We start from the raw sequence: 72,089 nt of genomic DNA, 5'->3' as shown, positions 1-72,089 counted from the left end.
CCATTAAACTGGGCAACTGTCTCTGTCTGGCCCACAGCCCAGTGGAGAAGAGAGATGGCAGGAAGGCTGCATGGACCGTACACTCAAGCTGGGCAGCAGACTGGCCTGAAGAGGTGTGTGTGTGTGTGTGTGTGTGTGTGTGTATTCGGTACACGTATAGATGTGTATACATTGTAATTGATGCTGCTCTTTAGATAATTCCTATTTTGGCTACAGTGTCTTCTATTCTACTCACATCAAGTCCAGGTGTTGCATGTTAAAACAAAGTGGTCCAGTGGGGATCCAAAATGTTTACGTCGGTCAGTTAATGTGAAATCCAATAGGAGCCATGTTTTTCTGCCGTGGCCACATTCACACGTTCTACTTTCTTATTCAACAAAACAAATGTGGCCAGCATGGGACAGCTTGGCTTTTCCACATATCAAGATAAATGATATGTCTTTGTGGCATTGATCTGGAAGCCACAGTGTTTAGACTAATACATCAGACTATATTTAATCATTAACTTACCTCACAGGCTCAACAGCTGTTGGAAATTAAAAACGCTTCACCCCAAGACTGAGTGATATTACAGACAACCCATAATGCATTAGGGTAAAATGATAGTGATTTTTAACTGTCTGGGAATTTACTATGCCACATATTCTGTCCCCATGGGCCCTTGTGAAGAAAGGCCAGGCGTGATTTACCGTGTTCAGGCTGTCACAGCTGGTCATACTATGGAAGGATTCATTGGACGCTAAATAGATGCTGAGTGAATTTGCAGGAAAACTTTCAAAGCCAGTTTGGTGGAATTAGTGTTGTATACTTTATTGCTTTAGGTTTTTCTAGTCTGGCTGATAGACTGAGGGGAAACACATTTCAGCCTAGATGAACCTTTCATCCCAGAGTTTGAAATATTTGAGGTGCTTTGAAGTTAAATGCATATAACAAGTTTCCAGTTGATTCTAAAAGTGATTTTATACATACTGTGGACTAGGTTTCATAGTGCTTTTGGTGGTGTATATTGTCATGAAGAAGCCTGGTTTATGTGTGTGTCCCAGTCAGAAAAGGAGTGGTGGCCCCAGGCAGAAGACTCTGAGTGGTGATGTTCTCCTCACCTCAGCTTCTGTCTCCTACGTGGGTCACTTCACCAGGCCCTACCGACACCAACTGCTCTACGAAGCCTGGATACCCTTCATACAGTCACAACGGGGAAGATCCCAAATGGCACCCTATTCCCTATGTAGCGCACTACTTTTGACCAGCGGGGCATTATCAAGCTGCTCCTTTATCCTTTATCGTGTAGATATGTCCTAAACTGTTTTTATTTGTGGTCTTTAATTGATTTAATTTGAATAATTTGATTTTGGATGTAAATTTAGGGATAACCCGCCTGGAAATGAATCTTGGTGAAACACTGTTGCCTCTCTCGCTATCGGCCTGCATGGTTGTACAGTCGGTACCCCACACACAGCCAACCGAGTCACATCACCGCCTCACTGCTGTCAGTTCCAAATGCCACCCTATGTATTATTTAGTGCACTATATAGTGAACAGGGTTCCATCTGTCTGTCTCTCTGTGTGTTCCAGGTCTCCATCCACCAGACAGACGACCTGGACCCTGTCCTCATGCTTCCAGACGATGCCACCGTGGCTGCCTGGCACAACCAGGGCCTGCCAAACGATAGGATGTCTACAGAGAGCTCTGCCATCCTGACCACCGGCGAGTGCTGGACTCTTATGATGGACCCCCAGCAGCAGGGCATAAAGTGGATCTGCAGGCGCTGTGGGCCAGAGCTCAGGGTGGAGCTGCTCCACCAGATGGAGTGAGAGAGGGAGGGCGTTGTTTTGACGCATTTCATTAATGATAGTAGAGATTTCAGAGGGGGGTGAAGAAGGAAGGGAAACAAGTTGGACTTGGAACATTGATGGTCACAAGGGTTTGTTTTGTATCACTGGACAGTGTCTATCCAAGTGGTCCAGTCTGTTTGTACTTTAGCCAAACATATACAGTAGGGTATGATAACCATAGAAGATGTGGTGCCTGGACAGTAGATACAGGATGGGACCAGGCTAATCACTGGTCACTACTAATTATCAGCTACAGTTTGAAAAGTATTCAGACCCTTTGACATTTTCCACATTTTGTAACGTTACAGCCTTATTCTAAAATTGATTAAATTATACATTTTCTCATCAATCTAAACACTATACCCCCTAATGACAAAATAAAAACAGATTTTTAGATTTTTGCAGAATTATTACAATTTAAATACAGAAATATCTTATTTACATTAGTATTCAGACATTTTGCTATGAGACTTGAAATTGAGCTCAGGAGCCTCCTGTTTCCAATTATCATCTTTGAGATGTTTCTACAACTTGATTGGAGTACACCTGTGTGGTAAATTCAACTAATTGGACATGATTTGGAAAGGCACACACCGGTCTATATAAGGTCCCATAGTTGACAGTGCATGTCAGATCAAAAACCAAGCCATAAGGTCGAAGGAATTGTCTGTAGGGCTCAGAGACAGGATCGTGTCGAGGCACAGATCTGCTGGAAAGGTACCAATCATTCTTAAATAGAAGAAGTTAAGAACCATCAAGACTCTTCCTAGAGCTGGCCGCCCAGTCAAACTGAGCAAGCAATCGAGGGAGAAGAGCCTTGGTCAGGGAGATGACCAAGAACCAGATGGTCACTATGACAGAGCTCCAGAGATCCTCTGTGGAGATGGCAGAACCTTCCAGAGACAACCATCTCTGCAGCACTCCATCAATCAGGTCTTTATGGTAGAATGGCCAGACGGGAGCCACTCTTCAGTAAAAGGCACATGACAGCCCGACTGGAGTTTGCCAAAAGGTACCTAAAGGACTCTCAGACCATGAGAAACAAGATTCTCTGGTGTGATGAAACCAAGATTGAACTATTTGGCCTGAATGCCAAGCATCACATCTGGAGGAAACCTGGCACCATCCCTACGGTGAAGCATGGTGGTGGAAGCATCATGCTGTGAGTGTCACGTTCTGACCTTAGTTCTGTTATTATATCGTTGTTTTAGTATGATCAGGGCATGAGTTGGGTGGGTTGTCTATGTTCGTTTTTCTATAATTTGGGATTTCTGTGTTCGGCCTAGTATGGTTCTCAATCAGAGGCAGCTGTCAATCGTTGTCCCTGATTGAGAATCATACTTAGGTAGCCTGGTTTCACTTTTGAGTTGTGGGTGTTTATTTTCCGTGCCAGTGTTTGTGCCACACAGGACTGTTTCGTTTGTGTCGTTTAGTCATGTTTATTGTTTTGTATTTCAGTGTTCATTTTTGATTAAACATTGTGGACACTTACCATGATGCGCATTGGTCCTCTGATCCTTCTCGCTACTCCTCCTCAGAAGAGGAGGACGAGATCAATTACAGTGAGGATGTTTTTCAGTGTCAGGGACTGGGAGGCTTGTCAGGATCGAGGGGAAAATGAACGGAACAAAGTACAGAGAGATCCTTGATGAAAACCTGCTCCAGAGCGCTCAGGAACTCAGACTGGGGAGAAGGTTCACCTTTCAACGGGACATTGACATTAAGCATGCAGCCAAAACAACACAGGAGTGGCTTCAGGACAAGTCTCTGAATGTCTTTGAGTGGCCCAGCCAGAGCCAGGACTTGAACCTGATCTCTGAAGAGACCTGAAAATAGCTGTGCAGCAATGCTCCCTATCTAACCTGACAGAGCTTGAGAGGATCTGCAGAGAAGAATGGGAGAAACTCCCCAAATACAGTTGTGCCAAGCTTGTAGCTTCATACCTAAGAAGGCTGTAATCGCTGCCAAAGGTGCTTCAACAAAGTTAAGGGTCTAAATACTTATGTAAATGTCATATTTCATTTTTTTATGTATATATTTTTTCCAGAACCTGTTTTTGCGTTGTCATTATGGGGTATTGTGTGTAGATTGATGAGGGGGGGAAAGTATTTCATCCATTTTAGAATAAGGCTGGAACATAACAAAATGTGGAAAAAGTCAAGGGGTTTGAATACTTTCCGAGTGCACTGCATGTTTTTTTCAAATTGATTGATGAGAAAAGTATCATCCAATCCATGGGTTCTCTCACTGCACCCTCATATGCCATGTCTTGAAATATACAGACAGGCGTATTAAAATAAATGTACATTGTTATTCTTCTGACAGACAACATTCTAACTCCGCCCATCCATGTGTCATTGGGCTTGCCGGTTACCAAATGTAAAAAAGTATTCAAGTTACCTATTCCAGTGAATCATTCGGGTTACACTTTAAATGAAATACCTACTGTACGATTAATGCTTTATAACATCCTTTATAATGCCTTATAATACAATTGTAAGTGTATTATAAGTTATTATACAGGATGCTATAAAGTATAATTCTCTCTAAAGTGTTACCATCATCATTCTCTACAGGTATTTGGATGTGTTAGAGCGAGCCCTTGCCTATGGAGAGACTGTTCTGATGGAGAACCTACAGGAGAGAGTTGACCCAGTCCGGGAGCCACTACTGGGAGATAAACACAAGAGACTGTTCTGATTGAGAACCTACAGGAGAGAGTTGACCCAGTCCGGGAGCCACTACTGGGGAGATAAACACAAGAGACTGTTCTGATTGAGAACCTACAGAAGAGAGTTGACCCAGTCCGGGAGCCACTACTGGGGAGATAAACACAAGAGACTGTTCTGATTGAGAACCTACAGGAGAGAGTTGACCCAGTCCGGGAGCCACTACTGGGGAGATAAACACAAGATACTATTCTGATTGAGAACCTACAGGAGAGAGTTGACCCAGTCCGGGAGCCACTACTGGGGAGATAAACACAAGATACTGTTCTGATTGAGAACCTATAGAAGAGAGTTGACCCAGTCCGGGAGCCACTACTGGGGAGATAAACACAAGAGACTGTTCTGATTGAGAACCTACAGGAGAGAGTTGACCCAGTCCGGGAGCCACTACTGGGGAGATAAACACAAGAGACTGTTCTGATTGAGAACCTACAGAAGAGAGTTGACCCAGTCCGGGAGCCACTACTGGGGAGATAAACACAAGAGACTGTTCTGATTGAGAACCTACAGGAGAGAGTTGACCCAGTCCGGGAGCCACTACTGGGGAGATTAACACAAGAGACTGTTCTGATTGAGAACCTACAGGAGAGAGTTGAGCCAGTCCTAGTGCCACTACTGGGGAGAAACACCATCAAGGAAGGAAGTCAAGCAGTGACAATGGTCCTTGGTTTGACCTGTCCCTATACAGATCTACTGGCTCAGGAATCCACCAATGAAATCTCTAGGTGGGGCAGTTTCCCAGACACAGATTAACTTTAGTCCTGGACTAAAAAGCACTTTCAACTGAGAATGTCCATTGAAAGAACTTTTTACTCTAGGATTAGCCTTAATCTGTGTCCAGGAAACCAGCCCTGGAGGAGACAAACAGTGAGATTTTTGTCATTAAGACAGAGTAGCCCTATACAATTACCATACTGTGCACTGTGCTTTCTCTGCAAAAGCTATTTATTCTATAGTTGTGCCTATAGCCTGTAACCAGTCTTGTCTACACATTACTAATCGATCCATGGTTTTATATCCCTTTTGATATACAAGTCAATACTTTCCCAACGTGTCTAAATATGGGCCTGAGGGACAGTATTAGACCATATTTTTTTTATTTTTTTTATTTTTTTTATTTTACCTTTATTTAACCAGGCAAGTCAGTTAAGAACAAATTCTTATTTTCAATGACGGCCTGGGAACAGTGGGTTAACTGCCTTGTTCAGGGGCAGAACGACAGATTTGTACCTTGTCAGCTCGGGGGTTTGAACTCACAACCTTCCGGTTACTAGTCCAACGCTCTAACCACTAGGCTACCCTGCCGCCCCATACCGAATGGCTGCGAACCTTATTCCCTATATAGTGCACAACCCTATGGGCCCTGGTCAAAATTAGTGCACTGCATAGGGACTAGGGTGCCATCTGGGACACAGACAATGCCAGAGGATTTGCCTGACTGACGCTAGAGTCTCACTGAGCGGTGGACAGCTCCAGGGACATGACTGACTGGGATATGATTGCTCCTTGCTCTTTAGATTATAGATGAATTTGTATTGCGTGTTCTGAATCCCTGAGGCAAACGTATGGATCGCCCCTCTGACGCCTGGTGATAGATGTTCATTGGCCTGCTCATAGTCTTTATGTGGTGAATACTGAGCAGTTATTCTTCAGTGGTTAGCCCTGAATAGTGGGCGGCCAGCCTCTCTTGTGGGTAAGGGACTTGTGCCTTTCCCTCTCTGAAAACGAATGGGAACAACACACCACCACCACACTCAACAGTGGTCAGGAGTGTATCCAGGACAATCTCCAATACAGATCATTAGGCTACATAGGCTTATTATTAGGCTACATAGGCTTATTATTAGGCTACATAGGCTTATTATTAGGCTACATAGGTCTATCACTAGGCAACGTGAGCCTATAGTTTGTAGTTGATTTGGTCATTTGCCGTAGCGTAGGTTATGGAAAGAATGATCAATTCACTATGATGTGAAATGGTTGTGGATGTATTTCAATCTATTACACTGAGTCCCTTTGAACCAATGGAGCAAATAATCCAATCCCCAAGCATATTAATTCACCTCCACACCACCGTTGTTATGATTATCTGAGTTCAATCCTCTAAATGAACAACATATCACAATGTAACAGGAAGTATCTACGGTGCAAACGGAAAAATAAAAATACTATAAATCCGCCTCCTCTTCTCAACCATCAACACACATCTTTCTTGTTCCTTCCTTTCCCTGTGAAACCAACGTGTGTGTGAATGTTATTGAACATCTGAGACGGGACATGTATTGAACTCCTAACAGATACAGTGCTGCTGTTGTCTGTCGACCCATGACAATTCATCCCTGTGGTAAATCTGATTATAAATTCATCCGCTGTAGATGACCTGCGCTTGTTTCTGCTTGTGATTAATACAACCTGCTGTGATGGCCATGATGGATACGGTGGGGCTCCACAGCTGAAGTTCATTAATAATTGGAATGTTGTAGAGTGTGAAGTAATGAATACTAATTATTTCCTTTCATGGCTGACGGAGGACTACAAGCCAATCCATCAGCCCAGGACTTTCATTTGGTGGAGTAATGGTTCTATCAATAGTACATTCATTTTTGCTTGTGAAGATATAGAGTGTAACAGGATCCGGGCCATGGGAAACGTGGGCCCTGAAAAATGGGGTCCGTTGCCTGACATGGGAAGGGTAATTAGTGAAAAATGGGGTCCGTTGCCTGACATGGGAAGGGTAATTAGTGAAAAATGGGGTCCGTTGCCTGACATGGGAAGGGTAATTAGTGAAAAATGGGGTCCGTTGCCTGACATGGGAAGGGTAATTAGTGAAAAATGGGGTCCGTTGCCTGACATGGGAAGGGTAATTAGTGAAAAATGGGGTCCGTTGCCTGACATGGGAAGGGTAATTAGTGAAAAATGGGGTCCGTTGCCTGACATGGGAAGGGTAATTAGTGAAAAATGGGGTCCGTTGACTGACATGGGAAGGGTAATTAGTGAAAAATGGGGTCCGTTGCCTGACATGGGAAGGGTAATTAGTGAAAAATGAAAAGCCACCGGGTCGGGTTTGTCGAGCCTCTGCTAATTGAATTAAAATGGAGGAACAGATAAATACTGTATTGGTTACTTTGGGAGACGATAGATTATCTCCTGGATACATTTAAGATTATTTCCTTGTGGTTAACATTTTAAACCTTTCAAAGTTTGGAGAAGCATGAGGATTTCTGACCAGAGGGCTTCTGGTTTAAAGGGATACTTTGGGATTGTGTCTACTTCCCCAGTCAGATAAACTCATTGATACCATGTTTATGTCTCTGTGTCCAGTATGAAGGAAGTTAGAAGTAGTTTTGCGAGCCAATGCTAACATAGCGTTAGCGCAATGACTGGAAGTCTATGGGTATCTATTGGCATACAGCGTACCCCCACAATTTATTTTGCCGTACCGGACCGGATGCCGAGCCAGACCGCACCGGCTAACTTTCACCCCTGTGTGTGTGTGTGTGTGTGTGTGTGTGTACATCGGAGGTGTTGGGGGAAAAGCAGAAGACATACAGTATTTCCATCCCATGTGGACTAATCTTAGTGTATAATTATGTTCATGATAACCAGGTTAAATGAATCATACGGTAGCCTGTAGTTTAGTATCACTGGTGTTAGAACAACAAGGGAAACATGTACTGTTCAGCCTCTCTGATGTACAGTAGTATCTGGGAGTTTAGTATCACTGGTGTTAGAACAACAAGGGAAACATGTACTGTTCAGCCTCTCTGATGTACAGTAGTATCTGGGAGTTTAGTATCACTGGTGTTAGAACAACAAGGGAAACATGTACTGTCCAGCCTCTCTGATGTACTGTAGTATCTGGGAGTTAAGTAGCTCTGGTTTAGGATGTGTACTAGCGTCAAGACTTAAATTCCATGTGTTATTATATAGGCCTACTGTTTTATAGTCTAGTTAGTAGAGCAATGCGCGCTCCATTTCACCGTGTTAGCTGCAAATGAAATGTACTTATGGCTACGCTGAAATGGGGAGGAATCTGGAGCATGACTGAGGCCCTAGTTCATAGCTCATTGTGTTAACTGACACATACACACACAGGTGGTGGAGGCCAGAGAGATCAAGACAAAGATCAACGAGGCCAGAGAGCTCTACCGCCTTGCTGCCCAGAGAACCTCTCTGTTCATCATCTACAACCTGCACAGAATCAACCCCATCTCTGTACCTGTCTCTCTGTACCCGTCTCCCTGTGTTCAGCTCCCTGTACCTGTCTCCCTGTACCTGTCTCTCTGTACCTGTCTCCCTGTACCTGTCTCCCTGTACATGTCTCTCTGTACCTGTCTCCCTGTACCTGTCTCTCTGTACCTGTCTCCCTGCACCTGTCTCCCTGTACCCGTCTCCCTGTACCCGTCTCCCTGTACCTGTCTCTCTATACATGTCTCCCTGTACATGTCTTCCTGTTCCTGTCTTTCTGTACCTGTCTCCCTGTACCTGTCTCGCTGTACCTGTCTACCTGTACCTGTCTTCCTGTACCTGTCTCCCTGTACCTGTCTCTCTGTACCTGTCTCTCTGTACCTGTCTCCCTGTACCTGTCTCCCTGTACCTGTCTCTCTGTACCTGTCTCCCTGTACATGTCTCCCTGTACCTGTCTTTCTGTACCTGTCTCCCTGTACCTGTCTCCCTGAACCTTTCTCCCTGTACCTGTACCTGTCTCCCTGTATCTGTCTCCCTGAACCTTTCTCCCTGAACCTGTCTCCCTGAACCTGTCTCCCTGTACCTGTCTCCCTGTACCTGTCTCCCTGTACCTGTCTTCCTGTACCTGTCTCTCTGTTCCTGTCTTTCTATATCTGTCTCCCTGTATCTGTCTCCCTGTACCTGTCTCCCTGTACCTGTCTCCCTGTACCTGTCTCCCTGTACCTGTCTCCCTGTACCTGTCTCCCTGTATCTGTCTCCCTGTACCTGTCTCCCTGTACCTGTCTCTCTGTTCCTGTCTTTCTATACCTGTCTCCCTGTACCTGTCTTCCTGTACCTGTCTCCCTGTCTCTCTGTACCTGTCTCCCTGTATCTGTCTCCCTGAACCTTTCTCCCTGTACCTGTACCTGTGCTCCAGACCTTCAACACAGTCTTCCACAAAGCGATAGAGCGAGCGGAGTGGGACGAGGACGTGAGGGCCAGAGTGCTCTCCTTGACCGAGGCCGTCACCTACTCAGCATTCCTCTACACCAGCCGGAGCCACTTCCAGAGAGACAAGTCAACCTTCCTGTCACACAACGCCTTCCAGGTAAGTGGCCCGGGGCCGCCCCAAAAGGTTGGTCCCCCCTGTCATTCTCATAAATCTAAGCACTTATTTTGGCCCCACATTAGCTTCAATTAGAGGCCGTCAGCGGGACAGAAGGACCATACGCTGCTTTTGATTAGCTCTCCCACCTGGCCTGGCCAAAGCTGTTCAGACTGTTACCTCTGACAGGGGGTGTGGCCTGACGGCAGAATGCTAATAGCTGTCATGGCCACCTGCCTGTCGCCAACTGTTCTCAACTCCACTGTGAGAAAGTGTCTACAGTAAGGCTGTCATTCGCCTGGTCTTGGCTTCACAAGTCTCTGTTTCAGATTAATGTTTCTGGTAGCCCGAGGCCATATTCTAGTTTGATCAAAAACTTTATTGATAGGATAGAAGTTCTGACCTGAATCTAATCTATACCGGTTGTTATGTCTCTGTTGTCTCTCCTCTCCAGATTCTGCTGACCCGTGGGCAGATTGAGGCCCAGGAGTTGGACTTCCTGTTGTATTTCCCAGTGGAGCCCAGCGTAGCCAGCCCTGTCCCGTTCCTGTCCCCACAAGCCTGGGGAATCGTCAGGGTAACACACATCTCCAAGGCTGCACCTTTAAATCACACCCTATTCCCCATTGAGTGCAATAATCACACCCTATTCCCCATAGACTGCACTAATCACACCCTATTCCCCATAGACTGCACTAATCACACCCTATTCCCCATTGAGTGCACTAATCACACCCTATTCCCCATAGACTGCACTAATCACACCATATTCCCCATAGACTGCACTAATCACACCATATTCCCCATAGACTGCACTAATCACACCATTTTCCCCATAGACTCCACTAATCACACCATATTCCCCATAGACTGCACTAATCACACCATATTCCCCATTGAGTGCACTAATCACACCCTATTCCCCATAGACTGCACTAATCACACCCTATTCCCCATAGACTGCACTAATCACACCATATTCCCCATAGACTGCACTAATCACACCATATTCCCCATAGACTGCACTAATCACACCCTATTCCCCATAGACTGCACTAATCACACCCTATTCCCCATAGACTGCACTAATCACACCATATTCCCCATAGACTGCACTAATCACACCATATTCCCCATTGAGTGCACTAATCACACCCTATTCCCCATAGACTGCACTAATCACACCATTTTCCCCCTTGAGTGCACTAATCACACCCTATTCCCCATAGACTGCACTAATCACACCATTTTCCCCATTGAGTGCACTAATCACACCCTATTCCCCATAGAGTGCACTAAAATGAGTGCACTAAGAAGTACAGTAGCACATTGTGTTTGCGATCCAACTGGCACCTTATTCCCTATGTAGTACACTATTGACCAGGGCCCATAGGGAATAGGGAGCCTGCAATGGGACATTGGCAGCTTATGGTGGTGTGATGATGATGATCTCCTCAGACCCTGTCTACCCTGGATGAGTTCCGGGGGGTTGGACCGGGACATTGAGGGCTCAGCCAAGCGCTGGAGGAAGATGGTAGACTCAGAGTGTCCTGAGAGAGTGGGGTTTCCTCAGGACTGGAAGAATAAAAGCTCCCTACAGAAACTCATTATGCTGAGAGCCATACGCCCTGACAGAATGACCTACGCCCTCAGGTGAGACATCGGTTATGTCCCAAATGGCCCCCTATTATTCCCTATATAGTGCACTACTTTTGACCAGGGCCCAAGGGTTCCATTTGGGACTGAGACATCAGCACTACATATTCTACAGTATTCTTTCATTTCTGGTGAGGAAGTGTGGCCTCTGCACTTGTTTGTAAACGGACTTGGACGTGGTGAATGTAAATGCAACAGTTTTATGCACTTCAAGCTTTGCCAGTAAGGAAATGATAGTAACATACTGTATTTCACCTCTATCAGTCCCATAGTGAGTAAGTAACTAAATCTGTGACAGGAGCTTTGTGGAGGAGAGCTTGGGAGCGAGAAATGTGGACGCTGCCAAGCTGGAGAGTAGCCCCTCCAGCCCTGTGTTCTGCATCCTCTCTCCTGGAGTGGACCCACTCAACAATGTGGAGAACCTGGCTACACAACACACTAACACCGGGCTGCCAACCCTCCTCCTAGAGAGCTACTGGGTTGAGCAGCAGACTCCAGTCCTGTTCTCACATTAACCACCTGATTCAGATACATCCTGATGATAAGAAGCACGTGGGGACTGTGGAGAGATATTCTGAGTGTCTTGTGTCCTGTGTTGTGGGATTGAGGCTGGGTTTCTCCATAGAGCTGGGGACACTACACAATGTATCTCTGGGTCAGGAGGAGGTGGCTGACAGGGTCCCTGCAGAAGGCCTCTCAACACAGACACTGGGTCATCCTGCAGGTAGGGAACAGCAGACACTGGGTCATCCTGCAGGTAGGGAACAGCAGACACTGGGTCATCCTGCAGGTAGGGAACAGCAGACACTGGGTCATCCTGCAGGTAGGGAACAGCAGACACTGGGTCATCCTGCAGGTAGGGAACAGCAGACACTGGGTCATCCTGCAGGTAGGGAACAGCAGACACTGGGTCATCCTGCAGGTAGGGAACAGCCGACACTGGGTCATCCTGCAGGTAGGGAACAGCAGACACTGGGTCATCCTGCAGGTAGGGAACAGCAGACACTGGGTCATCCTGCAGGTAGGGAACAGCAGACACTGGGTCATCCTGCAGGTAGGGAACAGCAGACACTGGGTCATCCTGCAGGTAGGGAACAGCAGACACTGGGTCCTCCTGTAGGTAGGGAACAGCAGACACTGGGTCATCCTGCAGGTAGGGAACAGCAGACACTGGGTCATCCTGCAGGTAGGGAACAGCAGACACTGGGTCATCCTGCAGGTAGGGAACAGCAGACACTGGGTCATCCTGCAGGTAGGGAACAGCAGACACTGGGTCATCCTGCAGGTAGGGAACAGCAGACACTGGGTCATCCTGCAGGTAGGGAACAGCAGACACTGGGTCATCCTGCAGGTAGGGAACAGCAGACACTGGGTCCTCCTGCAGGTAGGGAACAGCAGACACTGGGTCATCCTGCAGGTAGGGAACAGCAGACACTGGGTCATCCTGCAGGTAGGGAACAGCAGACACTGGGTCATCCTGCAGGTAGGGAACAGCAGACACTGGGTCATCCTGCAGGTAGGGAACAGCAGACACTGGGTCATCCTGCAGGTATGGAACAGCTGACACTGGGTCATCCTGCAGGTAGGGAACAGCAGACACTGGGTCATCCTGCAGGTAGGGAACAGCCGACACTGGGTCATCCTGCAGGTAGGGAACAGCAGACACTGGGTCATCCTGCAGGTAGGGAACAGCAGACACTGGGTCATCCTGCAGGTAGGGAACAGCAGACACTGGGTCATCCTGCAGGTAGGGAACAGCAGACACTGGGTCATCCTGCAGGTATGGAACAGCTGACACTGGGTCATCCTGCAGGTAGGGAACAGCAGACACTGGGTCATCCTGCAGGTAGGGAACAGCAGACACTGGGTCATCCTGCAGGTAGGGAACAGCTGACACTGGGTCATCCTGCAGGTAGGGAACAGCAGACACTGGGTCATCCTGCAGGTAGGGAACAGCAGACACTGGGTCATCCTGCAGGTAGGGAACAGCAGACACTGGGTCATCCTGCAGGTAGGGAACAGCCGACACTGGGTCATCCTGCAGGTAGGGAACAGCAGACACTGGGTCATCCTGCAGGTAGGGAACAGCCGACACTGGGTCCTCCTGCAGGTAGGGAACAGCAGACACTGGGTCATCCTGCAGGTAGGGAGCAGCTGACACTGGGTCATCCTGCAGGTAGGGAACAGCAGACACTGGGTCATCCTGCAGGTAGGGAACAGCAGACACTGGGTCATCCTGCAGGTAGGGAACAGCAGACACTGGGTCATCCTGCAGGTAGGGAACAGCAGACACTGGGTCATCCTGCAGGTAGGGAACAGCCGACACTGGGTCCTCCTGCAGGTAGGGAACAGCAGACACTGGGTCATCCTGCAGGTAGGGAACAGCTGACACTGGGTCATCCTGCAGGTAGGGAACAGCAGACACTGGGTCATCCTGCAGGTAGGGAACAGCAGACACTGGGTCATCCTGCAGGTAGGGAACAGCTGACACTGGGTCATCCTGCAGGTAGGGAACAGCAGACACTGGGTCATCCTGCAGGTAGGGAACAGCAGACACTGGGTCATCCTGCAGGTAGGGAACAGCAGACACTGGGTCATCCTGCAGGTAGGGAACAGCTGACACTGGGTCATCCTGCAGGTAGGGAACAGCAGACACTGGGTCATCCTGCAGGTAGGGAACAGCAGACACTGGGTCATCCTGCAGGTAGGGAACAGCAGACACTGGGTCATCCTGCAGGTAGGGAACAGCAGACACTGGGTCATCCTGCAGGTAGGGAACAGCAGACACTGGGTCATCCTGCAGGTAGGGAACAGCATTTGTCAGTATGGAAATATTTGATTGAGGTTGCATGGCTCAGTGGAACAAATGGAACAGTCCACAAAGTGCAGACAGTACCCTGGGCTTCTGGCACTCAGACATTCAAACTACTTTCTGAAAACTGTATTACGGTGTACAGCAGGGCTGCCATATTCCTGTCCTGGAGGGCCCAAACATCATTCATTCTACCTGGTAGTTAATTACACTCACCTGGTGTCCCAGGTCTGAATTAGTCCATGCCGCATTGGGCCAGTAACCGAAAGGTTACTGGATCGAATCCCGAGCTGACAAGGTTAAAATATGTCGTTCTGCCTCTGAGCAAGGCAGTTAACCCACTGTTCCCTGGGCACCGAAGACGTGGATGTGGATTAAGGCAGCCCCTGGCACCTCTCTGATTCAGAGGGGTTGGGTTAGATACAGAAGACACATTTCAGTTGAATGCATTAGGTTGTACAACTGACTAGGTCTTTCCTTTTCCCTTTGATTAGAAGGAGAGAATGAAAACCAGAAGTGTTTCGGCCCTCCAGTACAGCCTGCTGGACACGGTAATACAGTAGGTAAGTCTATACTAGTGGAAGTCTGGAGGGTCATAGTGACTGTATGATGTTGTTCCAGTAGCCAGACTAGACTAGTGGTAGTCTGGAGGGTCATAGTGACTGTATGATGTTGTTCCAGTAGCCAGACTAGACTAGTGGTAGTCTGGAGGGTCATAGTGACTGTATGATGTTGTTCCAGTAGCCAGACTAGACTAGTGGTAGTCTGGAGGGTCATAGTGACTGTATGATGTTGTTCCAGTAGCCAGACTAGACTAGTGGTAGTCTGGAGGGTCATAGTGACTGTATGATGTTGTTCCAGTCAGCAGCCAGACTAGACTAGTGGTAGTCTGGAGGGTCATAGTGACTGTATGATGTTGTTCCAGTCAGCAGCCAGACTAGACTAGTGGTAGTCTGGAGGGTCATAGTGACTGTATGATGTTGTTCCAGCAGCCAGACTAGACTAGTGGTAGTCTGGAGGGTCATAGTGACTGTATGATGTTGTTCCAGCAGCCAGACTAGACTAGTGGTAGTCTGGAGGGTCATAGTGACTGTATGATGTTGTTCCAGTCAGGAGCCAGACTAGACTAGTGGTAGTCTGGAGGGTCATAGTGACTGTATGATGTTGTTCCAGTCAGCAGCCAGACTAGACTAGTGGTAGTATGGAGGGTCATAGTGACTGTATGATGTTGTTCCAGTCAGCAGCCAGACTAGACTAGTGGTAGTCTGGAGGGTCATAGTGACTGTATGATGTTGTTCCAGTATTCAGACTAGACTAGTGGTAGTCTGGAGGGTCATAGTGACTGTATGATGTTGTTCCAGTCTGCCAGACTATACTAGTGATAGTCTGGAGGGTCATAGTGACTGTATGATGTTGTTCCAGTAGCCAGACTAGACTAGTGGTAGTCTGGAGGGTCATAGTGACTGTATGATGTTGTTCCAATCAGCAGCCAGACTAGACTAGTGGAAGTCTGGAAGGTCATAGTGACTGTATGATGTTGTTCCAGTCAGCAGCCAGACTAGACTAGTGGAAGTCTGGAGGGTCATAGTGACTGTATGATGTTGTTCCAGCAGCCAGACTAGACTAGAGGTAGTCTGGAGGGTCATAGTGACTGTATGATGTTGTTCCAGCAGCCAGACTAGACTAGTGGTAGTCTGGAGGGTCATAGTGACTGTATGATGTTGTTCCAGCAGCCAGACTAGACTAGTGGTAGTCTGGAGGGTCATAGTGACTGTATGATGTTGTTCCAGTAGCCAGACTAGACTAGTGGTAGTCTGGAGGGTCATAGTGACTGTATGATGTTGTTCCAGTCAGCAGACAGACTAGACTAGTGGAAGTCTGGAGGGTCATAGTGACTGTATGATGTTGTTCCAGTCTGCCAGACTAGACTAGTGGTAGTCTGGAGGGTCATAGTGACTGTATGATGTTGTTGTTCCAGTCTGCCAGACTAGTGGTAGTCTGGAGGGTCATAGTGACTGTATGATGTTGTTCCAGCAGCCAGACTAGACTAGTGGTAGTCTGGAGGGTCATAGTGACTGTATGATGTTGTTCCAGTAGCCAGACTAGACTAGTGGAAGTCTGGAGGGTCATAGTGACTGTATGATGTTGTTCCAGCAGCCAGACTAGACTAGTGGTAGTCTGGAGGGTCATAGTGACTGTATGATGTTGTTCCAGTCAGCAGCCAGACTAGACTAGAGGTAGTCTGGAAGGTCATAGTGACTGTTTGATGTTCCAGTAGCCAGACTAGACTAGTGGTAGTCTGGAGGGTCATAGTGACTGTATGATGTTGTTCCAGTAGCCAGACTAGACTAGTGGTAGTCTGGAGGGTCATAGTGACTGTATGATGTTGTTCCAGTCAGCAGCCAGACTAGACTAGAGGTAGTCTGGAAGGTCATAGTGACTGTATGATGTTCCAGTAGCCAGACTAGACTAGTGGTAGTCTGGAGGGTCATAGTGACTGTATGATGTTGGTCCAGCAACCAGCCAGCAACAATAGAATAGAGCACCTGATTCAACATGATTATCTGCCTTCTTGATCTGAGCCAGGGAACCTAATTGGTTCAATTTGGTTCAATTTGGTTCTATCAATTTGGTTCAATCAGTTTGGTTCAATCTAAAGCGTGATTAGATTAGATCAGCTAAATCCGCTGCTTCGGTACTTGGCTGGAACAAAAGTGTTTAGGTCTTGTTTCTAGAAACATTTCCCCTCATTGAGAAACGCTAATGAACACATAAAATACAATAAATACAGTTTTGTGTGTTTGTGTTGTTTCGGTCAGAAAGTGCACCTGTTGACGCATTGGTTGCCCACTCTGGAAGCCCTCCTGGAGAGTACCGGGGTGGACACCATGACTACCGGGTGTTCATCAGCAGGGAGCCAGCGCCCAGCCCTGACCAGCACGTCATCCCCAGAGGCATCCTGGAGGACGCCATCAAGATCCCCAACGAGCCACCCACCGGCATGGCATGCACGCCAGTCTGCACGCTGCCCTCCACAGCTTCAACCAGGTCAGAGGCAAACATATGGCTGATTTAAAAAAGTTGTTTTGTACATATAGAATTTAACTCTTAATGTTCAAGTGATGCCTTGTGAAATGAGCAGGGTTCAGAGTTGTTCCTGGTCAAGGTCATGCAGTGAAGGAAAACTCAGTACCCTACAGTAGTTAATATTTACAGCAGCTGCCTTTCAACTGTAGTGAAGCTCTATTACTGCAGATGCCTTTCACCTGTAGTGAAGCTCACATACAGCAGCTGCCTTTCAACTGTAGTGAAGCTCTATTACTGCAGATGCCTTTCACCTGTAGTGAAGCCCACTTACAGCAGCTGCCTTTCAACTGTAGAGAAGCTCTCTTACAGCAGCTGCCTTTCACCTGTGGTGAAGCTCACTTACAGCAACTGCCTTTAAGCTGTAGAGAAGCTCTCTTACAGCAGCTGCCTTTCACCTGTAGTGAAGCTCACATACAGCAACTGCCTTCCACCTGTAGAGAAGCTCTCTTACAGCAGCTGCCTTTAAGCTGTAGAGAAGCTCTCTTACAGCAGCTGCCTTTCACCTGTAGAGAAGCTCTCTTACAGCAGCTGCCTTTAAGCTGTAGAGAAGCTCTCTTACAGCAGCTGCCTTTCACCTGTAGTGAAGCTCTCTTACAGCAGCTGCCTTTAAGCTGTAGAGAAGCTCTATTACAGCAGCTGCCTTTCACCTGTAGTGAAGCTCACATACAGCAGCTGCCTTTCACCTGTAGTGAAGCCCACTTACAGCAGCTGCCTTTCACCTGCAGAGAAGCTCACTTACAGCAGCTGCCTTCCACCTGTAGAGAAGCTCTATTACAGCAGCTGCCTTTCACCTGTAGTGAAGCCCTCTTACAGCAGCTGCCTTTCACCTGTAGAGAAGCTCTCTTACAGCAGCTGCCTTTCACCTGTAGAGAAGCTCACTTACAGCAGCTGCCTTTCACCTGTATTGAAGCTCTCTTACAGCAGCTGCCTTTCACCTGTAGAGAAGCTTTCATACAGCAGCTGCCTTTCACCTGTAGAGAAGCTATTACAGCAGCTGCCTTTCACCTGTGTGTATGTAGATTTAGTTCTTCATTTATTTATTTATTTTCAAATCAGGACTACCTGGCATGATGACTCCTTGCTGTCCCCAGTCCACCTGGCCGTGCTGCTGCTCCAGTTTCAACTGTTCTGCCTGCGGTTATGGAACCCTGACCTGTTCACCGGACGTGCTACCTGTCCCAGACCTGCTGTTTTCAACGCTCTAGAGTCAACAGGAGAGGTAGAGATACTCTGAATGATCGGCCAACTGACATTTACTCCTGAGGTGCTGACTTGTTGCACCCTCGACAACTACTGTGATTATTATTATTGGACCATGCTGGTCATTTATGAACATTTGAACATCTTGCCCATGTTCTGGTATAATCTCCACCCGGCACAGCCAGAAGAGGACTGGCCACCCCTCATAGCCTGGTTCCTCTCTAGGTTTCTTCCTAGGTTTTGGCCTTTCTATGGAGTTTTTCCTAGCCACCGTGCTTCTACACCTGCATTGCTTGCTGTTTTAGGCTGGGTTTCTGTACAGCATTTTGAGATATCAGCTGATGTAAGAAGGGCTATATATAAATACATTTGATTTGATTTTTCATTTGATTTTCTAATGATCTGTCGCTCAGGAAACATGCCTGGGCGAGAATAAATAAAAATAGCAAGCAAGCATGGGCTTAGATCACGACAGAACAACAGACGTCGTCAGCAATGGAATATTTATAGGAACAGACAAAGCAGTAACCTTCTAAACAGTGCTAAGTAGACAAACAACCATATGCCCTCAGAAAAGTCTACAGACAATAACTAGATTGATAGCTAGAACAACAATGACTAGTCACGGATTATGATTCACAACACACACAATGTTTTGAGAAGGGGGGACTTGTGCCCCTCACTGTGTGAGTGATTAAGAGCCGCACGTGTTTCTGTCGGGGGAAATGAGAGCGGCATTTTCTAATCCAATTCAATCGTTGCACCAGCCTCAACCAATACCCCACCTGTTTCTTTAAAGATAGACAAGCTAATAGTTGTTTAGAGCACACAGCGCTTCACACTGTTTGAGTGAAAGAGAGATGCGTCCTGGCTGACCAAGGATAATACAAAAAAAAAGACTTGTCATAATCGTATTCGCAAAATTCTCCATATCCGTTACGATACTCGTTTTTTTCCAAGTACTCGGCACACCCCTACTACTAACCACTTTTCGGACTAACTACTGCGCTCAAATCATATCCTGATGTCAACAGTAGATGAGAGTTATATTCATAACATTGCTAACTAAGTTAGCCAACATACATTTAGAAAAAACAAGTTATATTAACTGGCTAGCTAGCCAGCTTTAGCAATGCTGGGTGGTCAATGTAATTTATACCGGGAGCTACAGTAGATAACCAGCGGAGCTAGCAAACAATGTAGCATTCGAAAAATACTCCTACAGGCTCTGTAGCAAGTACTCCTGATGCACTGTTATTAGCCATTTAAACTATTTGTTTATGCTGCCTTTACAATGGCCTCCATGCATTTAAAATGTGAGCTTGTCTGACGTGCGCTGCGATTGGTTGCCCCAAATTCTGGGGTGGGGCTTAACGAAGGGTCAATTAGTGTCAATTGGAAACTCATCCAAGATATGAGATTTGTGTTAAAACAACATATTTTGATCAATTACATAAATTTGTGTTTTTTAAATAGTAATACAAGTTATTTAGATAAGCAAAACAAGTACAGTTAGTAAATGTTAAATTCATATGCAGTGAAATATTCCACACTTAAAAAAGGAGATAATTTCCATTCCTATCATACACTGTATATACAAAAGGATGTGGACACCGCTTCAAATGAGTGGATTCTGGTGGTAGGCTACACAAGCTCACAGAAGTGGTAGGCTACACAAGCTCACAGAAGTGGTAGGCTACACAAGCTCACAGAACGGGACCACCGAGTGCAATGTACACGCAGCACATAAAACTGAAACGCGCAGCACATAAAAATCGACTGTCCTCGGTTGCAACACTCACTACCGAGTTTCAAACTGCCTCTGCAAGCAATGTCAGCACAAGAACTGCTCGTCAGGAGCTTCATGAAATTGGTTTCCATGGCCAAGTAGCCGCATACAAGCCTAAGATCACCATGCCCAATGCCAAGCGTCAGCTTGCTGCCATTGGACTCTAGAGCAGTGGAAATGAGCAGTGAAAATGCATTCTCTGTATTGATGAATCACGCTTCACCATCTGGCAGATGAAACTGGGTTTGGCGGACACCAGGAGAAAGCTACCTGCCCAAATGCATAATGTCAAGTGTAAAGTTTGGTGGATGATAATTAATGGTCTGGGGCTGTTTTTCATGGTTTGGGCTAGGCCCCTTAATTCCTGTGAAGGATAATCTTAACCCTATAGTATACAATGACATTGTAGACAATTCTGTGCTTCCAACTTTGAGGCAACAGTTTGGAGAAGGCCCTATCCTGTTTCAGCATGACAATTCCCCCGTGCACAAAGCGAGGTCCACACAGAAATGGTTTGTCGATATCTGTGTGGAAGAACTTGACTGTCATTATTATACTGTTGTGCCCCTCATTCACACTAACAACACATAATGTGTTTTTCTCTTCCTATTACTCTGGTCACAACCAATTATCTCCTCAGATTCTGCCCCCCCAAAAACGAATGTCCTTCATTATGTTAACCAAACACTAACCTGTATGTGCTTACACAGAGAATTCATTAGGGGGGCAATGAAGCGTTGTTCTCGGTGTAATTACACGCAGGCCGACGTGACAGTTCGCCACGCCGCATAAGTGATCGCTGCAATTAGTGCTGAGGAAGGAAGTCATTTGCTAAACAATACAGGTACAAATGGTTGTGATCTCCATTTTTTGTCATTTGTTATTATAAATCACGTTTCTTATCTTTCCTCCTTCACCCTCACGGATCATCATCAGTCGTTCTGCCCCTGAACAAGGCAGTTAACCCGCTGTTCCTAGGCCGTCATTGAAAATAAGAATTTGTTCTTAACTGACTTGCCTAGTTAAATAAAGGTAAAATAAAAAAATTAATCTTCTCAGAGATGGCCTATACGCCAAACGGCACCCTATTCCCAATGTAGTGCACTACTTTTGACAAGGACCCGTAGGTCAAAAGTAGTGAACTCTGTGGGGAATAGTGCACCATTTGGCATTAAGAGAGTGTGAATGTTTGTTCGTTTCAGATAAAAGTTGATCTGCAATTGCTATGATCCATTTTGACACCTGTTATGTCGTCTGAGAAAACGTGGCCTTCAAAACAAATCTGCTGCCTGCTAGTGTAGCAGACATGAGTCGGTCGCGGATGCTCATTGTGATGGGTAGCCCCCCGGCGACTTCAAAATCAGTGTTGGCCCTAGGGACAATAGGGTATTTCCTCTTGGTCTAATGGTCAAGACGTTGGTTTCTCCAGCATTAATCCTGGGTTCATCCCTCAGGTGACACTAGCCCAGTTATCCAATTTGTTGTTAATTCAGTATCAGCTTTGATACTGTGGCACCTTGGATATATTGTGCCATGGCTTATGGCTTTTAGTAGCAGATAACGGCAACATTCAGTGTGTTGTGTTTCAGACAAACATTTTAGACTGATCCAATGAACCATTGATTTCTGTTCAAAATGTTGTATCAAGACTGCCCAAATGTACCTAATTGGTTCATTAATAACTTTTCAAGTTCATAACTGTGCACTCCTCAAACAATAGCATGGTATTCTTTCACTGTAATAGCTACTGTAAATTGGACAGTGCAGTTAGATGAACAAGAATGTAAGCTTTCTGCCAATATCAGATATGTCTATGTCCGGTGAAATCTTCTTGTTACTTACTTATCGCATTAGCCTCAACCGTCCCGCAGGGGACCCACCGATCCTGTAGAGGTTTTTTTTAAAGTTCATATGCAGCTATGCTAGCTTTCACTTGTAAGCTAGCTGATAGCAGATTTGATTAATGAAATTGAACATTTGATCCTATTTAGAAAATTGATTTCTGTTACAAAAGCAAGCATTTCTTAATCCCCCCCCCCAAAAAAATTCAATTAAAATGACCTAGAGCAGTGTCCCAGTTTGACAGTAACAGGATGTCCCAGTTTGACAGTAACGGGATGTCCCAGTTTGACAGTAACGGGATGTCCCAGTTTGACAGTAACGGGATGTCCCAGTTTGACAGTAACAGGATGTCCCAGTTTGACAGTAACAGGATGTCCCAGTTTGACAGTAACGGGATGTCCCAGTTTGACAGTAACGGGATGTCCCAGTTTGACAGTAACGGAATGTCCCAGTTTGACAGTAACGGAATGTCCCAGTTTGACAGTAACGGGATGTCCCAGTTTGACAGTAACGGGATGTCCCAGTTTGACAGTAACAGGATGTCCCAGTTTGACAGTAACAGGATGTCCCAGTTTGACAGTAACAGGATGTCCCAGTTTGACAGTAACAGGATGTCCCAGTTTCACAGTAACGGGATGTCCCAGTTTCACAGTAACAGGATGTCCCAGTTTCACAGTAACGGGATGTCCCAGTTTCACAGTAACGGGATATCCCAGTTTGACAGTAACAGGATATCCCAGTTTCACAGTAACGGGATATCCCAGTTTGACAGTAACGGGATATCCCAGTTTGACAGTAACGGGATGTCCCAGTTTCACAGTAACAGGATGTCCCAGTTTGACAGTAACAGGATGTCCCAGTTTCACAGTAACAGGATGTCCCAGTTTCACAGTAACAGGATGTCCCAGTTTGACAGTAACAGGATGTCCCAGTTTCACAGTAACGGGATGTCCCAGTTTGACAGTAACAGGATATCCCAGTTTCACAGTAACAGGATATCCCAGTTTGACAGTAACGGGATATCCCAGTTTGACAGTAACGGGATGTCCCAGTTTCACAATGGCCTACTGGGACACTGTCAAAATGTCAACATTCAAAATTAGGTGAGATTAGTAAGAAAACCATTTACAGTCATTTTGATTCACAATTACATACAAAATATGTTGTAATGAGACACTGAATATCCTTTCTTAGTTGTTTATAACCTTCACATTATTTACCTCCGAACGCTATGTCATTTGACTTACTGTTATGCCTCTGGAGACGCAGGTCATTACACGGGGTGCCACGCCCACAATGATGACGTCGTAACCATTGAACCAATGGTTTATCATCAGATACTTTCTCACTATCACACAGGCATCAACTGTAGGTTGTGTTATTGTGCACATTTAAAGATATCTATTACAAAGCTTAAGTCTCCCACTTTGCTACGTGTCCCAATACTCACCTTACATTAAACACCATGTCTTGGATTAAGAGCATCTGTATGTATCCTAAGATCTTATTTTATTTCAACACAAAAATTAATTCCACGCAGAAAAGGATACATTTTAGGTGTTGCACTCAAATGAATCCTTTTCGATTACATTGCTTAGCTACCAAAAGCGGATCATCCCAAATTGGTCCAGCTCAAGCTGTTCTGGAAACTTTGCTTTGAAACAGATGTATTTAGGTGGTAATCAATAGGTGGGACAGCAGTGTTAGTCGGAGATGGATGTTGCTGCGCTATACAGCCAAACACATTGACAGATGACTGCTAGTCCTGGGCCCTAATAGCACCTTGGTCAGGAGGAACAGTGGTGGGGTGAATACATACCTGACTGCTTTAAGGTATATCTGATTGTGTAGAGCTGTAATCAGAGCCGGTTGACATTTATTGTCATGAGTCTTGTCCTGGAGGCAGAACTGAGCGATTTCCCCTTAGATAGGCCTGCTGCAAAGTCAGAATTGTCTATTTAAAAAAATCATGAAAGTAAAAATGAGCTTTTTGGTCTCAATTTAAGGTTCGGTTAGCAGTGTTGTTAAAACCCTTTCCTGCAGTCAAATGACCAAATAACCTTCTAGTGGTCTTATGGGTGGAATGTTATTCCTATTTTTCATAATTATGAAAATAAAACATTATAAAAAAATCAACCACAAAAAAATCCAGTGTTTTTATGTCAAATGGTTTTGTTATATTTCAGCCTTCCGTGATGTATATAAAGTGTAATATTGGGATGCAAACTCAAAATGTAAGACATTTCAACTCTATAACTGACATGGTACAGGTGTCTTTTTTATTTAATCAAATCAAATGTATTTATATAGCCCTTCGTACATCAGCTAATTTCTCAAAGTGCTGTACAGAAACCCAGCCTAAAACCCCAAACAGCAAGCAATGCAGGTGTAGAAGCACGGTGGCTAGGAAAAACTCCCTAGAAAGGCCAAAACCTAGGAAGAAACCTAGAGAGGAACCAGGCTATGTGGGGTGGCCAGTCCTCTTCTGGCTGTGCCGGGTAGAGATTATAACAGAACATGGCCAAGATGTTCAAATGTTCATAAATGACCAGCATGGTCAAATAATAATAATCACAAGCAGAACAGTTGAAACTGGAGCAGCAGCACGGCCAGGTGGACTGGGGACAGCAAGGAGTCATCATGTCAGGTAGTCCTGAGGCATGGTCCTAGGGCTCAGGTCCTCCGAGAGAGAGAAAGAAAGAGAGAAAGAGAGAATTAGAGAGAGCACACTTAAATTCACACAGGACACCGAATAGGACAGGAGAAGTACTCCAGATATAACAAACTGACCCTAGCCCCCGACACAAACTACTGCAGCATAAATACTGGAGTTTGAGACAGGAGGGGTCAGGAGACACTGTGGCCCCATCCGAGGACACCCCCAGACAGGGCCAAACAGGAAGGATATAACCCCACCCATTTAAAGCCCATACAGTATGTGAGGTGTATACTTTTGTTTCAAAGTAGATTTGTTGAAGACTACCAAGAAACACTGTGTGACCCTGATTTAGCCCACTGCAGTAACATGTTAAATCTAACCCTAAACTTAAATCAATGTTAAATCACACAGCTAACTGTATGGTGGTATTCAAACTGAGGTTAATCAATACATGCAAAACAGCTATTTTGATTACCTAGCATTACCTAGCTAACGTTAGCTTGCTTGTCCAGTAGTCTCTGTAGCTAGCTAACACCTGTCAGCAAAAAGCTAGCTAGCTAAGGAACAGGCAAACAAAGGTAGCTAGCTATTAGGCCTTCCCAGTCAGTTACTGGAGTCTAGCATTCCTAGTCAGTACCTGGAGTCCAGCATTCCTAGTCAGTACCTGGAGTCTAGCATTCCTAGTCAGTACCTGGAGTCTAGCATTCTTACTCAGTACCTGGAGTCTAGCATTCCTAGTCAGTACCTGGAGTCTAGCATTCCTAGTCAGTACCTGGACTCTAGCATTCCTAGTCAGTACCTGGAGTCCAGCATTCCTAGTCAGTACCTGGAGTCTAGCATTCCTAGTCAGTACCTGGACCTTAGCATTCCTAGTCAGTACCTGGAGTCCAGCATTCCTAGTCAGTACCTGGAGTCTAGCATTCATAGTCAGTACCTGGAGCCTAGCATTCCTAGTCAGTACCTGGAGTCCAGCATTCCTAGTCAGTACCTGGAGTCTAGCATTCCTAGTCAGTACCTGGAGTCTAGCATTCTTACTCAGTACCTGGAGTCTAGCATTCCTAGTCAGTACCTGGAGTCTAGCATTCCTAGTCAGTACCTGGACTCTAGCATTCCTAGTCAGTACCTGGAGTCCAGCATTCCTAGTCAGTACCTGGAGTCTAGCATTCCTAGTCAGTACCTGGACCTTAGCATTCCTAGTCAGTACCTGGAGTCCAGCATTCCTAGTCAGTACCTGGAGTCTAGCATTCATAGTCAGTACCTGGAGCCTAGCATTCCTAGTCAGTACCTGGACTCTAGCATTCCTAGTCAGTACCTGGAGTCTAGCATTCTTACACAGTACCTGGAGACTACAATTCCTACTCAGTACCTGGAGTCTAGGCATTCCTAGTCAGTCTAGGCATTCCTACTCAGTACCTGGAGTCTAGGCATTCCTAGTCAGTCTAGGCATTCCTACTCAGTACCTGGAGTCTAGGCATTCCTAGTCAGTCTAGGCATTCCTACTCAGTACCTGGAGTCTAGCATTCCCAGTCAGTACCTGGAGCCTAGGCATTCCTAGTCAGTACCCGGAGTCTAAGTTGGAATATACCAGTGGAGTTGAGCTAGTCCTGGTCAGTACCTGGAGTCCAGGGTTGATGGTGAAGCTCCCAGAAGTAGGTTTCATACAGGCAACATACTGACAGTGGTGGATTTAGGGTTATCTTCTGCCTGTCGTACCTGCAGTAGGTAAAGAGAGGGGCAACAGCTTGATTATACAAAACTAACACAACACAAATCACACTTCTGATAAAATGGAAGTGCAACATTTCATTCTGATCTTACAATCAAAGAGGGTATAAGATGCATTACAGTGTGCAGGGCTTCTCGACTGTGTGATCAGAGGGAGGGAGGGAGACGGGAGAATTAGAGAGAGCATACTGTACCTAAACACGGTCACATCAGATATCACAGTTACCAAAACACCCTGCTAACATCAGATATCACAGTTATCCAAACACCCTGGTAACATCAGATATCACAGTTACCAAAACACCCTGGTAACATCAGATATCACAGTTACCCAAACGCCCTGGTCACATCAGATATCACAGTTACCAAAACACCCTGGTCACATCAGATATCACAGTTACCAAAACACCCTGGTCACATCAGACATCAGAGTTACCAAAACACCCTGGTAACATTAGATATCACAGTTACCCAAATGCCCTGGTCACATCAGATATCACAGTTACCAAAACGCCCTGGTCACGTCAGTTACCAGAACTCCCTAGTCACATCAGACATCAAAGTTACCAAAACACCCCAATTCAATGATAAACTATATTTTGATGAGTACCGTTAGATCACCAACAACCAAAGTGTTTCCTGTTGGCCCTTTTAGAAGATGAACAAGTGGAATTGTTAAATGATCAAACTAGTACTGGCCTATACCCCTCAAACTCAATTCTGGACCTCGAAGCCAATTCCACTGCAGTTTTTCATTGTTCCTCTCTCATCAGGGACTGATTTAGACCTGGGACACCAGGTGAGTGCAATTAATTATCAGGTAGAACAGAAAACCCGCAGGCTCTGGATCTCGTAGGGTAAGCGGTGAATACCCCTGGCCTAAATGGCAGTGTTCCCCAACCCTGGTCCTCAGGTACCCCCAACAGTACATGTTTTTATTGTCATTCTGGACAAGCACCCCTGATTCAACTTGTCAACTAATCATTAAGCCCTCAATGAGTTGAATGAGGTGCGTTTGTCAAGGGCTACAACAAAACTGTGTAGTGTTGGAGTTACTGGATGACCAGGGTTGGGAAACACTGCTGGACGGTACAGATAACTTTTCTTTGTCACCTCACCATCTCTACTCGTTCTCCTCGTAACACCAGCAGATGGTGCTGCTGTTCTGTTCTGATTGGAGATCTGGATCTGACAACCGCATATCTTAGACGTGAAGCATTTTTTCATCACAGCCTGTTGCCTTAAAGCACAGCTTCAACACTGGAAGCACAGCTTCAACACAGGAAGAACAGCTTCAACACTGGAAGAACAGCTTCAACACAGGAAGAACTTGACCAGAACTGAGTGAGATGGAGGACATTCGTCAATGGCCTATGCTCCTAATAGGAGCAAAGGGCTTAAGTCAAAAAATAACCCAATGTTGTGTCACTCACTCTGCAGCATGAGGGAGGTGCAGTAGTAGTTGAGGGGTACTTCAGTGGTCATGTCGATATTTGTCAGGTGGTCTACCTGATTCCTGACCAGAGAAGTATTCTCCACGCCTGCATTCCCCACCAGCATCAGGGGTTGGCCCCTCTCCAGCAACAGATCCATAAAGTACCTCAGATGCGCCGTCTCAGCCGTGTGCACCAGAGCAGCCTACAGTACAGCAGCCGTAGAAAACAACTGAGAAAAGAGTGAAGTGTGAACACAGAAATGGTTACAGCACGGTTATATCACTCACTTTGAAAGCCATGTATTGACCGACACCAAGTCAGTGAGTTGTTCATAATTGATAATGTCTTATGTCTCCCGTGTACACCGCCACTGTTCGGGGATAATAGCGTCGTTAGGTGGGAACAAAACCCTGCTAATTACAGCTCAGCCAGAGGCGGCAGGCAGCAGGCAGGCAGCTGTGGGCAGGAGGACTGGGAGGAGGCAATAGAGCGTGGGTTGAGAGTCTAGAGTCTGTGCTTTTACACCCACACCCTCTGCTATGCGGTGTGCTAGATGGTAATCAGACACAGTGGCAGGGCTTTGTTCCGTCCTAGCTAGGGACCCCCACTATGACCTCATGATGTGTGGCTTTACCCTCTCATGCTCGCTGATGCGTTCAGACATTTTTAATACGGCCGCATTGTTCATTTCTTGTCATTGTTTTTCAAAGAATGGTGTCTTTCTCGCTGAAACGTGTATTCCGATGTTCTTTGAAAAGTTGTAACAGGAAGGTAAAGTTGCAACAGAAAGGTAAAGCTGCAACAGGAAGGTAAAGTTGCAACAGGAAGGTAAAGTTGCAACAGGAAGGTAAAGTTGCAACAGGAAGGTAATGTTGCAACAGGAAGGTAAAGTTGCAACAGGAAGGTAAAGTTGCAACAGGAAGGTAAAGTTGCAACAGGAAGGTAAAGCTGCAACAGGAAGGTAAAGATGCAACAGGAAGGTAAAGCTGCAACAGGAAGGTAAAGCTGCAACAGGAAGGTAAAGATGCAACAGAAAGATATTATTCCCATGTAGGCTACAATAAAAACATCAACTGTAACCGGGAGGTTTTCCAGAACTCTGGCTGTGCTGCTAGTTAATTACATGATACAGAGAGACAACAGAGAGACAATAGAGAGGCTACAGAGAGACAATAGAGAGACAACAGAGAGACAACAGAGAGGCTACAGAGAGACAACAGAGAGACAATAGAGAGGCTACAGAGAGACAACAGAGAGGATACAGATAATCTACATAGACTACAGAGAGAGACTACAGAGAGACAACAGAGAGAGTCTACAGAGAGACAACAGAGAGGCTACAGAGAGACAACAGAGAGGCTACAGAGAGACAACGGAGAGAGGCTACAGAGAATCTACAGAGGCTACAGAGAGACAGAGAGAGACTACAGAGAAAGACTAGTGGATTGGTGTGTTGTAATAGTGGATTGGTGTGTTGTAATAGTGGATTGGTGTGTTGTAATAGTGGATTGGTGTATTGTAATAGTGGATTGGTGTATTGTAATAGTGGATTGGTGTATTGTAGTGGTGGATTGGTGTGTTGCAGTAGTGGATTGGTGTGCTGTAATAGTGGATTGGTGTGCTGTAATAGTGGATTGGTGTGCTGTAATAGTGGATTGGTGTGTTGTAGTGGTGGATTGGTGTGTTGCAGTAGTGGATTGGTGTGTTGCAGTAGTGGATTGGTGTGTTGTAATAGTGGATTGGTGTGCTGTAATAGTGGATTGGTGTGTTGTAATAGTGGATTGGAGTGTTGTAATAGTGGATTGGTGTGTTGTAATAGTGGATTGGTGTGTTGTAATAGTGGATTGGTGTGTTGTAATAGTGGATTGGAGTGTTGTAATAGTGGATTGGAGTGTTGTAATAGTGGATTGGTGTGTTGTAGTGGTGGATTGGTGTGTTGTAGTGGTGGATTGGAGTGTTGTAATAGTGGATTGGCGTGTTGTAATAGTGGATTGGTGTGTTGTAATAGTGGATTGGAGTGTTGTAATAGTGGATTGGTGTGTTGTAATAGTGGATTGGTGTGTTGTAATAGTGGATTGGTGTGTTGTAATAGTGGATTGGTGTGTTGTAATAGTGGATTGGTGTGTTGTAATAGTGGATTGGTGTATTGTAGTGGTGGATTGGTGTGTTGCAGTAGTGGATTGGTGTGCTGTAATAGTGGATTGGTGTGCTGTAATAGTGGATTGGTGTGCTGTAATAGTGGATTGGTGTGTTGTAGTGGTGGATTGGTGTGTTGCAGTAGTGGATTGGTGTGTTGCAGTAGTGGATTGGTGTGTTGTAATAGTGGATTGGTGTGCTGTAATAGTGGATTGGTGTGTTGTAATAGTGGATTGGAGTGTTGTAATAGTGGATTGGTGTGTTGTAATAGTGGATTGGTGTGTTGTAATAGTGGATTGGTGTGTTGTAATAGTGGATTGGTGTGTTGTAGTGGTGGATTGGAGTGTTGTAATAGTGGATTGGAGTGTTGTAATAGTGGATTGGTGTGTTGTAGTGGTGGATTGGTGTGTTGCAGTAGTGGATTGGTGTGTTGCAGTAGTGGATTGGTGTGTTGTAATAGTGGATTGGTGTGCTGTAATAGTGGATTGGTGTGTTGTAATAGTGGATTGGAGTGTTGTAATAGTGGATTGGTGTGTTGTAATAGTGGATTGGTGTGTTGTAATAGTGGATTGGTGTGTTGTAATAGTGGATTGGTGTGTTGTAGTGGTGGATTGGAGTGTTGTAATAGTGGATTGGAGTGTTGTAATAGTGGATTGGTGTGTTGTAGTGGTGGATTGGTGTGTTGTAGTGGTGGATTGGAGTGTTGTAATAGTGGATTGGTGTGTTGTAATAGTGGATTGGTGTGTTGTAATAGTGGATTGGAGTGTTGTAATAGTGGATTGGTGTGTTGTAATAGTGGATTGGTGTGTTGTAATAGTGGATTGGTGTGTTGTAATAGTGGATTGGTGTGTTGTAATAGTGGATTGGTGTGTTGTAGTGGTGGATTGGTGTGCTGTAATAGTGGATTGGTGTGTTGTAATAGTGGATTGGTGTGTTGTAATAGTGGATTGGAGTGTTGTAATAGTGGATTGGAGTGTTGTAATAGTGGATTGGAGTGTTGTAATAGTGGATTGGAGTGTTGTAATAGTGGATTGGAGTGTTGTAATAGTGGATTGGTGTGTTGTAATAGTGGATTGGTGTGTTGTAATAGTGGATTGGTGTGTTGTAATAGTGGATTGGAGTGTTGTAATAGTGGATTGGAGTGTTGTAATAGTGGATTGGTGTGTTGTAGTAGTGGATTGGAGTGTTGTAATAGTGGATTGGAGTGTTGTAATAGTGGATTGGAGTGTTGTAATAGTGGATTGGAGTGTTGTAATAGTGGATTGGAGTGTTGTAATAGTGGATTGGAATGTTGTAATAGTGGATTGGAGTGTTGTAATAGTGGATTGGTGTGTTGTAGTGGTCCTTGGTGGTCCCACTCTTAGTCAGGTGGAGAGACTGGGTCAGAGTGATGTAGCACCTACACATGACCAAAACAACAACAACAACATCACACACTGAGAACAACAAAGTGGTCATTAATCACAGCTCTCTATTCCTGACTACTGAATAATTATATTCTTTCGGACACAAAATAAAAGTACAATGAGATAATATTTGGTATTCTAATCAGCATTGATAGCAACACTGTTGTAAACATGAAATAAACCTAATGACAAGATGAGCAAAATAAGCTGAGAGATGACAGTACAGATTTAGGGGAGAGTTATGGACCAGTCTGTGAGGGGACTGATGACTTGACTGGGTTAGATTTAGGGGGAGAGTTATGGACCAGTCTGTGAGGGGACTGATGACTTGACTGGGTTAGATTTAGGGGGAGAGTTATGGACCAGTCTGTGAGGGGACTGATGACTTGACTGGGTTAGATTTAGGGGGAGAGTTATGGACCAGTCTGTGAGGGGACTGATGACTTGACTGGGTTAGATTTAGGGTTGAGGATTAGGGCTGTGGTTGAGGCTAGGGTTGAACTGGACATGAACATAGGGTTAGGTTGAGGTACTGACCGGTCAATGAGGGGGTGATGACCAGCCGAGAGGTGTTCCTACCAGGTATTGGTAGGAGTAGAAGAACTGAACATCACAGATGTTAGCCAGGCAGTGTCTCTGCTGCTCGTCCCAGCGATGCCTCAGCTGAGACAGCCAGTAGAAAGCCTGCCCGTTGGTCACCTGTAAAAACACATTCAATTTGATTTGGAACGGAAAAGCCAGACAAAATGAAACAGGCCTATTTATATAATGATTATGAGTTCGGAGGGCAGATGTGATGATTCAATATTAAAGCATTAGACCTCTCACTAAAGGCTTCAGTCATACAAAAGTTATACTTAAATCCAAACGGGTTCTCTAGCAGATTAGTAAGAATGTCTCACCCCATGTTCAAGAATGGCCTTTTCCCCTTTATTCAGATTACAACCGCTTACTTTCGGTTATTTGAAAATGAAACAATCTCCAGAATATCGGTGTTTTAAAAACAAGAAATAGAGAGTTGGTTGCAATTTCACTTTAATCCACCAATAAGACAGAACATATATTACAACAAATATTATGGTTAAACTCAAATATACTCATTGATTATTTTTTTTTACGGTATAATCTTTGTAAATTATATCATAAATAGGACTGGTGGATTTATGTCACACATGCAGCTAAAATATATGGAAATGTCTACTTTATTCAAAATGACATCTAATTGCAGCATTACCACAAAAATGGAAGAGGTAAGTGGAAGGGGGAGAAAGTAAGTAACTTGTCTGTTGGCCCTGCATTAAAGACCAAAATTGTCTAAAGAAAATTGTGATGAATAAAAACATATACCCATTTCATTTAAGGACCAAAAATGTACAGCTGTGCCATATAGACTGCAAAATAGTTGAGGAGATTTTTGATGTACCAACTCAATGGCACATGGTTTATGAACTGATACACAAAACAAAGCTGGTGTAACGGCATTCCTCCTCCTCTTCTGAAGAGGAGAAGCGAGAAGGATCGGAGGACCAATGCGCAGCATGGTAAGTGTCCATAATGTTTATTTAAAGACATAAACTGAACACTACAAAACAATAAAAACGTGAACGAAACCGAAACAGTACCGTGTGGCAACAAACACTCACACGGAAACAAACACCCACAACTCAAAAGTGAAACCCAGGCTACCTAAGTATGATTCTCAATCAGAGAAAACTAACGACACCTGCCTCTGAGAACCATACTCGGCTGAACTCAAAACCCCAACATAGAAAAACACACAGACTGCCCACCCCAACTCACACCCTGACCATACTAAAACAAAGACAAAACAAAGGAAATAAAGGTCAGAACGTGACAGCTGGATTCAAATCTTTGAGTTTTTCAATGTAAATTACTATACAAAATTCTTGGAAACAATATGTTATATATATATATATATGGGGAATACAACCATCTCAGCTCTGCAAGTTTGCTGCAAGTTTGCTGCGAAGAGACAGAATCATTAGATCATTATTTTGATACTGTCCATATGTAGCTTGTTTTTGGTAGGAGGTTCAGGAATGGCTGAAGAATTGCAACATTTACCTGGAGATAACTCTGCAAATAGCACTGATGGGTGATTTGAAAAGTCAATTGATCAATAATATAGTAATACCCCTTAGCAAAACAAAACAAAAAAGCACAATCTGTAGAAACTATGAGAATAGAAAGGTTCAGAGCTTTTGAAAAACAGCACATTGGAAAAATATATGGCAAAAGACAAAACTGGATGGTCTTCAGAGAGAGATGGGAGGGGTTGAGTGTAGCTAAAAACACACCAAAGAGAACTACTGGAAAATACACCGTGTCTGTAAAATGTATACAGTATGTATAAGCTGGAAGTAGAAACCTAATTGTTGTCCATTAGTTTACTCCAGTTAGGGGAGGGGTGGTAGAGGAAAATAATTAAGAAAAATATATCTACAAAATAAATGGATAAACTAATGGATGGATAGATGTTTAAATTGACATTTTCATCAGGCAGTACACCGCTTTCACAAAGGAAGGTCATTTCACCTCTGGAGTAGAATACCAGTAAAATAAGAACACACCTCATTCATCAGAGTGTTTGACTTGAAGGGTGAGGGAGTCTGTCTCTGTGTGTGTGTGTGTGTGTGTGTGTGTGTGTGTGTGTGTGTGTGTGAACTATACTTATGGGGAACCAGAAGTCTCCACAAGTAAAGTAAACAAACAAAAATTTGACCAACTGGTGTAAAACACCAAGGGACAGCAGCTTGCATTCATCACCAGTCTAGTATGTCAGGAGATCTAATCAGCAGTGGGTCTGTAGGTTGAAGAGGAGCAGGGGCTGCTTCTCAAATGGCACACTATCCCCTATAGTGATCTACTTTAGACCAGAGCCTTATGGAAGCCCTGGTAAAAAGTAGTGCACTATACAGGAAATATGTTGCCATTTGGGATGCAGAAGGGGGAGATTATTCAAACAGCCCATCACGGCCAAGGACGTGCTAACCTTAACCACATACTGCTGACAACAGTGACAACACTGATATAGGCTATAGGGCCTCATATGGCTTGGGTAGTAGTGCGCTAGTGTACATAGGGAATCGGGTGTGATTTGGGACTGTAGAGTGTGTCTGTAGAGCCTCCCTCAGCCTCCCAACACGACTCTACAGACACACTCTACAGTCCCAAACCACACCCGATTCCCTATGTACACTAGTGCACTACTACCCAAGCCATATGAGGCCCTATAGCCATAGTGAACAGAGTGGTATTTAGGGCTCAGACTTGGTCAGTTCAGCAGCTCTCTATGAAAGGAGATAACAGAGCAGGTGTCCATGTTTCTGACTGACAGCTACATTCAACACCTCCACCTGTCCCTGTCCCCACCCCCACTACAGGTGCATAGACTGATGGAGAATATAATACCTCTGGGAGGTAATAATGGGATGGAAAGGTATGATAACTACTGGGTCTGTGTCTTCTAGCAGAGGAAGATTGAGGCCTGCAACTTCCATCATTTCAAATTTGACAGCCATTAAAAATGGTTAATGCACCTGTACATTCTTTGTTGAGCTCTAACAAAAAATGTTTTGTGTTTACAATATTGGATCTTAACCAGACCTGAGAGCCAGCGAGAGCTACCTGGCCTGAGTAGTCTAACAACCACTGTATCCTGGGGGGCGGTCCTCGTAGACGGATAAAGGCTACAAAAAACATTTATATCTTCAAAGTGATTGACCATGTGAACCTTTTCTGAAGATCTTCTAGTTTCTCAAACAAAATGGGGATTTATTGTTTTGGCGCTGTCCAACATCAACTCCTGCAGAGACAGAAATACACTGAGTACTGTTTCCTGTAGGGTACTGTAGTTTATTAAATACACAGAGTATTGTATACCATAGGGTACTGTAGTTGATTAAATATACAGAGTATTATATACTGTTAGGTACGGTAGTTTATTAAATACACAGAGTATTGTATACCATAGGGTACTGTAGTTTATTCAATACACAGAGTATTGTATACTGTAGGGTACAGTGGTTGATTAAATAGACAGAGTATTGTAACTTTAGGGTACTGTAGTTTATTAAATACACAGAGTATTGTATACTGTAGGGTACTGTGGTTGATTAAATAGACAGAGTATTGTAACTTTAGGGTACTGTAGTTTATTAAATACACAGAGTATTGTATACCATAGGGTACTGTAGTTGATTAAATAGACAGAGTATTGTATACTGTAGGGTACAGTGGTTGATTAAATAGACAGAGTATTGTAACTTTAGGGTACTGTAGTTTATTAAATACACAGAGTATTGTATACTGTAGGGTACTGTGGTTGATTAAATAGACAGTATTGTAACTTTAGGGTACTGTAGTTTATTAAATACACAGAGTATTATATACTGTAGGGTACTGTAGTTTATTAAATACACAGAGTATTGTATACCATAGGGTACTGTAGTTGATTAAATATACAGAGTATTGTATACTGTAGGGTACTGTAGTTTATAAAAAATAAACAGAGTATTGTATACCATAGGGTACTGTGGTTGATTAAATAGACAGAGTATTGTAATTTTAGGGTACTGTAGTTGATTAAATAGACAGAGTATTGTATACCATAGGGTACTGTAGTTGATTAAATACACAGAGTATTGCAGGGTTGTCGCTAGGCCTAAAATATTCATTAGCCCCCCCCTAAATAAATACATATATCCGTCAATATATTTTCTCTGTGATATCTTTTGTTTTCATTTAAGAGCGGGCACTAGGACCTGGGGGAGGCTGCTGCTGCAGAGGCTACTGCACGCGCTAGTGATATACGGGCACACGGCATGATACACTAGCACAGGTTGCCACGCGGTAAAACACCGCTTCTCATTCATTTCAATGGAAGGAAAGCGGTTAGAAGCGGAGAGAGCGTGGGATCTTTTGGCAAAAAACAGCCCCAAAGCATTTCCACCCCCATGCTTCACAGTAGGTATGGTGTTCTTTGGATGCAACTCAGCATTCTTTGTCCTCCAAACACGACGAGTCGAGTTTTTACCAAAAAGTTATATTTTGGTTTCATCTGACCATATGACATTCTCCCAATCTTCTTCTGGATCATCCAAATGCTCTCTAGCAAACTTCAGACGGGCCTGGACGTGTACTGGCTTAAGCAGGGGGACATGTCTGGCACTGCAGGATTTGAGTCCCTGGCGGCGTAGTGTGTTACTGATGGTAGGTTTTCTTACTTTGGTCCCAGCTCTCTGCAGGTCATTCACTAGGTCCCCCAGTGTGGTTCTGGGATTTTTGCTCACCGTTCTTGTGATCATTTTGACCCCACGGGGTGAGATCTTTCGTGGAGCCCCAGATCGAGGGAGATTATCAGTGGTCTTGTATGTCTTCCATTTCCTAATAATTGCTCCCACAGTTGATTTCTTCAAACCAAGTCTACAATTTACTTTCTGGTGTCTTTTGACAGCTCTTTGGTCTTGGCCATAGTGGAGTTTGGAGTGTGACTGTTTGAAGTTGTGGACAGGTGTCTTTTATACTGATAACAAGTTCAAACAGGTGCCATTAATACAGGTAACGAGTGGAAGACAGAGGAGCCTCTTAAAGAAGAAGTTACAGGTCTGTGAGAGCCAGAAATCTTGCTTGTTTGTAGGTGACCAAATACTTATTTTCCACCATAATTTGCAAATAAATTCATAAAAAATCCTACAATGTGATTTTCTGGATTTTTATTCTCATTTTGTCTGTCATAGTTGAAGTGTACCTATGATGAAAATTACAGGCCTCTATCTCATCTTTTTAAGTGGGAGAACTTGCACAATTGGTGGCTGACTAAATACTTTTTTGCCCCACTGTATGTGTGTCTGATGGCAGTGTATTCCAGATATGGGAAGCTCTCGCAGAGAAAGCAGATTGACTAAACGTGCTTTTCCTTAAGGGAATGGTACAGTCACCTCTCATATTACTAGTTTATCTAGCGTGTCCTGCGTTGCAATGATGTTGAAATGCAACGCAGGGGGATGGTTAAACAAAAGCGCATTTGCGGAAAAAAAGCACAATCGTTACACGAATGTACCTAACCATAAACACCAATACCTTTCTTAAAATCAATACACAGAAGTATGTATTTTTAAACCTGCATATTTAGCTAAAATAAATCCAGGTTAGCAGGCAATATTAACCAGGTGAAATTGTGTCACTTCTATTTCCCCAGAATTCTACGTAATTATGACATAACATTGAAGGTTGTACAATGTAACAGAAAAATTTAGACTTATGGATGCCACCCGTTAGATAATATACGGAACAGTTCCGTATTTCACTGAAATAATAAACGTTTTGTTTTCGAAATTATAGTTTCCGGATTCGACCATATTAATGCCCAAAGACTTGTATTTGCGTGTGTTATTATGTTGTAGTTAATTCTATGATTTGATATTTGATAGAGCAGTCTGACTGAGCGGTGGTAGGCACCAGCAGGCTAGTAAGCATTCATTCAAACAGCACTTTTGTGCGTTTTGCCAGCAGCTCTTCAAGCATTGAGCTGTTTATGACTTCAAGCCTATCAACTCCCGAGATTAGGCTGGTGTAACCAATGTGAAATGGCTAGCTAGTTAGCAGGGTGCGCGCTAATAGCGTTTCAAATGTCACTCGCTCTGAGACTTGGAGTACTTGTTCCCCTTGCTCTGCATGGGTAGCGCTGCTTTGAGGGTGGCTGTTGTCGATGTGTTCCTGGTTCGAGCCCAGGTAGGGGCGAGGAGAGGGACGGAAGCTATACTGTTACACTGGCAATACTAAAGTGCCTATAAAGAACACACAATAGTCAAAGGTATATGAAATACAAATGGTATAGAGAGAAATAGTCCTATAAATACTATAACAACCTAAAACCACTTACCTTGGTATATTGAAGTCTCATGTTAAAAGGAACCACCAGCTTTCATATGTTCTCATGTTCTGAGCAAGGAACTTAAATGTTAGCTTTTTCACATGGCACATATTGCACTTTTACTTTCTTCTCCAACACTTTGTTTTTGCATTATTTAAACCAAATTGAACATATTTCATTATTTATTTGAGGCTAAATTGATTTTTATTGATGTATTATATTAAGTTAAAATAAGTGTTAATTCAGTATTGTAGTAATGGTCATTATTACAAATAAATAAATCAAATGTAAAAAAAAATTATAATAAATAAAGGCTTTTTTTTGGTCCTCCAATAATTGGTATCGGCGTTGAAAAATCATAATCGGTCGACCTCTAATTGGGATGCATAGATCTATCCTAGTCTGTATCCCAAATGGCACCCTTTTCCATTTATAGTGCACTACTTTTGCCTAGACCCCTATAGGCCTGAATCAAAAGTAGTGCACTATAAAGTGATTGGAAATAGGGTGCCATTTGGGACACATATCTATTGAATCTCTTGTCAAATCAGTGCTAGTTCCCTCTGTCACCTTGGCGGTGATGGCGAGTTGAGCCCTGTTGCGTTGCCGTATGGCCTGGTTCTGCAGCTCGCTGACAGCCCACAGTGATGTCAACAGGTTCTACACATAGAGATCTAACCCACGATACACGTCCCTCACACAGGCCTCTTTGTACAGTTCACAGATGTCCTACACAAACAGAGGGTAGATAGTGATGACGTCTAACTGATAGGTTCAACACTAAGGCATCTAGTTCTTTGCTAACACATAGGGCATAATGACAGAATATACTGCAGAAGAGATGGGGAGGGTGATGTGTGTGTGTGTGTGTGTGTGTGTGTTGAGGCGTTAGGTAGGTAGATGATGTCACCTTGACAAACCTCCTGAGCTCTGCGCCCATCTGGTCCATGTTTATCTCCCTCCACTTGGTCATTGTCCAGACCTCCACACTGCACTGCATAGATAAATATACACAAGTGAATGAATGGGGAGCCTTAATGGGACCGTTTTGAAGTTACCAGGGACACACTGGTGTTATCCTGAAGAGAGAGGAGAGGGCTTCCACAGCTCTGTGGTTATGTTATGGTGTTATTCTGAAGAGAGAGGAGAGGGCTTCCACAGCTCTGGGGTTATGTTATGGTGTTATCCTGAAGAGAGAGGAGAGGGCTTCCACAGGTCTGGGGTTATATTATGGTGTTATTCTGAAGAGAGAGGAGAGGGCTTCCACAGGTCTGGGGTTATGTTATGGTGTTATCCTGAAGAGAGAGGAGAGGGCTTCCACAGGTCTGGGGTTATATTATGGTGTTATTCTGAAGAGAGAGGAGAGGGCTTCCACAGCTCTGGGGTTATATTATGGTGTTATTCTGAAGAGAGCGATTAGGGTTTCCACAGCTCTGGGGTTATATGATGGTGTTATCCTGAAGAGCGAGGAGAGGGCTTCCACAACTCTGGGGTTATGTTATGGTGTTATCCTGAAGAGAGAGGAGAGGGCTTCCACAGCTCTGTTATATTATGGTGTTATCCTGAAGAGGGAGGAGAGGGCTTCCACAACTCTGGGGTTATGTTATGGTGTTATCCTGAAGAGAGAGGAGAGGGCTTCCACAGCTCTGGGGTTATGTTATGGTGTTATCCTGAAGAGAGAGGAGAGGGCTTCCACAACTCTGGGGTTATGTTATGGTGTTATCCTGAAGAGAGAGGAGAGGGCTTCCACAGCTCTGTTATATTATGGTGTTATCCTGAAGAGAGAGGAGAGGGCTTCCACAACTCTGGGGTTATATGATGGTGTTATCCTGAAGAGAGAGGAGAGGGCTTCCACAGCTCTGTTATATTATGGTGTTATCCTGAAGAGAGAGGAGAGGGCTTCCACAACTCTGGGGTTATATGATGGTGTTATCCTGAAGAGAGAGGAGAGGGCTTCCACAGCTCTGTTATATTATGGTGTTATCCTGAAGAGAGAGGAGAGGGCTTCCACAGCTCTGTTATATTATGGTGTTATCCTGAAGAGAGAGGAGAGGGCTTCCACAGCTCTGTTATATTATGGTGTTATCCTGAAGAGAGAGGAGAGGGCTTCCACAGCTCTGTTATATTATGGTGTTATCCTGAAGAGAGAGGAGAGGGCTTCCACAGCTCTGTTATATTATGGTGTTATCCTGAAGAGAGAGGAGAGGGCTTCCACAACTCTGGGGTTATATTATGGTGTTATCCAGGTCAAACAGCCTGTCTGTCCCTGACCGCCAGCAGGTGTCCCATCCCCTCCACTAAGACACCACGATCGCCCTCAGAGACAGCCTGCCTCAGCCCCTCGTCTTGGCCCGCACAAACTGCTCCAGCTCATCCAGACTGGGAGGGTAGGGGAACCATGGATGTAATGTTTAAACAGTAGATAGTGCTGACTAAATTAGAGGTCAAGTCTTAAACAGTAAATAGCCTCTGAAGTGTGTGCAATGTTTTCTCCTGATCATAGCTCCACCAATAAACAACATTTTTCTCCTGATCATAGCTCCACCAATAAACAATGTTATTCTCCTGATCATAGCTCCACCAATAAACAACGTTTTTCTCCTGATCATAGCTCCACCAATAAACAATGTTATTCTCCTGATCATAGCTTCACCAATAAACAATGTTATTCTCCTGATCATAGCTCCACCAATAAACAATGTTTTTCTCCCGATCAGAAATCCACCAAGAAACAATGTAGGGTTTTTTGTTTGCTGTTGTGATGGAAATTATTCTGCTGCTGAACCCAACCCATCCTGACAACACACACTTGGGAGGAGCACACATTGAATTCTGCTAGATAAATGAAAAGACGTTCTGTCAGACAACCTGTCAGTGACGTATGTCATAAGATGTTCCTTGAACATCCAGCTCCGCTTCTTAATGATATTCAGGAAGACTGATCTTGAATGACTTGATATCTACTCTGAACCATCCCCCAAACACTCTAACGTCCACCAGCTTCATAGTAGTCAATCTGGAAAATCAAGCAGAAACTGAATTCGAAATCACCTAATTTAGTGACAAATTTGAGTATTGCAGTCTTTTAAAATGTCTACTAGGGTTGCAACATTCCTGTAGATCTCCCCAAATTCCCTGGTTTCCCAGAAATCCCTGTTGGAAAATTCCCAGAATAAACAGGAACACCGGGAATCATCTAAAACGGATTACTGAAAAAAACAGAATTTTGAATAAAGTTACTGGAATTTTGCAACCCTAGTCTCTCTAGAGCTTTACAATGTCCTAAAATGTAGTCAAATGTTCAAATTGGGAGACTGCTTGTGTAACAGTTTATTCCGTCCCTCTCCTTGCCCCGAACCAGGGACCCTCTGCACACATCAACAACTGACACCATCGAAGCAAAAGCCACAGCCCCAACTATTTCAAGGTCTCAGAGCAAGTGACATCACCAATTGAAACGCTATTAGTGTGCACCCCGCTAACTAGCTAGCCATTTCACATCGGTCACCACGGGCCTAGGAGGGGAGAGCACCATGTGGGATTCAAACAGAGGAGCCTGCTGCCTCCACCCTGGTCCTCCCCCAGCCATGTTCTCCACAAAGAAGTCCAGAGAGCGGATGTTGAAATATGGCATCTCATATGAGGGACACTGTACCTGCTGGGATATGATGAGTATATGATATTTCCTGGAGTTCCAGAAGTTGAGCTCAGCACTGGGCCCTGGGTTCTGGGTTAAGACTCTTAAGAAGCAGCTCAGCACTGGGCCCTGGGTTCTGGGTTAAGACTCTTAAGAAGTAGTTCAGCACTGGGCCCTGGGTTCAAACCCTTCAGAAGCAGCTCAGCACTGGGCTCTGGGTTCAAACCCTTCAGAAGCAGCTCAGCACTGGGCTCTGGGTTCAAACCCTTCAGAAGCAGCTCAGCAATGGGCTCTGGGTTCAAACCCTTCAGAAGCAGCTCAGCACTGGGCTCTGGGTTCAAACCCTTCAGAAGCAGCTCAGCACTGGGCTCTGGGTTCAAACCCTTCAGAAGCAGCTCAGCACTGGGCCCTGGGTTCAAACCCTTCAGAAGCAGCTCAGCACTGGGCTCTGGGTTCAAACCCTTCAGAAGCAGCTCAGCACTGGGCTCTGGGTTCAAACCCTTCAGAAGCAGCTCAGCAATGGGCTCTGGGTTCAAACCCTTCAGAAGCAGCTCAGCACTGGGCTCTGGGTTCAAACCCTTCAGAAGCAGCTCAGCACTGGGCTCTGGGTTCAAACCCTTCAGAAGCAGCTCAGCACTGGGCTCTGGGTTCAAACCCTTCAGAAGCAGCTCAGCACTAGGCCCTGGGTTCAAACCCTTCAGAAGCAGCTCAGCAGAATCCTCCTTCAAAATCTTCTGGACCAGATGGGTCCAGCTGATCACCATAGACTCAATGGCATCGACCACTGTCCGGTCATGGCTATCATGCCTGATTCTGAAGATAAATGCCCTAAAATCACTCAAAGACATTGAATACTGTAGTAATGCAGCAGCTGCCCCAAATGGCACCATGTTTTTCCATATATAGTGCACTACTTTGAACCAGTGAGCTATTAGGGAATAGGGTGCCATTTGGGATGTAGCCCGTATTAGGACCACTTGGAGTGTGTCTTATGTTCTGATGGTCCTCTGAGAGCCCTCTATCCTGGCTGTAGCGGTTGGGATGGGGAGGACCGTTTTCCCAAAGAACTGTCCCCTAACCATGTGTAACAGTATAACTTTAGACCGTCCCCTCGCCCATAACTGGGCGCGAACCAGGGACCCTCTACACACATCAACAGTCACCCACGAAGCATCGTTACCCATCGCTCCACAAAAGCCGCGGCCCTTGCAGAGCAAGGGGAACTACTACTTCAAGGTCTCAGAGCAAGTGACGTCACTGATTGAAAAGCTATTTAGCGCGCACCGCTAACTAAGCTAGCGTTTCACATCCGTTACACATGGACACCTTGTTCCTCGTGTTCTCTGAATGACCAACTACGTCTTGTGACATCAAATGCGGCCACGTCTGATGGTTCTTCTCGTTGGACAGTAGTGGCACACACACACACACCTTGACAAACTAGATTAGTAAAAGTAGACCTTCTCTATCTGTTCATGCCTTTGGTCTTATGGATAAACACACATGTACTGTAGTCATTGACTACATCTTAATATGATGAACACATGTGGATATTTTGTCACCTTGACCAAATAGAGAAGGTAAAATCTCTCAATGTTTATTGGTCTTTGGTATAAACAAGCAGTGACAAATATTCCCTTTAATCTATCAATATAGGTCTAACCTTATTTCATGCTAGTTGTTTAATTATTTAACATAATTCAGGTCAGAATCATTTAGTGGACTGACTGACTGTAATATGGATTGGGGACTGGGTTAAAACAACAACACTTGATTACCTGTTCAACAGTGAATGACATCTGTGGAAGAAGAGGCTGGGCGACCAAGCCAAAAAGTAAGTTTCCTGCAGTTTTCAGCAATTATGGACACAGCTCTCTTCTTGAGACCATAACATTATTTGTCTTTAGAAGCAGGTAAGGCCTAAAGATTGATTTACAAAATAGTTAGAAATTACAGGCAGTAGCCATGACAACGTTCCACTGTAAAAAAAAAAATAGTCAAGTAAAACTATTATTTACAGTCTCCTTGCTCATCGACCCAAAACAATAATGTGTTTACAGCACTAATAACACATTCAAGTACTAAAGTGACTGAGTAACCTACCAGCCTTGCCTCGGGGAGCACCAGTCGATGGTAGAGTAAAAAACAATACTTTGCTTTTCGAAGACACCTTTCAGAGCGGTCTGGCTTTCCTCGACTGTAACACACTTCTTCTCCCAGGTTTCCTGCCTCACTTCCAAAATCCGACAAAACGTTTGTTTTTATAAACTTTACTCTGTCATCCTCCTAAAAGGGGGGAACATTCTCCTCGACAGACATGTTTCATCCTGACAATTCCTTGTCACTAAAACTTCAAACTTGTGTCACTATATAGCGTTACTTCAATCCGCGGGAAAGTATGTAACAGTTTGTGACTATTTGACGAACTCATCATGATTGACGTGAGAGGTATGCATGCTCTCATGCGCAAGATTTTCCTTTGCCGTACAATGTTAGGGGGCTGTGCAGCGTCTCGTTTCCTTGCCGACAATTATACAGATGCTCAAACTTCCTTGTATCTTCAAAGAGAAAACCACTCCTGGAAAAACAAATCTTCCCAACTTGCTCAGTAGTTGTAGGTTTTTTCAAACCATATTCAGGGTTGGGGAGTAACGGATTACATGTAATATGTTACATGTAAGAGATTACAAAAACGGTAACTGTAATCCGTTACATTACCAGCAAAAATATTGTAATCAGATTACAGATACTTTTGAAAAACTGGATGATTACTTCGAGGATTACTTTTAAATTCAGAAAAGATGTTTACGAAAAAAAATGTTTGACACTCCTCTGTTTTCTCAATGACATTCAAATCAGCATTGAAAAAAATCTCAAATTTAAGGTGGTTCCACTTGAGCGAGTCTGACCACAATTCAGAGACCACTGTGATGACACACCAAATGTGTTTGATGGATCGCGGGAAAAGAGCAGCAATAGCATTTTATAGGCTACAGTCCAAGCTATGTCTTCCATTGGTGCGACTGCTGTCGGCATCCAAAGAATATACAATTTGAATAAACGCTTGGAGGTAAGGATGACAGCTGTGGTGTAGTCTACGGCGATATAGATTTCACTTATTGTTGATATCTACATAGCGCATTGATGTGAATCACACTGCTGCTCTCTCATTTAGCTATTTGCGCCTTACGGATTGTGGTTGTTGTGGATGCCTGTTCACAAATCTAAATGTGTATTTGAACCCAGTAATGGTTGAATTCAAGAAGTTTAAGCTGCCTATCAATCATTGTTTTTGAAACCAGTGGATAAGCCAGTGAAGAGATGCGCTTGTGCACATCTGCATAGTGCGGATCATATAAACAATAAAAGTGCGGCTTTTATCAGAGGTGGAAAAAGTACTCAATTGTCATACTTGAGTAAAAGTAAAGATACCTTAATAGAAAATGACTCAAGTAAAAGTGAAAGTCACCGGGTAAAATACTACTTGAGCAAAAGTCTAAAAGTATTTGGTTTTAAATATACTTAAATATCAAAAGTAAAAAATATATAAATAATTTCTTATTCCTTATATCAAGCCAACCAGACGGCACTATGTTCTTGTTTTTTTATTATTATTTATGTATCGTCAAGGGCACACTCCAACACATAATTTACAAATAAAGCATTTGTCTTTAGTGAGTCCACCAGATCAGAGGCAGTGGGGGTGAACAGGGATGTTCCCTTGACAAGTCTGTGAATTGGACCATTTCTCTGTGCTGCTAGGCATTCAAAATGGAATGAGTACTTTTGGGTGTCAGGGAAAATGTATGGAGTAAAAAGTACATAATTTTCTTTAGGAATGTAGTGAAGTAAAAGTCAAAGTTGTCAAAAATATAAATAGTAAAGTACAGACACTAAAAAAACGACTTAATTAAGTAAAAATACTTTAAGGTACTACATAAGTACTTTACACCACTGGCTTATATTGCTCAGTCTAATTCATGCTGATAAAAAAAATACATCCATAGGCCTAATGGACTTAATGGGGCAATCTGTAGTTGCTACATACATTTTTGGACTTATACATTTTATATATATATAAAATGTATAAGTCCAAAAATGTTATATATATATATATTAATGTAAAGATATCATTTAATCGTATTATTATATGTAGTAGAAAGCGATGGGTTAGAAAAAGCCTACATAACCAACCCAGAAAGTAAAATGTAACATCCATATATGGCCAGCTATGTAAACTTTAACATAGATTTATCCTGCAATAGATCATTCAATTGGTAACATACATTTGTGTCTTCTTCTAATGCCTCTTAAGGGGAAAGTAATCTAAAAGTAACTGAATGTAATCAGATTAAGTTACTGAGTTTGGGTAATCCAAACGTTACGTTACTAATTACAATTTTGGACAGGTACAGTAATTAGTAACTGTAACAGATTACATTTAGAAAGTAACCTACAGTAACCAACCCTGAAAATATTTTATAATAATTACTAGTTGACTACAGAAAGAGCATGGCAAATGTAGGTAGTGGAATAACCTAAATTGCAATCCAGGGTAAATTTGTTGAATAAATTCACCTGCATTGATGTAGAATTGTGTTTGGGCAATGTTCAACATGTAGATCAGACTGTTAAATGGAATACAATTGTATTGTATTGAACTGATGATCCCAACTGTAGGCTGGGATGTTGTAGGTGTTGTCCTTTGGGACTATGGGGCCCAGGGGGTGATCATCTCCATTTTAGGGGTTTGTGTGTACAATGCTGTCCAATGTCCATGGCAACAGACAGTCCTGTGACAGGGGCTGAACTCAGCCTTCTAAAGCCCTAACACTGGTCAGGGTAGATAAGGAGAGGAACGGAGAAGTGTCATTTCAGACTTCCGACTAGCACGTGAGTGCAGAACTAGTAGACATGCATGTGGTGAGTTCATCCAAATAGTAATTGTGCTGAAATGTAATATATTTAGATAAGGTTAGCAGCCCATAAGCCGATGCATTTCAGAGTTATATTGATGATCACTAAGGTTAATATGACCATATTGATTATCAATTTTCACAACGCAAAGACAAATGTACCCAAGAACCTTCACCCCTCGTAATGCGATTATGAATCATGCAAACATGAAAATATGTTTTTGCCATTATCTCCAAATTCAGCACTCTCAATTATAAAGAGTCCTGTATAGGAGGATGACGAATGTGGGAACTTGTCTTCTTGAATTCTTGAGATGTGGTCAATAATGCAATTACCTGCAAATAATGACAGACATTTTGTGAAATTTGCCTACAGTTCCTTATTATTAACATTACAACTTCAGGATTACAGCAACCTGACCTATGTTGTGTTTCCTTTCTTACACAGGCTACACCAGGGGAAGGAAACCCTGGTCCTGGAGGACTGCAGCCACTTCATGTGTTTGATTTAACCAACCTGGAAGACCAGGTGTGTTGAATGTAGGCAATCACTGAACTGATCAGTTAGCTCAGTTGGTCAGGTGTGGTGCCGAGTTGGAACAAAATCCTGCAGTACCTGTGGCACTGCATGAACAGGGTTGCCTACCCCTGGGCTACAGAGTAGGCTACCTATTTTCAGAACTCGGTTCTACTCAACACGTGGTAGTGTTGAGTAGACCAACCCTCACCTTTGATGGAGGCTATATAGCTAGAGTAAGACAGCATGTCAAGGATGCCCCCTGCAGGATATAGGCAGCCTACCAAGGGCGCATCGGCCTTTCACACAAGTGTTCATCTCCAGCAGGATAGACTGTGCTTAGTTTTCTATAGCTTTCTCTTTAGACTGTGCTTAGCTTTCTATAGCTTTCTCTTTAGACTGTGCGTAGCTTTCTATAGCTTTCTATTTAAACTGTGCTTAGCTTTCTATAGCTTTCTATTTAGACTGTGCTTAGCTTTCTATAGCTTTCTCTTTAGACTGTGCGTAGCTTTCTATAGCTTTCTATTTAGACTGTGCTTAGCTTTCTATAGCTTTCTATTTATACTGTGCTTAGCTTTCTATAGCTTTCTATTTATACTGTGCTTAGCTTTCTATAGCTTTCTATTTATACTGTGCTTAGCTTTCTATAGCTTTCTATTTAGACTGTGCTTAGCTTTCTATAGCTTTCTCTTTAGACTGTGCTTAGCTTTCTATAGCTTTCTATTTAGACTGTGCTTAGCTTTCTATAGCTTTCTATTTAGACTGTGGTTAGCTTTCTATTTAGACTGTGCTTAGCTTTCTCTTTAGACTGTGCTTAGCTTTCTATAGCTTTCTATTTAGACTGTGCTTAGCTTTCTATTTAGACTGTGCTTAGCTTTCTATAGCTTTCTATTTAGACTGTGCTTAGCTTTCTATAGCTTTCTATTTAGACTGTGCTTAGCTTTCTATTTAGACTGTGCTTAGCTTTCTATTTAGACTGTGCTTAGCTTTCTATTTAGACTGTGCTTAGTTTTCTATAGCTTTCTATTTAGACTGTGCTTAGCTTTCTATTTAGACTGTGCTTAGCTTTCTATAGCTTTCTATTTAGACTGTGCTTAGCTTTCTATTTATACTGTGCTTAGCTTTCTCTTTAGACTGTGCTTAGCTTTCTATAGCTTTCTATTTAGACTGTGCTTAGCTTTCTATTTAGACTGTGCTTAGCTTTCTATTTAGACTGTGCTTAGCTTTCTATAGCTTTCTATTTAGACTGTGCTTAGCTTTCTATTTATACTGTGCTTAGCTTTCTCTTTAGACTGTGCTTAGCTTTCTATAGCTTTCTATTTAGACTGTGCTTAGCTTTCTATTTAGACTGTGCTTAGCTTTCTATTTAGACTGTGCTTAGCTTTCTATAGCTTTCTATTTAGACTGTGCTTAGCTTTCTATTTAGACTGTGCTTAGCTTTCTATTTAGACTGTGCTTAGCTTTCTATTTAGACTGTGCTTAGCTTTCTATAGCTTTCTATTTAGACTGTGCTTAGCTTTCTATTTAGACTGTGCTTAGCTTTCTATAGCTTTCTATTTAGACTGTGCTTAGCTTTCTATAGCTTTCTATTTAGAATGTGCTTAGCTTTCTATTTAGACTGTGCTTAGCTTTCTATTTTAGACTGTGCTTAGCTTTCTATTTAGACTGTGCTTAGCTTTCTATTTAGACTGTGCTTAGCTTTCTATAGCTTTCTATTTATACTGTGCTTAGCTTTCTATAGCTTTCTATTTAGACTGTGCTTAGCTTTCTATAGCTTTATATTTAGACTGTGCTTAGCTTTCTATAGCTTTCTATTTAGACTGTGCTTAGCTTTCTATTTAGACTGTGCTTAGCTTTCTATTTAGACTGTGCTTAGCTTTCTATTTAGACTGTGCTTAGCTTTCTATTTAGACTGTGCTTAGCTTTCTATTTATACTGTGCTTAGCTTTCTATAGCTTTCTATTTAGACTGTGCTTAGCTTTCTATAGCTTTATATTTAGACTGTGTTTAGCTTTCTATAGCTTTCTATTTAGACTGTGCTTAGCTTTCTATTTACGTTTTGGGTGTTGAACAGTCTGGAGAATCAGGAGGCTTTGTCTCATGGGATTTAACTAGATTTTTAAATGACAAAACAGTTGAATCGCTAAAATTAATCACTGAAATCAAATTCATTAAAATAACAACAAACTTTACTGTAGTTGGAAGAAAGGTGCTCTCCTGCCTATTCTTGATGAGGCATGTCACCACGTCAGAAGGGAAATAAAAGCCTTCAGTTTTCTGAGTCTCAAGACGATGATAAATTTCATTATGAAGAATTCTGACGTTGCCTTGGGTAGGTTAGCTATCATGTCCTGCAGAGGGCACTGCTTTGTCTCTTTTAGCAGACTTATCTCAAGACAACGCTTGACTTTGTCATGCCTCTGAGTTCCCCTCACATTATGCAACAGAGTGAAATACAACGGTGAGTTTTTAACATGTAATCCAAACAAGAACTGGCCTATTAGATCAGATTGTGCGATTTCAACATTGATGAGGTGTGTTTTTCAGTAGCCTCTGTCTATTTTTACAGCAATTAGGCAAACGTCTATATGCCAGCAGTGCCACTAAAATGCAGTCAAATGTAGGCTAAACTTATGCCATAATAAACTGCATCACTGTGTCATGTGTGAATTAATAAAGACAATGTCAGTGATGAAATGAATAGGGCCGACGGATAGGCCTTACAACACAACACAAACATAGTTGTACGCTATTCCATCAATCTGAAAGTGTAGCCTAACATGGTAACGGCTATGTGGCTGTCGGAAAGCCCGTAGCTATCGATGGAAATAGTTGTTCTTTACACGCACAGGTTGTGTAACTTTAATGTAGAAATGTAGTATGCATTTTTAAATGATAAAGAAGTGAATATCGTACAATTTGAACAGCATAACGTGAGTATGAATGAGTATTATTGAATGAGTATTATTTATTAGTATAGACTAATGTTGGCGTATGTATTTGTTTATTTATTTCGGTTATTTATTTTATCATGGAATTCCTTACATCCCCATATTATTATTATTTTTAAATGGGTCTATAAAGACAAAAAAAAAACACAAGGAAAACATCTCGATAGATATGAATGCAGATATGAGCCCACATCAAACCTAATAGTCTAAAAATCAACGATGCATTTACTAAAAATAATCCATATTGATAAACAAACAAACAAACAGGTAGTTTTTTTTTATACCGCTGGAATTGTGTTACAGCAGAGAGACTAGCATGTCAAATCCGGCCCCATGCAGGTTTCCCATGAGGCTACTGCTGTGTTATGTAAGCCCCCGAATGAACAAATTTGTTATCCCACACCCGAGGGCATCTGTTGATGGATACGCTGTCCTGTGGGACAGAGTAAAGCTCCAGTACAACAGCCGGCGCTTATCTTGAAAGGCTTGTTTTAAGTGTTCCTCTGTTAATATACAAAAGATTTAAGGACACCCATTACCTGACTATTGTGCTATAATCCCATGGTTTTGTGTTAAACGTGCACAGTTGATAGTTTGGACATATGTCTGCTACTTAAATATCAAATTCAGCCGTTTTTATCTCGATATCAAAACATTTCTTGGTAACAATTAAGTACCTTACTGTGATTGTTATCAATTAAAATGTTCAAAAATAAACAAAAAGCCTTTCTCAATCAATAATTTGCTAGGACTGTCTGAGTGGGAGGGGAAAACTGAAAATATATGATTATTATTGGTCTATTAACTACTTTACCACCTGATGATGTCACCAGGCAGGCCAAAACTCCATTCCCCGAAACAGTTAGACATTTCAGGCGGTCTTTTCAAACAGCTCTTACACTAAAAGGGAATTATCATCATTTTGACAATTCAACAGTATTATTCCAACCTCATGGTGTGGAAATAATATAAAACACTGGGAATCACTTTGTTGACTGCACTGGGCCCTCAATGGTTTTAGTATTCATTTACAGGCTTTCAATATTTCTTTTATTGCAGGTATGTCCCACCAAACGATGTCAGCAAATTATAATTTAATCTTTAATCATAATAAGCTAAATATATTAAAGCCATAATATTCTAGAATTAGGACCTAACCAGTATATTGTCCGTTAATGTGAGTCACACAAAACTATTTTTCACAATGTAATAGTCCAGAATATTGAAAGATACATGCATATCTTATTCGCTTAGAATTTCACATCACTCCATGTCGCTCTCTTTTAAAAAATTAAATACTGAAAACTGTATCTCAAAACCCAAGAAAATATTAAGAAAATATAAGAAAATATATTCGATCAAATGGAGCCATAAGTAATAGCCTAATATAATTTATTGTACAGCAACCCTTCCAAGACATGGCCTGCCGGTCCTGCACAGTGACCCATGGTAGCACAGTTACTGCACAGGGGAGTGTTTGGTGTGTGTAGTGGGTGTGGAGGGGTGTGGAGGACTTAGACTAAGGGGAGTGGTGGGACACTGAGGGGAGGGGAGAAGAGGGGTGGTGTGGGACACTGAGGGGAGGGGAGAGGAGTGGTGGGGTGGGGCTGAGGGGAGGGGAGAGGAGGGGTGGTGTGGGACACTGAGGGGAGGGGAGAGGAGGGTTGGGGTGGGACACAGGGGAGGGGAGAGGAGGGGTGGGACACTGAGGGGAGGGGAGAGGAGGGGTGGGACACTGAGGGGAGGGGAGGTGTGGGGTGGGACACTGAGGAGAGAGGAGGGGTGGGGTGGGACACGGAGGGGAGGGGAGAGGAGGTGTGGGGTGGGACACTGAGGGGAGAGGGAGTGGAGGGTTGGGGTTGGACACTGAGGGGAGGGGAGAGGAGGGGTGGGACACTGAGGGGAGGGGAGAGGAGGGGTGGGAGACAGGAGAGGGGTAGAGAAGGGGTGGCGTAGGGGGCTGGGACCAGACTGTGGAGGAGACCTGTGGGGACGGGACTGGGACTCCCGAGGATTCCCAGTCCACTTGTGTCTGAAGGGCTGGATGGTTTATCCCACTTAATCAGCATCCTCTGAGACTGGCACTACCCCTGTGGTCATAAGACCTGCATGGGGTCACTGTGGAGGAGTCTAAATGAAGTGAGGCCCACGGAGACAATGGTTCTGTCAATCAGACTTAACCTGACTTACTTGTGTAATTATTCACCATAAATGCAAATTAAATCTCTCCAGTGTTATTTTAGTATAACATACAGGACAATATTGGGCCGCAGGTAGAGAGGTTTCAGTCACGTCTTTGCATGTCCTCTACCTACATCGTTGTTCACGTTCTTGTCAAATGTGTGATTGATACAGTAGGACTTTACTACAGAGTTAGATACTATATTTATCACAGCTTTCTACCCACAGATGAATTGGACAGTGGACACACAAAACAATAATTTTCTATCACAGTGTTGACTCCCATCATCTCCAAACCCTCCAGTATCATCATAAGATCAGATCCATCCACAGACAGTGACAAATCACACCATGCATAACATGCTGCAGCATTACCCTGAAAAACAACTGATGAAAAAGTTTCAATGAACATACATAGGCATCGTCACGATCAAAACATATATATATATATACAGTATATACAGTGGGGCAAAAAAGTATTTAGTCAGCCACCAATTGTGCAAGTTCTCCCACTTAAAAAGATGAGAGGCCTGTAATTTTCATCATAGGTACACTCAACTATGACAGACAAAATGAGAAAAAAAATCCAGAAAATCACATTGTAGGATTTTTAACGAATTTATTTGCAAATTATGGTGGAAAATAAGTATTTGGTCACCTACAAACAAGAAAGATTTCTGGCTCTCACAGACCTGTAACTTCTTCTTTAAGAGGCTCCTCTGTCCTCCACTCATTACCTCTCTCATCTTTTTAAGTGGAAGAACTTGCACAATTGGTGGCTGACTAAATACTTTTTTGCCCCACTGTATATGTACTGTATATATATATATATATATATAGATATATAATGTGTATCTCAGAAAGCCAACAGGTAAATGAAGATGTGACATTGCTTCCTGCAATTAGCCCGAGCTCGTCTCTTCCGCTGCTGTTTGGGCCATCATTTGTAGTTATTGGGATGGCACAGTGGTTTGGAGGTTGGAGCGGTAATGTCCTGGGGGCAGCTGTCAGTCCTACCCCATTATAAATGACAGAGCTGAGCGAGCCTCCTTGGCTGACTCTCAACACTCCGGGCTTCCTTCGGGGCCTTGCGTAGAAGCATTTGTCAGAGCGTGTGCCCTTTTGGTTTTCTAATCGCAGCACAAGCTGTGGAATGCTGGCCCTCGATGAGATATTCCGCTCACAAACAGTGATTTATGTTCCTTGCGGTTTGCAGGCTGTTCGATGGTGAGGGGATTGCAGGTGTTGAGGAACTGGAGCCCCAGTACAAGGTTTGAATATGCACACCTCGTGGTCTTTAGGCACAGCTACATCACATGGATTAGTGCTTTCTGGCCTGCCTGTACCGGGAGGTGGGACAATACATGTTTAAAATGCATATAGGTCCCTACAGTCAGATAGCGATTATACAAACACCCATATATGAACGATTTTCCCCCCAACACATACTGTAAGTCTATGTCACATACAGCTGAAGCCTGAAGTTTACATACACCTTAGCCAAATACATTTAAACTCAGTTTTTCATAATTCCTGACATTTAATCCTAGTAGAAAGTCCCTGTCTTAGGTCAGTTAGGATCACCACCTTATTTTAAGAATGTAAAATGTCAGAATAATAGTAGAGAGAATGATTTATTTTAGCTTTTATTTCTTTCATCACATTCCCAGTGGGTCAGAAGTTTACATACACTCAATTAATATTTGCTAACATTGTCTTTAAATTGTTTAACTTGGGTCAAACGTTTTGGGTAGCCTTCCACAAGCGTCCCACAATAAGTTGGGTGAATTTTGGCCCATTCCTCCTGACAGAGCTGGTGTAACTGAGTAAGGTTTGTGGGCATCCTTACTCACACACGCTTTTTCAGTTCTGCCCACAAATGTTCTATAGGATTGAGGTCAGGGCTTTGTGATGGCAGCTCCAATACCTTGACTTTGTTGTCCTTAAGCCATTTCGCCACAACTTTGGAAGTATGCTTGGGGTCATGTCCATTTGGTAGACCCATTTGCGACCAAGCTTTAACTTCCTGACTGTCTTGAGATGTTGCTTCAAAATATCCACATAATTTTCCATCCTTATGATGCCATGTATTTTGTGAAGTGCACCAGTCCCTCCTGCAGCAAAGCACCCCCACAACATGATGCTGCCACCCCGTGCTTCACGGTTGGGATGGTGTCCTTCGGCTTGCAACCCTCCCCCTTTTTCCTCCAAACATAACGATGGTCATTATGTCCAAACAGTTCTATATTTGTTTCATCAGAAAGAAAAAGTATGATCTTTGTCCCCATGTGTAGTTGCAAACTGTAGTCTGACTTTTTTATGGCAGTTTTGGAGCAGTGGCTTCTTCCTTGCTGAGCGGCCTTTCAGGTTATGTCGATATAGGACTTGTTTTACTGTGGATATAGATAATTTTGTACCTGTTTCCTCCAGCATCTTCACAGGGTCCTTTGCTGTTGTTCTGGGATTGATTTGCACTTTTTTCACCAAAGTACGTTCATCTCTAGGAGACAGAACGCGTCTCCTTCCTGAGCGGTATGACGGCTGCATGGTCCCATCGTGTTTATACTTGTATACTATTGTTTATACAGATGAACGTGGCACCTTCAGGCATTTGGAAATTACTCCCAAGGATGAACCAGACTTGTTGAGGTCTACAATTTTTTTTATGAGGTCTTGGCTGATTTGTTTTGGTTTTCCCATGATGTCAAGCAAAGAGGCACTGAGTTTGAAGGTAGGCCTTGAAATACATCCACAGGTACACCTCCAATTGACTCAAATGATGTCAATTAGCTTATCAGAAGCTTCTAAAACCATGATCATTTTCAGGAATTTTCTGAGCTGTTTAAAGGCACAGTCAACTTAGTGTATGTGAACTTCTGACCCACTGGAATTGTGATACAGTGAATTATAACTCAAATAATCTGTCTGTAAACAATTGTTGGAAAAATTACTTGTATCATGCACAAAGTAGATGTCCTAACCAACTTGCCAATGCTAAGGTTTGTTAACAAGAAACTTGTGGAGTTGTTGAAAAAACAAGTTTTAATGACTCCAACCTAAGTGTATGTAAACTTCCGACTTCAACTGTATATACATCGCTATATGCAGTAGGGAACAGCCTGATTTCTCCAAGAGAGACCTGATCCTGGATCATCCTTATTTAGTTGTCTGTGGATCAACAATGCATCAACCAATCAGATAAAATGACAATCCGGGATCAACAATACATCAACCAATCAGATAAAATGATGATCCGGGATCAACAATACATTAACCAATTAGATAAAATGATGATCTGGGATCAACTCAGCTTCTGTAAATTATATCACATAATCAACACAGTAAAATGAACATTTGTTATTTGTTTTGATAACATAAAAATTGGATCTAAGTCGAGCACAGTTCCTCACCAATCGGTAACTATATCAAAGAGTGCCTGTCTACATACTGTAGATAATTAGTTTGGAGAATAAATATGTTATACCTCCAGATCTAGACAAGCAGTGTTGTTGATAAGCAGTGTAGGCTAGTGTTCAACATACCGCTTAGCTTCTCCTCTCTTTATGGAGTAACCCAGCTGACCTTTGCCCCCGATGTGTATTGAAAGTCACAACATAAAATCAAGAAGGCAAAACGGAGAGTGTTTTTTTTTTCTTCACAGCTCTAGTGTTTGCCCTCTCTTCACCACTTATGCTGCTTTGGTGTCTACTTTAAAAGGTAATTGAAGCTTGGAGAGCACATCCTTTTTGTCATGCAAAGCAGAGCTAGGTCCTTTTAGCTCTTTAGCTTCAACTGGAGAATTGGCGTTGAGAAATAAAGATTCCATTGTTGGGAAATTCCCCTCCGGCTTTGTTGTAAGATTTACGATTGTTTTTGTGAATGAGTGTTTTGGCAAGAGGCTACTGCAATATTTCACTGAGATACATATATTTTATGGAAACATCCACAATATTTTATAGGTGAAGAAGTCACAGTTCAAATGACTTTTTTAAAACTATGTGAGTTTCATAATGTGTGATAAAAAAAACACATCTGCACCATTTGTGTGTTTAGATCATTGTTACTGTGTTGTTGACTTATTGTTACTGTGTTGTTGACTTATTGTTACTGTGTTGTTGACTTATTGTTACTGTGTTGTTGACTTATTGTTACTGTGTTGTTGACTTATTGTTACTGTGTTGTTGACTTATTGTTACTGTGTTGTTGACTTATTGTTACTGTGTTGTTGACTTATTGTTACTGTGTTGTTGACTTATTGTTACTGTGTTGTTGACTTATTGTTACTGTGCTGTTGACTTATTGTTATTGTGTTGTTGACTTATTGTTACTGTGTTGTTGACTTATTGTTACTGTGTTGTTGACTTATTGTTACTGTGTTGTTGACTTATTGTTACTGTGTTGTTGACTTATTGTTACTGTGTTGTTGACTTATTGTTACTGTGTTGTTGACTTATTGTTACTGTGTTGTTGACTTATTGTTACTGTGTTGTTGACTTATTGTTACTGTGTTGTTGACTTATTGTTACTGTGTTGTTGACTTATTGTTACTGTGTTGTTGACTTATTGTTACTGTGTTGTTGACTTATTGTTACTGTGTTGTTGACTTATTGTTACTGTGTTGTTGACTTATTGTTACTGTGTTGTTGACTTATTGTTACTGTGTTGTTGACTTATTGTTACTGTGTTGTTGACTTATTGTTACTGTGTTGTTGACTTATTGTTACTGTGCTGTTGACTTATTGTTATTGTGTTGTTGACTTATTGTTACTGTGTTGTTGACTTATTGTTACTGTGTTGTTGACTTATTGTTACTGTGTTGTTGACTTATTGTTACTGTGTTGTTGACTTATTGTTACTGTGTTGTTGACTTATTGTTACTGTGTTGTTGACTTATTGTTACTGTGTTGTTGACTTATTGTTACTGTGTTGTTGACTTATTGTTACTGTGTTGTTGACTGATTGTTACTGTGTTGTTGACTTATTGTTACTGTGTTGTTGACTTATTGTTACTGTGTTGTTGACTTATTGTTACTGTGTTGTTGACTTATTGTTATTGTGTTGTTGACTTATTGTTACTGTGTTGTTGACTTATTGTTACTGTGTTGTTGACTTATTGTTACTGTGTTGTTGACTTATTGTTACTGTGTTGTTGACTTATTGTTACTGTGTTGTTGACTTATTGTTACTGTGTTGTTGACTTATTGTTACTGTGTTGTTGACTTATTGTTACTGTGTTGTTGACTTATTGTTACTGTGTTGTTGACTTATTGTTACTGTGTTGTTGACTTATTGTTACTGTGTTGTTGACTTATTGTTACTGTGTTGTTGACTTATTGTTACTGTGTTGTTGACTTATTGTTACTGTGTTGTTGACTTATTGTTACTGTGTTGTTGACTTATTGTTACTGTGTTGTTGACTTATTGTTACTGTGTTGTTGACTTATTGTTACTGTGTTGTTGACTTATTATTACTGTGTTGTTGACTTATTGTTACTGTGTTGTTGACTTATTGTTACTGTGTTGTTGACTTATTGTTACTGTGTTGTTGACTTATTGTTACTGTGTTGTTGACTTATTGTTACTGTGTTGTTGACTTATTGTTACTGTGTTGTTGACTTATTGTTACTGTGTTGTTGACTTATTGTTACTGTGTTGTTGACTTATTGTTACTGTGTTGTTGACTTATTGTTACTGTGTTGTTGACTTATTGTTACTGTGTTGTTGACTTATTGTTACTGTGTTGTTGACTTATTGTTACTGTGTTGTTGACTTATTGTTACTGTATTGTTGACTGATTGTTACTGTGTTGTTGACTTATTGTTACTGTGTTGTTGACTTATTGTTACTGTGTTGTTGACTTATTGTTACTGTGTTGTTGATTTATCATTTTATTTTTGAATTAACTTGTTCCCCTTCCTTAGTCTATTAAGTCCCAATAGCAGCCTAGATACTACAACTGTGAAACAGAACAATATTGTACAAAATGTACACATGTTCACATTTTTCTGTACATTACCATAAAACAACCCCTTTGTGCAGGAAAACCATTTTGATTTATAAATTGTTGTCAATGTCTATGAATTATTGCTATGGTAACCTAGTCGGTCAACTGGCAGCTTCCACATTACATTAATGTCGATCAAATGTGATGTCATCAGATTATGTGCCTATCAAAAAAATTCCATTCAGAAAATGTGACTGTGGAGACTAAAGTGCAAATTAATGGGTTGAGTGAGTCTGGGTTTTGTCATGACATGTTGCAAACAACTTGACGTGCGCTAACAACCTTCCTCAGTGATTTAATAACAGTCATCTATGTTAGACCCCACCCCCACCCCTCTCTCTCCTTCTTTCTTTGCCAGAGGGATTGCTATAAACTGCACCAATTTACCCGAGTCCAACCATATTGTAATGGGTGCGTCTCTCAAACCCTTCCCCCTTCCCTCTGCTTGTTCCAACCAAGGACAGGGGTCAGTTAGAAGGCCTTTCTGGCCCCGTGGCAGATACATAGTTCCAGGCTCCTCATTGGACAGTACTAGTCCAATGACCTTTTCAACTCTTCTCTCCTCCGTGACCCCAAAATGCCTAGTGCTTGAGGTCATCATTTTCTATGTTTATCTTTCTTGTTTTTCCTTCCACGTTTGAATAAATGTTTGCTCTTAGCCCAGCTGTAATGAATGTCAAATAATATTATCTTTATATCTTTATACGTTGCACAATGAAGGTGAGAAGTCTTTATTAATAGTGATTCCTTTGTGTCTCTCTATAGGTGGAAGTATTCATTACCAGCTCTGCAGTGCTCCTGAAGAAAAGACCGGATCCTACCGGTAAGTTAGACACACTGTATGTACAACACAGCGAAAGGTTAAATTACAGTGTTTTAATTTTCTATTAAGTCATCCGGTGTTCCTTGTTAACAGGGAGACGAATCAGTGTTATTGCAATTATGTGGCGCTCTTAATTCAATTTGCCCCTGTGAACTAAAATGAGTTCTAAACTTCCCCATTAAACTTAATTGCTGTTCATTCAATTCCATAAAACGGGGGGAATTGTCAGGGGAAATCCTGATCATAAATGTAATTATTTTAATAACGGGGGCGCCGGTGTACTAGTTATCCCCCTCATTACCGTACGTGATTCACTATCGCTCTAGCCTGACAAAACCCAACCAAGATCCTCCTCTGACAATGTATTGGGCTGGAACAGGGCAGGGAACCATCAAACAAAGACATGTTCTACAGGTCAATGTGGAATGTATTGTGTCAGGGTTAGACACCACACAGATCATGGTTTTTGGTGCTTTTCTATCAAATGTCATTATTTTTACCCAGGTTGGAAGCCACATATTTCCAATATTTTCAATCTGATCATTAATAAACTGCTTTGACTCTACACATTGTCTTCCTGTTAGATATTTAAAAAACAGTAGCATTTATTTTCAGAAAAAGAGAAATGTACCTGGAAGCCCTGATCACAGTCACAAGCTCAGTCTCTCCATGACGCTAGAAAATATCGCTCCCCAAGGTTTCAAAATGGTAGCATTTAGCCCTTCACTGTGCTGTCCCCCCTTTCTCCTTCTATCCTTCCCTCCCTCCCTCCTTCCTCCTATTTCTTCCCATGTCCATTAGACCTTGCAGACTAATCGAGCAGCACCAATTGCTCCCGCGGTGAGATCATTAAGTAAATTATTTTAAGATCAAACGGCCAGCAGTCACAATGAAGTCCTGTGTAATGGTGAAAAGCTCAGAAGTCTCCCCCTCCTCCACCCCCTCCTGTGAAATGAAAGCCCAGTGGGTAGTTGTCTCTTGCACCTATCAGGTGGATACCCAGGCCATTAGACTCCTTTTAGCTGCAGGCTAAGGCAGGACCCGCTAATTGGCTGCAGGAACAAAACCAAACCCACTGACAGGATCAGACTTGCATGCCGCTTTTAAAGAGATGCCAAATTATTGTGAGGGTCCAAAGACTGAAACAGCAGTGACAGGAGGCTAGCTAGTTAGCTACCACTGGAATGGTCCACCTAGGAGAGGCAGGGGGCTAGCTAGCTAGCTACCACTGGAATGGTCCACCTAGGAGAGGCAGGGGGCTAGCTAGCTAGCTACCACTGGAATGGTCCACCTAGGAGAGGCAGGAGGCTAGCTAGCTAGCTAGCTACCACTGGAATGGTCCACCTAGGAGAGGCAGGAGGCTAGCTAGCTAGCTACCACTGGAATGGTCCACCTAGGAGAGGCAGGAGGCTAGCTAGCTAGCTACCACTGGAATGGTCCACCTAGGAGAGGCAGGAGGCTAGCTAGCTACCACTTTGAATCACTTCCGGTACTTTATGGTAAATTAATGTAAGTGTTTTGTTCATAAAGTACATTGCATTCAACCATGTTTACACAATTTTGATGAACTGGACTGATAAACCACATTGATGAAAGAATCAGAATTCCAGGAAAGGTTTTTCCAGCTATACAGCCACTTTCATCCCTCAAAAGGGGTCTAACGTTGAGCTGGGTCCATAATTCAGATCCTATATAGATTAGGAGAAATCTATAGGCCTCAACCCCACATGAATGGATAAGATTGGCACCTTGTTTATAATTCAGTCATAGATAGATAGATGGTTAGATGGACAGGACGATAGAGAATTACTGAATTTATGTCCCAAATTACACCCAATTCCCTATATAGAGTACACTTTGGACTTTGGACCAGGGAGCCCTATGGGACTATGTAGTGCACTATTATGTAGTGCAAGAAATAGTGCACTACATATGGAATAGGCTGTGTCTCAGATAGCACCCCTGAGGTTCATTGTGGTCTCTCTCTCACATAAGGCCTCAGCTTAGCTGGCCAATTAGAGCATTTGATGAGGTTAGACAGAGGACAGGACAGACAGACATCACTGATCAGAGAGCTGCAGGTAGCTACAGAGGACAGCACAGACATATATCACTGATCAGAGAGCTGCAGGTAGCTACAGAGGACAGGACTGACAGACATCACTGATCAGACAGCTGCAGGTAGCTACAGAGGACAGGACTGACAGACATCACTGATCAGACAGCTGCAGGTAGCTACAGAGGACAGGACTGACAGACATCACTGATCAGACAGCTGCAGGTAGCTACAGAGAACAGGACGGACAGACATCACTGATCAGAGAGTTGCAGGTATCTGTCTGTGTGTGTGTGTGTGTGTGTGTGTGTGTGTGTGTGTGTGTGTGTGTGTGTGTGTGTGTGTGTGTGTGTGTGTGTGTGTGTGTGTGTGTGTGTGTGTGTGTGTGTGTGTGTGTGTGTGTGTGTGTGTGTGTGTGTGTGTGTGTGTGTGTGTGTGTGTGTGTGTGTGTGTGTGCCATTAGCTCAGTTCTAAAGCCATTAGACAGACAGTGATTACACACTAAGTGCTGTCCCTGGACGGTGGTTTGACAGCTTGCCTTTTTACTGGGTCAGAGTTCCTGTTGGGTAACATAATTAAGAGCATGGGTGTAGAAAGCAGGTCACTATTATATACAATGGACTTTCCCGTGTATCTCCTTTATAATCTATCTCAGTATAAACCTACACAAGAGAAGTTTCAAATCATATTTGGTTTGTTTGTTTCTGTTGTCTCACTGACGAATACATACATTTTGCCATCAGAACAGCCTCAATTCATCGGGGCATGGACTCTACAGGGGGGGGGGGGAGGGGGTGTCAAACTCATTCCACGGAGGGCCGAGTGTCTGCAGGTTTTTGTTTTTTTGTTCCAATTAATCCCTAGACAACCAAGTGAGGGAAGTTCCTTACTAATTAGTGACCTTAATTCATCAATTAAGTACAAGGGAGGAGCGAAAATGCACAGATACTCATCCCCTGTGGAATGAGTTTGACATTTGTGCTGTGTGAAAACTCCAGCACCATTGCAGTTCTTGACACAAATCAGTGCACCTGGCACCTACTACAATACCCCATTCAAAGGCACTTACATCTTTGTCTTGCCCATTCACCCTCTGAATGGCACACATACACAATCCATTTCTCAATTGTCTCAAGGCTTAAACATTCTTCTTTAACCTGTCTCCTCCCCTTCATCTACACTGATTGAAGTGGATTTAACAAGTGACATCAATAAGGGATCATAGCTTTCACCTGGATTCACCTGGTCAGTCTATGTCATGGAAAGAGCAGGTGTTCTTAATGTTTTGTAGACTCAGTGTATTTTGCGCTGAATTCTTGCCCTCACTCACCCGCACATACAGCGATCCTTTTTCAGTAGTTTGGCTCTGTTTTGACCAAGGAGAGGAGATGGAAACCAATGCATGAGATGTAGTTTTGATTTAAAAAATGACATTGTCAAATAACATGAATTAAAACGTGAAATCAACAAAAATGTGTACCATGTCACTGGATTTAGGTTTAAAGGTTAATCCAGTCCAAAAGAAATATATATATTTTTTAAATAATTTTTTTATTAATCTACTGTTCATACAGTCCCAAAATGTGTTGCATGTCAGCAGTCAAGTTTTGAAGATATTGGGCATTCAAGAAGCAAAGTGTCACCAGCCGCATCATCATGTATAAAATACCAAAATATAGTTCTTTGGGGTGGAAAAAAAGGAGTAAAATTCTCCAAATTCCATCACGTTGATGACTTGAATCAGTTTTCCATGTTGATTCAACGTCATCAGAAGGAAAGACATTGAGTTTTTTGTTGTTGAAATGACATGTAAACAACACTGACTCAACCAGTGGGGAATGTTGTAGATAGATGAGATAGAAACCAATGCAGCAAAGTGAAGAGCGTGATTTATCCTCCTCCAGCATGGACCGTCAGTCTCATCAATCACATGTTTTAATTAGTGATAGCTCTCCTTTGTGACTGAGAAATGTGCATGTAATTCAATTTGGGGCTCCCCGCAGCTCCGACCCAGTTCTCCCAAGTGAAGATTTGTCAATTCAATGGAAGTTCAGGCAAGGTCCTAATGGTAGAGACAGGGGAAAGGAGTGAATTAGGTAAAGCAATCTGCCACCGCTGACATCATTGTGTTCTGTTGACTGCTGTGGGGCAGGACAGGAGAGACACGTGCTGTAAGCTTTATGACACCCTCTGCAGTTCCTGTATCTGTACCTATGACTCAATGATGTAGGTTTACATAAGGGTTTGGCTATGATAAGATCAGCTGAGGTATGTGGCTCTGCTGGACTTTTTAATGTCCTTGGTTACAGGGAACTTATCAGTCCGACTTTTTATTTTTTATTTTGTCTTCAACTTTTTTATTCTCTCCCCGTCTCTGTCTTCAGGGAGCTCTTGCTCTATCTAGTCAGCTAAACACCAGCCACTAGTTCATTATTTGTGGGTAAAAGGAAGCAGCATGTTCAGTACAGCTAAAGCTACAGTATTAAGGATGGCATTATCCACCATCTGACATTGTCACCAAACTAAACTCTTAGAAAAAAAGGTGCTCTAGAACGTAAAAATGTTCTCCGACTGTCCCCATAGGAGAACCCTTTGAAGGACCCTTTTTGGTTCCATGTAGAACCCCTATTCCAAAGAGGGTTCTACATGGAACTCAAAAGGGTTCTACATGTAACCAAAAATAGTTCTATCTGTAACCAAAATGGGTTCCATGGGGACAGCCAAAGAACCATTTTGGAACCCTTTTTTCTGAGTGTATCTATGAACAGATGATCAACCACACCATCCTCGACAGGGATGGTCGAGATGGTTTTGGACTATACTCCAAAACCTCCCAAACAGCCTTGGCCCTGTCGTTGACCTCCTGTACAGGTTTAGGGATTAACACTTTAGGCAAAACAAATCCACCTAATCTGTGTATGGCCCTGCACTGCAGAAAACAATTAACTGACATAACCTCATTGATTTATAGTAGCTATACTGTAAATACTGTCATATTTTTGCCTCAGAGTGAGGGTCAGCATTAAAAGTTACACTATCTGTCAATCTGTCAGGTTGCGTTACAAATTCCACCCTAGTCCCTATATTGTGCACTCCTTTTGATCAGAGCCCCATAGGTACCCTATAGACCCTGGTCAAATGTAGTGCACTATATAGGGAATGGGGTGCCATTTGGGATGCGGCCACAGTCTCTGTCCATATACATGTTTCAAATACCCTGTAGGACCCCAGGCTGTACAGATGGCTGTATGACTGCTCAGGTACCTATTAAAAGCTATTGTACAGGCCTGTACGCCTGTTGTCTCATTTGTAGACCATCTGCTCCCAGAACCATGCCAGCAGGTGTGATGTGATTGGTTATCACGGTCAGGATGACCGAACCATGATGATCCAGCAATCTAGTAATGTGATGTTGTTAAATGACTTCAACTACGATGCGCAAACAAGCCTGTCTGTTGGTACTCTTTACACTAGTCTGGACATGGCTGTTGGTATTCTTTACAGTTGTCTAGACATAGCTGTCTGTTGGTACTCTTTACAGTTGTCTGGACATGGCTGTCTGTTTGTATTCTTTACAGTTGTCTGGACATGGCTGTCTGTTGGTATTCTTTACAGTTGTCTAGACATGGCTGTCTGTTGATATTCTTTACAGTTGTCTGGACATGGCTGTCTGTTGGTATTCTTTACAGTTGTCTAGACATGGCTGTCTGTTGGTATACTTTACAGGTGTCTAGACATGGCTGTCTGTTGGTATTCTTTACAGTTGTCTGGACATGGCTGTCTGTTGGTATTCTTTACAGTTGTCTAGACATGGCTGTCTGTTGGTATTCTTTACAGTTGTCTAGACATGGATGTCTGTTGGTACTCTTTACACTTGTCAGGACATGGCTGTTGGTATTCTTTACAGTTGTCTAGACATGGCTGTCTGTTGGTATTCTTTACAGTTGTCTAGACATCAAATCAAATCAAATTGATTTATATAGCCCTTCGTACATCAGCTGATATCCCAAAGTGCTGTAGAGAAACCCAGCCTAAAACCCCAAACAGCAAGCAATGCAGGTGTAGAAGCACGGTGGCTAGGAAAAACTCCCTAGAAAGGCCAAAACCTAGGAAGAAACCTAGAGAGGAACTAGGCTATGTGGGGTGGCCAGTCCTCTTCTGGCTGTGCCAGGTGGAGATTATAACAGAACATGGCCAAGATGTTCAAATGTTCATAAATGACCAGCATGGTCGAATAATAATAAGGCAGAACAGTTGAAACTGGAGCAGCAGCACGGTCAGGTGGACTGGGGACAGCAAGGAGTCATCATGTCAGGTAGTCCTCGGGCATGGTCCTAGGGCTCAGGTCCTCCGAGAGAGAGAAAGAAAGAGAGAAGGAGAGAATTAGAGAACGCACACTTAGATTCACACAGGACACCGAATAGGACAGGAGAAGTACTCCAGACATAACAAACTGACCCTCGCCCCCCGACACACAAACTACTGCAGCATAAATACTGGAGGCTGAGACAAGAGGGGTCAGGAGACACTGTGGCCCCATCCGAGGACACCCCCGGACAGGGCCAAACAGGAAGGATATAACCCCACCCACTTTGCCAAAGCACAGCCCCCACACCACTAGAGGGATATCTTCAACCACCAACTTACCATCCTGAGACAAGGCTGAGTATAGCCCACAAAGATCTCCGCCATGGCACAACCCAAGGGGGGGGCGCCAACCCAGACAGGATGACCACATCAGTGAATCAACCCACTCAGGTGACGCACCCCTTCCAGGGACGGCATGAGAGAGCCCCAGTAAGCCAGTGACTCAGCCCCTGTAATAGGGTTAGAGGCAGAGAATCCCAATGGAAATAGGGGAACCGGCCAGGCAGAGACATCAAGGGCGGTTCGTTGCTCCAGAGCCTTTCGGTTCACCTTCCCACTCCTGGGCCAGACTACACTCAATCATATGACCCACTGAAGAGATGAGTCTGTCTGTTGGTATTCTTTACGGTTGTCTAGACATGGCTGTCTGTTGGTATTCTTTACAGTTGTCTGGACATGGCTGTCTGTTGGTATTCTTTACAGTTGTCTAGACATGGCTGTCTGTTGGTATTCTTTACAGTTGTCTGGACATGGCTGTCTGTTGGTATTCTTTACAGTTGTCTAGACATGGCTGTCTGTTGGTATTCTTTACAGTTGTCTGGACATGGCTGTCTGTTGGTATTCTTTACAGTTGTCTGGACATGGCTGTCTGTTGGTATTCTTTACAGTTGTCTAGACATGGCTGTCTGTTGGTATTCTATACAGTTGTCTGGACATGGCTGTCTGTTGGTATTCTTTACAGTTGTCTGGACATGGCTGTCTGTTGGTATTCTTTACAGTTGTCTAGACATGGCTGTCTGTTGGTATTCTTTACAGTTGTCTGGACATGGCTGTTGGTATTCTTTACAGTTGTCTAGACATGGCTGTTGGTATTCTTTACAGTTGTCTAGACATGGCTGTTGGTATTCTTTACAGTTGTCTGGACATGGCTGTTGGTATTCTTTACACTTGTCTGGACATGGCTGTTGGTATTCTTTACAGTTGTCTGGACATGGCTGTTGGTATTATTTACAGTGGTCTAGACATGGCTGTTGGTATTCTTTACAGTTGTCTGGACATGGCTGTCTGTTGGTATTCTTTACAGTTGTCTGGACATGGCTGTTGGTATTCTTTACAGTTGTCTGGACATGGCTGTTGGTATTCTTTACAGTTGTCTAGACATGGCTGTTGGTATTCTTTACAGTTGTCTAGACATGGCTGTTGGTATTCTTTACAGGTGTCTGGACGTGGCTGTTGGTATTCTTTACAGTTGTCTGGACATGGCTGTCTGTTGGTATTCTTTACAGTTGTCTAGACATGGCTGTTGGTATTCTTTACAGTTGTCTAGACATGGCTGTTGGTATTCTTTACAGTTGTCTAGACATGGCTGTTGGTATTCTTTACAGTTGTCTGGACATGGCTGTTGGTATTCTTTACAGTTGTCTGGACATGGCTGTCTGTTGCTACTCTTTACAGGTGTCTGGAAATGGCTGTTGGTATTCTTTACAGTTGTCTAGACATGGCTGTCTGTTGGTATTCTTTACAGTTGTCTAGACATGGCTGTCTGTTGGTATTCTTTACAGTTGTCTGGACATGGCTGTCTGTTGGTATTCTTTACAGTTGTCTAGACATGGCTGTCTGTTGGTATTCTTTACAGTTGTCTGGACGTGGCTGTCTGTTGGTATTCTTTACAGGTGTCTGGACATGGCTGTTGGTATTCTTTACAGTTGTCTAGACATGGCTGTTGGTATTCTTTACAGTTGTCTGGACATGGCTGTTGGTATTCTTTACAGTTGTCTGGACATGGCTGTCTGTTGGTACTCTTTACAGGTGTCTGGACATGGCTGTTGGTATTCTTTACAGTTGTCTGGACATGGCTGTTGGTATTCTTTACAGTTGTCTGGACATGGCTGTTGGTATTCTTTACAGTTGTCTGGACATGGCTGTTGGTATTCTTTACAGTTGTCTGGACATGGCTGTCTGTTGGTATTCTTTACAGTTGTCTGGACATGGCTGTCTGTTGGTATTCTTTACAGTTGTCTGGACATGGCTGTTGGTATTCTTTACAGTTGTCTAGACATGGCTGTTGGTATTCTTTACAGTTGTCTAGACATGGCTGTCTGTTGGTATTCTTTACAGTTGTCTGGTCATGGCTGTCTGTTGGTATTCTTTACAGTTGTCTGGACATGGCTGTTGGTATTCTTTACAGTTGTCTGGACATGGCTGTTGGTATTCTTTACAGTTGTCTAGACATGGCTGCCTCCTTATACAGGACAGTATTGCTGGAGCCTTCGTAGACCTAGTGATGTGTAGAAGCACCTTGTCCTTGATACTTCCTCCGTTTCATTTGCTTGATGACTGTTGTTTAGTGTGTGTTGACTCTATAGTGTTCTCTATTGAATTTAATTGCATTAGACCCAGTGCTGGGTGGAAGCACCTCGACATATCCTCCACTTCATTAGCTTGCTTAGAGTGTTGACTCCAGGGTGCTGTTGACTCTAGTGCGTTGACACTTCATTTTGGATTGTCATTGACTTCATGTGATAGCCTATCTTGCTATTCTGGGATCAATGATGAGGGTTTGGGGAAAGAACTTCTGTGCACTTGTGAGACACATTTGATCTTATTCATGATGTGAGGGTGCTATCAGCATGACTTTGTTTACCCCTTCAGTAATCCATTGAAATGACAATCTAGTGATGGGCAACAAAACAGGTCCCGCTGCCTCTTGACCTACAAAGAGACCAGGACCTCTTATCCTTAATTTAAACGTTTCTCTTCTGATTCCCTCTTCAATAGGAGACTTAACTGATACTGAGGGTATAGGGCCCGAGCCGTTACTCAAAACAATGAGAGCTTTCAGAGTTAAAGGGCCCATTCAAATGCTAAAGGAGGCAATAGCTAATTATTTAGTTCTCACCAGACACTTGAAAGTCTCTTATCTGACACATGTTGATGCAAAGTCACTGTAGGGTTATCTACAGTGCCTTGCGAAAGTATTCGGCCCCCTTGAACTTTGCGACCTTTTGCCACATTTCAGGCTTCAAACATAAAGATATAAAACTGTATTTTTTTGTGAAGAATCAACAACAAGTGGGACACAATCATGAAGTGGAACGACATTTATTGGATATTTCAAACTTTTTAACAAATCAAAAACTGAAAAATTCGGCGTGCAAAATTATTCAGCCCCCTTAAGTTAATACTTTGTAGCGCCACCTTTTGCTGCGATTACAGCTGTAAGTCGCTTGGGGTATGTCTCTATCAGTTTTGCACATCGAGAGACTGAAATTTTTTCCCAGTCCTCCTTGCAAAACAGCTCGAGCTCAGTGAGGTTGGATGGAGAGCATTTGTGAACAGCAGTTTTCAGTTCTTTCCACAGATTCTCGATTGGATTCAGGTCTGGACTTTGACTTGGCCATTCTAACACCTGGATATGTTTATTTTTGAACCATTCCATTGTAGATTTTGCTTTATGTTTTGGATCATTGTCTTGTCTCCATTCTTCCAGAATGGTCCTGTATTTGGCTCCATCCATCTTCCCATCAATTTTAACCATCTTCCCTGTCCCTGCTGAAGAAAAGCAGGCCCAAACCATGATGCTGCCAACACCATGTTTGACAGTGGGGATGGTGTGTTCAGCTGTGTTGCTTTTAAGCCAAACATAACGTTTTGCATTGTTGCCAAAAAGTTCAATTTTGGTTTCATCTGACCAGAGCACCTTCTTCCACATGTTTGGTGTGTCTCCCAGGTGGCTTGTGGCAAACTTTAAACTATACTTTTTATGGATATCTTTAAGAAATGGCTTTCTTCTTGCCACTCTTCCATAAAGGCCAGATTTGTGCACTATACGACTGATTGTTGTCCTATGGACAGAGTCTCCCACCTCAGCTGTAGATCTCTGCAGTTCATCCAGAGTGATCATGGGCCTCTTGGCTGCATCTCTGATCAGTCTTCTCCTTGTATGAGCTGAAAGTTTAGAGGGACGGCCAGGTCTTGGTAGATTTGCAGTGGTCTGATACTCCTTCCATTTCAATATTATCGCTTGCACAGTGCTCCTTGGGATGTTTAAAGCTTGGGAAATCTTTTTGTATCCAAATCCGGCTTTAAACTTCTTCACAACAGTATCTCGGACCTGCCTGGTGTGTTCCTTGTTCTTCATGATGCTCTCTGCGCTTTTAACGGACCTCTGAGACTATCACAGTGCAGGTGCATTTATACGGAGACTTGATTACACACAGGTGGATTGTATTTATCATCATTAGTCATTTAGGCCAACATTGGATCATTCAGAGATCCTCACTGAACTTCTGGAGAGAGTTTGCTGCACTGAAAGTAAAGGGGCTGAATAATTTTGCACGCCCAATTTTTCAGTTTTTGATTTGTTAAAAAAGTTTGAAATATCCAATAAATGTCGTTCCACTTCATGATTGTGTCCCACTTGTTGTTGATTCTTCACAAAAAAATACAGTTTTATATCTTTATGTTTGAAGCCTGAAATGTGGCAAAAGGTCGCAAAGTTCAAGGGGGCCGAATACTTTCGCAAGGCACTGTATGTTTTCATGGAAAACAAGGACATTTGTAAGTGACCCCAAACTTTGGAATGATAGTGTATATTATCATAAATACTATAGGACAGATATCACATAAACTGTTCCAAATTCGCTTCAAAATATTCATAAGAAACTGCTTTGGTATATACAGTTGAAGTCGGAAGTTTACGTACACTTAGGTTGGAGTCATTAAAACTCGTTTTTCAACATCTCCACAAATTTCTTGTTAACAAACTATAGTTTTGGCGAGTCAGATGTGTCATGCACAAAGTATATGTCCTAAGTAATTTGTCCAACAATTGTCTACAGGCAGATTATTTCACTTATAATTCACTGTATCAAAATTCCAGTGGGTCAGAAGTTTACATACACTAAGTTGACCATGCCTTTAAACAACTTGGAAAATTCCAGAAAGTGATGTCATGGCTTTAGAAGCTTTTGATAGGCTAACTGACATAATTTGAGTCAATTGGAGGTGTACCTGTGGATTTCTTGACATCATGGGAAAATCAAAAAAATCAGCCAAGACCTCAGAAAAAAAATTGTAGACCACCACAAGTCTGGTTCATCCTTGGGAGCAATTTCCAAATGCCTGAAGGTTCCATGTTCATCTGTACAAACAATAGTACGCAAGTATAAACACCATGGGACCACGCAGCCGTCATACCTCTCAGGAAGGAGACGCGTTCTGTCTCCTAGAGATGAACAGACTTTGGTGCGAGAAGTGTAAATCAATCCCAGAACAACAACATAGGACCTTGTGAAGATGCTTGAGGAGACAAGTACAAAAGTATCCACAGTAAAACGAGTCCTATATCGACATAACCTGAAAGGCTGCTCAGCAAGGAAGAAGCCACTGCTCCAAAACCTCCATAAAAAAGTCTGACTACGGTTTGCAACTTCACATGGTGACAAAGATCGTACTTTTTGGAGAAATGTCCTCTGGTCTGATGAAACAAAAATAGAACTGTTTGGCCATAATGACCATCGTTATGTTTGGAGGAAAAAGGGGGAGGCTTGCAAGCCGAAGAACACCATCCCAACCGTGAATCAACTTCTTGGTGTCACTCAGTTAAATTAGTTTATTTTTGGGGTACAGTGGTGTTAATTAGAAAACCTCCTTCTCGGTGCTGTGAGTGGATATTGTGTGAATGTTTTACAGTGTATTTTGTACAGTAGAGCTATAAAGTCAGTGTCTCAAATCCCCACATAAAGTGTATATTGGTCTCCTGAGGAGCAGACCCTAAGAGTATGTCAAACTAGCTGCCTGCCCATGGCAGGGGCCAAGCTGTTCTCTCTAACAATGTTACAGGGCAAGAAAATCATCAGCTTTCAATCCTGTTTTGATATGACAGGCTATTTTATGGTACACCCAAAATACATTTGGTACCAATTCATCCCAGGGTCT

The 72,089-nt window shown here is 43.0% G+C and overlaps 1 long non-coding RNA gene across 1 annotated transcript; it reads right to left on the bottom strand.

Moving 5' to 3' along the window:
• Positions 1-26,493: 26,493 nt before the first annotated feature.
• Positions 26,494-44,684, bottom strand: LOC118937640. Its single transcript, XR_005034903.1, has 4 exons — positions 44,218-44,684; positions 32,120-32,281; positions 28,038-28,269; positions 26,494-26,592 (listed from the first exon to the last, which is right to left on the bottom strand). It is a non-coding gene; the product is annotated as an uncharacterized LOC118937640 (long non-coding RNA).
• Positions 44,685-72,089: the final 27,405 nt, after the last annotated feature.

Source organism: Oncorhynchus mykiss, chromosome 2, assembly GCF_013265735.2.
Source record: "Oncorhynchus mykiss isolate Arlee chromosome 2, USDA_OmykA_1.1, whole genome shotgun sequence".
Classification (NCBI taxonomy): domain Eukaryota; kingdom Metazoa; phylum Chordata; class Actinopteri; order Salmoniformes; family Salmonidae; genus Oncorhynchus; species Oncorhynchus mykiss.
The sequence above is the reverse complement of the archived record's forward strand: the minus strand, read 5'-3'. Positions and strand labels throughout refer to the sequence as shown.